Source organism: Manacus candei, unplaced genomic scaffold (assembly GCF_025592945.1).
Source record: "Manacus candei isolate 608988 ecotype Guabito, Panama unplaced genomic scaffold, ASM2559294v1 h1tg000013l, whole genome shotgun sequence".
Classification (NCBI taxonomy): domain Eukaryota; kingdom Metazoa; phylum Chordata; class Aves; order Passeriformes; family Pipridae; genus Manacus; species Manacus candei.
This window is the reverse complement of record NW_026138061.1, coordinates 946,287-1,018,375: the sequence shown is the minus strand read 5'-3', so window position 1 is coordinate 1,018,375 and position 72,089 is coordinate 946,287. Positions and strand designations below refer to the sequence as shown.

General features: G+C 40.6%; 1 protein-coding gene and 1 long non-coding RNA gene across 3 annotated transcripts; both read left to right on the top strand.

Annotated features, from left to right (window-relative positions):
* Positions 1-31,666: 31,666 nt before the first annotated feature.
* On the top strand, positions 31,667-54,291 carry RAD21 (RAD21 cohesin complex component). The gene is made up of 14 exons (XM_051778489.1): positions 31,667-31,860; positions 37,851-38,024; positions 39,387-39,516; positions 41,661-41,760; positions 42,732-42,838; positions 43,725-43,928; positions 44,381-44,506; positions 44,701-44,823; positions 46,476-46,699; positions 47,013-47,172; positions 47,537-47,688; positions 49,182-49,331; positions 49,795-49,878; positions 52,520-54,291. The coding sequence occupies exons 2-14, from the start codon at positions 37,881-37,883 to the stop codon at positions 52,709-52,711; spliced, it is 1,896 nt and encodes a 631-aa protein (XP_051634449.1). The 5' UTR covers positions 31,667-31,860; positions 37,851-37,880; the 3' UTR covers positions 52,712-54,291.
* An 8,611-nt stretch (positions 54,292-62,902) lies between these two features.
* LOC127467031 (uncharacterized) lies at positions 62,903-69,536 on the top strand. Of its 2 annotated transcripts, none has more exons than XR_007902931.1 (4): positions 62,903-63,014; positions 67,705-67,800; positions 68,217-68,358; positions 68,720-69,536. It is a non-coding gene; the product is annotated as an uncharacterized LOC127467031 (long non-coding RNA). The 2 variants fall into 2 exon arrangements; XR_007902932.1 differs by having other exon boundaries at positions 68,089-68,358.
* The last annotated feature ends 2,553 nt before the right edge of the window (positions 69,537-72,089 follow it).

Below are 72,089 nucleotides of genomic sequence, written 5' to 3'. Positions count from 1 at the left end.
CTGGCTCTGTCCTCTGTGTACCCTCTGTTCAGCTACTTAGATACAGTGATAAGATCCCACAATCTCTTCTCCAGGCTTTCTCTTCTCCAGACTAACCAGTCCCAGCTCTCTCAGGCTTTCCCCATAGGAGAGATGGTTCAGACCCTTCAACACCTTCATGGTCCTTATTGGACTCCCTCCAGTATGTCTGTATTTCTTGTACTGGGCAGTACAGCATGCTCCATGCGTGGCCTCACCAGGGTTGAGCAGAAGGGACGGATCACATCCTTGCCCTGCTGGCAGCACTAAGAAGAATAATTTTGAGACTGTATCCTTATCAGGGTAAGCAAATTATAGGTGTGATTTCTGAGGACTATATAGTCCTGATTTTGCTTTTTCCTATATTCTCTATTCTTCATTTTCCCGTCCTAACTTTGTAAGTATCTTTCTGAAAGTACAATTAATAAAATATATGTACTGGAAATGCAATCCCAGTTTTGGATTTAACTCTTAACAATTCTATAACTCAAAGTCATAAATTATATGTAAATATTTCATTATACACATTTAATTGGACTAGGAATGTGCTTTTCTCTGGTGTAGATTTATGAAATTGATTGCAAAAAGGGATAGGGATGATACTTGACTTTCCTATTTTATGACAAAGTATAAAGCATTGTCAGTATTTTAATATATTGAATATTATTAATGTTTAACTAGTGTCTATAAATTTTTTACTAGAACTTTTCTTTGAATAATTGTTTCAAATTAAATTTAATTTTTTTTAATATGACAATACTATGGACATTTCAGTTTCTCATAACGTTCTTGAAAGGGAATATAAGGGAAAAGAGATACACTGGAGATTTAGCATTTGCTGACATAGTGGAAGCATTACTGAAGAAACCTGTCTTTCAAAAGGTCATTGTTAGCTTCTTTCTTTCACATGGAGTAGATTAAAAAAAAAAAAAAAGGCAACAACTGAAACCCACCCAGCAATACAGAATGAATGGCATAAGTACCCACCTTATTGCCTGGTGGAGAGTTCCATTTATGAACGCCATCAGTATAGGCACAACCTTCTTACACACCGCAAGGCTCCAAAGGCGAGCTGCCTCTGGCCACCATGTGTCAGGCAGATGGAAAGGAAACGGTGTGTTGGAAGAGGAGCCTCGGCAAGTGCCCTGTTGCATGTTCAGAGCTGCTGACGGGGCCCTCAGCATTTGTTGTGCCAGAGTTTGCTGCCTGAAAAGCCCTTGCTGCAGCATGTGCCCAGTGCTGAGCTGCCTGGCGTTTCAACTTGAGCTGTCCGTGATGGGGAGGTCCTGGGATGCTCACTTGATCTGAGGGGCTGAAACCTGGAGCTGGGCTAGCACAGGAACTCCTTCATCAGCTGCTTCCACTTTAATCAAACCTCTCTTTTGCACCTAGATAGTAGCTTTTTACCCTAGCTGGCCTCTGCTTAGCTCACAAGTACTAAGATAAGCTCATCAATTATCTTAAATGTGTGAAGTGATAGCAGAATACTTGGATTTGACATTAGTGACTTCTTGTAACTTCAACATTTTTCTCACTCTAGCTGCTGGCTGGGATTGAGCTTTCCTTAACACTTCAGGTTTCTTGAAGTCAAAACATCACCTGATAATGATTTTTGCTAGTAGGAGATGGACAAAATTTAAGTTAAAGGTTAAGATAATAGCACGATTAGTGGGGATGCCACAGTTCAAGTTAGTCTCTATCCACTGCTAAATCCAGCCCCTCCCTTATTTAACTGAGGCAGCTGCAGTGTGGTTTCACAGCACACATTGGTGCTGCTGGCTGCAGGGATATGCAGGTACCTGAACTACTTTTACATAAAAAGTGTAAGTTGGAGAAACCATACTGCTGTGTTATATGACTGCTCCACATGGATTAATTTTACTTAAGACTGCTGATGCAAAACACAGCACTATTGCAATTAGTTTGCTTTCAGGACTCAGCCTCTCATTTACAGCTCACTTTGGATGGCTTTTCTACCACACCAGAATATGGTCCTGGAGACCAATGTTTACAGAGCACGCTCCCTTGCTCTAATCTCTTATGTGTGAAGGATGTATTAATAGGTTGGAGCTTTGTCCCTGAGGGACAGGGGTGGGGACCTGCTGCTTGGTAACTGGAGAGGGACCTTACCCAGCCCTCCTCCCTACCCTGAAACCAGTCCCAAGGGAGCCCAGGCCATCATAGGGGTGAAACTTGGTTCCAAAAATGTGTGCTTCTGAAATATTGTGTGACTGTTGTGGTTTTTTTGTGGTTTGTTATGTGTTAAATCACAGAAAGCTGTCCGGGTTGCAGTGTGTCCCATCAATCAGCACACCACGCAGTGTCTATATTAAACATCCTACCAAGCCTCACAGGGAGCATGAAATTTCCAGTGACAGAAGATAAGAAAATATTCAGCAGGCTTTCTTAAACAATTTATATGTTAAGGGACTGAAAGGTCAGTGAGCAGAAATTGTATTTTATCTTCCTTGCATATATACTGCTTGATGATTAGGTTAAAAATGTTACAAATACAGATGCGAGTGAAATATATGACTATTCATAGGCAGAGATGGGAAAACAAGAGGGTTATACTGTTCATTTCAGTCCCTGAATAACAGATTTAGAGAATGATTTTGCATTGCTAAGGAGAGCTGCTTTTCTATTTCTTACCGGTATATTCAATCTCTTGCCTTGCCACACCTGCAAAGCTTGAGTAAAATTACTAGTAAAATACATATTTTATCAATTCTTGGCCACCTCCAGTGCAAAAATGCATGAAGAGCTAGCTCATCCTTCAACTGGCAGTATTAGGCAAGTGCAAATCAGTTACATTTCCATCCTACTGACTGCAAAGTGGTTTGATCTTGTCTTCAAACACTTCCAGGGATGGGTGGTGCCTCAGTAGACCTGGTATATTTGATTGGGTAATTGGTGCTGAAAAATCTGAAGTTCATGTTTCCTGTTTTATGGGGCAGATGTATGCTGGCCTTTCTGGAAAAAGAATTCATCAAAGTGAAGGGGAAAGACCAGCTTCAGACCTTCTCTGCAGGCACTGTGCCTTGCCTCAGCTGAATCAAGGAAGAATTTTTTAGCAATGATATTTAAGTTGGATTTAAGAATAGTTTTCATTTCAGCAAAAAGAAATGAAAAAGAATAAAGAATTTTTAATGCACAGGACAGGCAACTGGGCACAAGGCATTTCTGGGCTTTTTGCTCAGATTTGTTATTAACTTCTTGATTACGTCTTGTGGGTCTATTTAATGTTTTTAAGACAAAAAAAAAAAAGACAATAATCTGAGCGTTAAGAAAATGGGGAGGTTTGATTCATGGCAGTATAGTCTGTAGGGTCATGTTGCAGGCTGGGTTAAGAGACCTTCACTGTATTTCAGGCCTTCTCTATATCCATTTTGCCATTTTTCTTCATTATGTTCTGGCCATAATTCTGTGTTCTTCAGGGCAAATGCTCTAACTGGCTGTATGGGTACAGCCAAAGTAGCCGTGCAGGACAGAGGCAACTGTGCTAGCTTTAAATTACGTGCCTCATTAAAGAGGACATTCCTACAGGCAAAGTCACCAGGCTTCTCTGACAAGCACGAAGGACCACGCTGAACTGGTGGAGATCCCTCTTATGGAAATTTCCTTCAGGTACAAACGGAGCATCCACCTCATACTGCAGGGGGACACAGCAAGGGCTGCTCACACTTTATTGATACTTGTCACAACTCTGACTTCTGCGTGAATTTAGGTGAATGGACCCCGTAGATAAAACCATGTCTGCACACAGAAACTGTTACCAGAAAACAGCAAGAGGAAAAGTGCACACAGAGAGGTAGTGTGTGGAAGTCTCACAAAAGGTGATGAGCTCTGGAGACTTGTTCTAGTTGAATCCAAGATAGTTGATAAATTCAGAACAGCAGGAGCCTGTGGAGTGTGTCCAAGGCTATCACTATGCAAGAGCATCACCACTAGATTTTATAACTCACACCATAGCCAAGGAGGTGGCAGCTGCCATATGCAGCCACAGATCACAGTCTACAGGGCTTGTACAGGGCAGGAAGGGACTTCAGAACACCTTCCTAAAAGCCACTGGTGCACTGGTTTGACCTCTGCTTCTCAATAAACACCCAGGGTTGGCCTCCTTACTGCTGCTCTAGCTGAGTAAAATGAACAACTGAGAGGGGTAACTGAATGGACAGTACCCATAGTTACATGCTGTTACCATTAACAGCTTTATTTCATTATTAATAATAGCTTAACTTACAAAATGTATCCTAATAAATGTTGGTGGTAGTCTGTATCTCCCCCTGACTGGTTCCTGTCTGGAAAATTTACCTTCTTTTCACCCATACTTGGAGACAAGGAGGCAATGTAAAGAAGATTCCATGTAGTCATTGTAGGGGACTGGGGAGGTGGGAGTGATGCTGTGAGGAGGGAGGCAGGAGAGAGGAAAGCTTTTACAGGGGTGGAGAAGGACAGGCCAGTAACACACCCCAGGTATCCTTAGCCCACTGACCTGACCTAGAGGCCACTCATGACATGTAGGTACTGATAGAAATATAATACATAAATTAACAATAATGATGGCGTTGAATTACCAACCTCCTTAGACAGATGGTGCAACAGGCTGTTCTGCCTCTTTCATGTGGTGAGTAGAGCAGTCACAAGTAGTCATGTAAAGATTACTAAGAATTCCTGTCCACAGCTGACTTTTTGCAGAGACTAATTTTTGAATGCTGTTTAATTTTTGGAAACAGAACACCTCAGTCACAGAATTTTTATCTCATTAATAGTGCTAATAGGCTCATGAATGGACAATAAAATCTTTGCCTTTATGTTCTGCAGCCCTGTTGCTAAGAGCTATATACAGTAACAAACTGTTCACATAAAATTTCACATTTTTCTTCACAAAAACCCCAACAGGAAGAAAAAAAAAATCTGCTGACATCGATAAAGAATTTGAAAAAGCTCCTATGGTTTTTGCCATTCCAGGCTGCCAGTTTATAGTCTGGGAACATTATCGCAGCTTCATTTCCACAACAAAAAGGCCCCATTCTTTTCTTAAAGGTTTGACCGTTCATCCTGTCCTTGGTGTTTTGCATCAGAAATGCACTTCTGTTGTCAGCCCTTCTATTAGCACTCACTTATCGAGGGTGCCAAAGAAAAGTCTAAGAAAAGGACAAGTGTCTAACAGGTTACTATAGTTTCTTTTGTGCTCTCAAAATTTGTAGGCTTCAGGCATTTAAAAATGTAATTAACATTTGTGCATATGATAAATTTAAAAAATGGATGAACTTTTCACACTTGAATGTTAACAATTTCCATTGTCTGTTACCAGTAAATTTCAACGGCTGGTTATTTTTACTCTGCAGATTTTTGTCAGGGTTTAATCCTGCTGGGTTGTACTAAGTGGAGGACACCAAGTTCAGTGGGAGTGTTGATCTATTGGAGGGTAGGAAGGCTCTACACAGGTGTCTGGACAGGCTGGATCAATGGGCTGAGACCAACGATATGAGGTTCAACAAGGCTGAGTACTGGGTCCTGCACTTTGGCCACAACAACCCCCTACAGGCTTGGGGTAGAGAGGCTAAAAAGCTGTCCAGTGGAAAAGGACCTGGTGCTGGTCAACAGTGGCTGAACATAAGCCAGCCCAGGTGGCCAAGGAAGCCAATGGCATCCTGGCTTGTATCAGAAACAGTATGGCCAGTAGGACCAGGGCAGTGATTGTCCTGCTGTGCTCAGCACTGGTGAGGCTGCACCTTGAATCTTGTGTCCAGTTTCGGGCCCGTCACATTCCGTGGGCTGGAATGTGTCCAGAGAAGGGCAACGGAGCTGGTGAAGGGTCTGGAGCACAAGTTCTGTGAGGAGCAGCTGAGGGAGCTGGGGGTGTTTAGCTTGGAGAAAAGGAGGCTCAGGGGGACCTTACTATCTCTTCAACTACCTGAAAGGAGGCTGTAGCTAGACGGGCATCAGACTTTTCTCCCAGGCAACAAATGACAGGACAAGAGGATATAGCCTCAAGCTGTGCCAGGGGAGATTCAGGCTGGATCAGGAGCAATTTCTTCATGAAAAGGGCTGTTAAACATTGGAATGGACTACCCAGGGAAGTGGTGGAGTCACCATTCCTGGAGGTGTTCAAGAAACGACTGGACATGACACTTAGTGCCATGGTCTAATTGTCAAGGTGGTGATTGGTCAAAGTTTGGTCTTGATGCTCTCAGACACCTTTTTCAACCTGAATGATTCTATGACTGTGATTTTACAGACACAGAACAGGAAACAGCCATTTAAATGTTCAATGTAAAATAGAAGGTATTTTCCCTTCAAAGGTGAGAGAAAAGAATTTCAATTATTGAAGGCTGATAGGTGGGAGGTGTCTTGTTAATACTGTATGTTACATACTGCTCATTCTTTTTTTCTTTCACTGCCATTTTATACGGTCATTTAGTCACAAACTATGAAAATGTATGAATAATCCGCTTCTGCTACAGAACCCATAACACAGACCCTTAAGCAAATCCAATACGACCTTGGCAATATCTGAAGGTACAGCAAAATTAATGCAGTTGAAAATGAAGAAATCATGCGGCCAGAGATCTCACGTGACAGTGTTCTTCCACTGAAGTACGCTAGTTAAATTCCAGAACAGACTAATTGTTAATGGAAATTATTGGTTTATGGTTACTTGTCCCACAAGGAGTCCAAAAGGTTTTAGTGTTGTCTTGTTTAAAGCATACTGCTGTCTATTCTACAAAACTGTGTATCACAGCAGATATACAATTGACAGCCTGGTTGGCAAACTCAGCAGCAAATCCAATAACTATCACATTAGCCTCTGGTGGCAGCATTTGCAGGTCAGGGTAAGGTAACATGGCATCAGGAAATCTGTACTGTGCATATTCCATGGTAATAACCTGAACTTTTTCCAGTGCTGCCAGGGTGATACCTAAGAAAGGTGCTAGTTCACACAGTCCCTAAAAATGCAGTTGAAGCTTAGTCCCCTGGAGGATATTACACCTAGCTGAGCAATTAGAATTAGAAAGAGACATAATTAAGTCAGTACTGCTGAATTTTATTGATGTGTCTCCTTAAAGATTGGTGCCCAAGAGAAAAAAAATGCTGCAGCATGTAATTTGAAAGTAAACACCTCAGCATTTTAATAACTGCAAAAGCCATTTTTTCTGGAATGCCATGAACATTATTGCTGAAGGCCTATCCTATAAACAATACATAAAAAGACAAAGACATTACTTGTCACACTGCTTATTTCAGGCTAAAATGCTGGCTACATGTTCTCATTGCCCTATTTTAATGTTCCCAGCTGGCTTCTGCAGGGAAGTGCTTACTTTTTCTCATGAAGGAATGAGACTATGCCTTCATCTCACACTATTAACATAGGGAATACAGAAAAATTCTCCCTATTACCTTTTTGCTCCCCATTTCTCCCTGGAGACAGAAGCATACTAATTGCAGATCACTAGCACTAACACGAGACGTTCTGGAAGGCAATGTAAATAAATCAATGTTTAATCAAAGGCACATAGTAAATTCAGTTCAGAAGCCTCATCCCATTGCATCAATCTGTGGTCTCTCTAGTGTCTAGTATGTCTGCTGGTGGTAGGTGTGAGCACCATAACAGCATTAAAGGCATTCATCTGGCTGCTCATGTCAGAGATGGGATGAAAAACCAGGATCTAGAATATGTACTCGTGCCGAAATGAAGCCTGGGAAAAAAAGGACAATGAAATGAAGACCCAGGGAGTCAAAAAAAATGGAGGAAAGGGAGGAAGAGGGTGCAGTGGTTTGTAGGTAAATTCAGATATGTTCTTGGGCAGACAGATTATCCAAGGCATTCAAAAGGATTGCAGATTAAGACTCATGAAGCAGGTGAAATGATTCAGATTGGAAGAAGACATGGTTAGAGAAGAGAAGGTGAAGATGAGTTTAGCAAATTCATTTCAGATTCAGCAAAAGGATGATTAGAAATGAGGGTAGAAATGGACAAGTATTTTAGCAATAAAGATAAATGGTCATGATTAGGCTTGCTAATGTCACATAGAATAAAATAATTACATTTAACAAGTGAGTAGATGGAGAGACAATGAGGAATCAAAGGTAACAGGAAGGCTACAAGACAAGGAGGACAGTAAAATTCTGAACAAACAGAAAAAGAGGAAAATAAAACCCTTGGGATGGCTAAAAAAGTCTTATTTGAAGAGAGTTTGAAATGGCAAGGTAACACCAAAGAAGCTATATCAGAGACAAAAATTCACAACAGGAGGAAAAAAAACTGTTGTAAGCAACAGAAGCTGTTGGGGAGGATGAGGTAGTCAAACTAGAGACTATAAAGATAAAAGGAGGAGGACTAAGGGTGAAGATTTGAAGTGTGTCAACAGGTGGTGGAGATGGAGTGGGAGGATCTACCAGAGGTACTGAAAGAAGTGTTTGATGTAAAAGTAGAAAGCAGAGGGCACAGGCTCACCAAAGGATAAGATGGAAAGGAAGAAGATGAGGGGAATTGCCAGTGGTCCTGAACACTGAATTAAGTGTGATATGAACTGAAAGAAGCCCTCTGGTTTGACTGGGAAAGAACATCGGTGAAGGGGATCTCAGTGGATACTGAAACTAGATAATACAGGAAGTCTGATAAATACTAGGCAGAAATGAATACTTGGGAGTCTAATTGTGTGTGAGAAAAGCAACTGCAAGATCCAGAAGTCTCTAAAGATGTACAGCCATATATTAAACTGATGCTACAGTTAACCTTGTTTCCTGAAGCAGAGACGAGAGATTAATTTCTGTGGAAGCTATCCAGACACTAAAAGTACAATTGAACCAGACAAAATATCACAAAATCTGCCTCAGTTATGGGGCAATCTAGCCATTAGCATTGGGGTGAAAACATTTTGGAGAATGATTAAGGTTGAATAATAGATTTGTTGCTGTATGAATTGTAGAATAAACTCTATGGGGACCCCCATTTTCTGGCTTTCTTTTTCTGAGACTACAGGACTATGGGGGCCATACCAGCCTTGAGGCTGAAGCATCCATGCATGCTGCTTTTGTTCAGTAACCAGAAGATTGACTTACCTGGCTTGGTCTGGATGGAGAAATTGTGCCTAGATGATTAGTTTAGGAAATCAGCACAGATCTTTCATGGTTTTCCATTAAATAATCATGGCAAAGGAGGTCATCTCCCAGTTTTCAAGCTACTTGTGGTTTACAAAACAATTGATGTTGCTCAGAAGGGCTGCTGACAAGATAGACTCTATTTTACACATTGGCACCAACTATTTATGCCTTGGTTCCATGGTGAGGTGTGACAATGTAATGTGCAGTACTGGTACTTGGGTGCTGTACCTGTACTGCCATGAAGGCTACAGGCCCCTGACAAATTCTGTAAGTTTGCCTCAGACATGAAAATGGGGATCACCCCAGTGCCAGCATAGTGTGCAGCTGCTGTTTGTCACATCCTCACATGGTCAGCAGTGGAGCATTGGCAGCACTAACAGCACTTCAATAGCAGACCCACAGTAAGCCACTGACTAAGGCTGTCATGTCTTAATCTGAAATATAAAAATTACTTTACATATCCAACATTGAAAATGCTAGAGCACTCTCCCTATAACCAATGAGAAATATATCCTTGCTGATCACACCTAACTCCCATGCAGCAGAAAAAGATAAAGAAATTGTAAAAAGAATGTTCTAAATGTATTGTTCTCCTTTGTTTGGGTAGAAGAGTACCAAATAATAAATGGCATGAGAATAAAAAATGTATTTTTTAAAAGTCCACCTTACTGCTTAAGTATGCCTTAGCATAATTAGGTTCATTTAACAGGGCAATGAGTTACCTCCTCTACCTAACCTCTTGCAGATTGATCTTGGTAAAGATGTTAAACAAAAAATACATTTTTAAGAAGCAATCACTCTTCAAATCGCTCAAAACAAAAGACTGATTTTTATCTACTTTGAAAATAAATTTTTTTTGCAGCACAAAATCAGCAACACAGTAGTCAGCTTTCTATTTTAAAACAGCGTGGTAGGAGGAGGCTTTCAGGTTGCTTCTTTTCTTTTTTTCAAAGATTACATATTCTTTATGGTTTAAGTAAAGACTGCCTAGCCTCCTTAGGAAGCTGGGTTGACAAAAACTTCAGAGAATCTATACATATCTATACATTAATACATCTGATGATTAATAGTGTATGAATTTCTCACAACTCAGATCAATTCATATCTAATAAGAGGCAAGAACTTCTGTAAAACTTCTAGTGATAAGGAGACCAGGAATCTCTTTCCAGAAGAAAAATGAGTTTCTCTCATTTGCACTAGTCTGTCCTAGGGGGAAATATAGAAAGATATAATGTCCCTACTCTTGTTTCCCATCTAGATGTTGACAGAACTTTTAACTCACTTTTGAAGTCCTCACTCTGAGAAGCATAAAGGAATTATAAGAGGATGATAAAACCAGGCCGATGAGATTTGGCACAAAATGCTTTAAAACCAGAGGCAGGTATGACTGATGAAAAGACATGGCATCCTGAGATCCATCAGAAATTTAGAGAGAAGAAAATGCATTGCATGCAACTCATGAACCTGTAGTTTTTCCCATGATTCAGAATCCAGTCATCTTAGCAGAAAAATATCGTGGGCACCACAAACCCAGGACAAATCCAGGTTGGATTTTAATCCCTGAATTCCTTAATAATGGATGGCTGTTTAGTAGAAAACCAGCTGTGGTCCAATTGCAAGTCCTTGTGAGTTTATTCCTGCATGGAAAAGCCAACATAGCATTTTACCATGTGGTTGTGGCTCTCTGGGAGCTAAGAACCACATGACTATGTTGCCGTGGAATTTTGGTGCTGAAAAAATCTCCAGAGCAGTTAATTAGGGATGCCTTAATTAGGCTTAAGGCATCAACTACAAGGCTGCAAGATCTTCATACACAAAATATTACTAAGGCACTGTACTGATGGTGCAGGGTAACTTGCAGTTTTGAAACATTCATTGTATTTGTTCTACGAATCATCATCAGATTTTGCTCTTCCTTATGCTAGCAACCTTTAACTAGCAGCTAAGTGAAAAAATTCTGTACATGGTCATTTTACAAATGAGAAGAAATAAACCCAGGGAGAACAAATGGAACTCAGGATCTTGGGATTTATATTTCATTTATTTTAAAACTAGAATTCTACTTAAGTCTAATTATACACTTAAAAAAAATTAGGATATACTTATTTTTAACATCCTAATCTTTGTGAAAGCTACAAATTTGTACTTCATGCATATAGTTTCTTTTCTATTACTGACCCTTTCTTCAAACTGACATGACCTGGCTGGGGTTAGGATCTGTGCCAGGGAGATTTCAGCCTGCAAGGTGGCCTTGGAGCTCCCCTCCCCACCCTCCACCTGAATACTGGAGATGTGACCCCAGTGCAATTCTCCACAGAGAAGAGGAGAGAGGACAAAGAGAGGGTAGCCTGAGAGACACAGATAGACAGACACTACAACACTCCTAGCATGCCTTGAGGACAGGAGGAAGGACCAAGCAGAGCAGTGCAGAGCTGGGCAAAGGACCAGGACTGTGGATACCATGTGGGTACTGGCATCTAATGATCCTGATGCTGTTGCTTAGTGGATAAACTTAGTATCACTTGTCCCGCTGTGCCTTGTTTGTGATGTTGTCCATCACAACCAAACCACTTGTGCCAGTTCTGTTATGCTGACAGAGGCCTCCAGTGGAAGAACAGCAAATGCCAGACAAAGGCTTTCTGCAAGGCTAGTTCAAGTGGCTTTCCGCAAAATTCTCCCTCAGGATTTTACAGCTCAGCAGCCCCAGCTGGCTAGTGGTGTGGGGGTTTCCCTCCATCCTTAGCCGGTAACAGATACAACATGCAGAAATACTACGTACTCACTAAGCTTGGGATCCAGAGCTAATGGAGCTGAGGTTCATCACAGGGAATGGCTGCACTTGATTATCAGCATCACAGAGCTTGGGACCAAGGTAATTTATTCCCAAGAAGAGCCAGGAAAGAGCCAGAAGAGTGCAATGGGCAGAGCAAGGGTGTGTGCACAGGACATTATGACAGGGGATGGGCGAGGTTTGCCAAGGTTTCAGCAGGGGGAGAGCTGGTGTGTGAAGACACTGTGTGGTTGAAAAAAATCTCACTGTAATGCTGTACAGCCCCCCACTGACCAAAGAAGTTTTTAAACCAACTTTGTCCTACTATGCAAGGATTTAAGCATAGGCTCTGACACTAATCCCTAACATTATCATAATCTTCAATATTTAATACCTTCCATTTTATTTCAACTCTACAGGAATTCTCTGAACTTCTTTCATCAGGAATGGCTGAAACAGTCCAGAGACCCCTGGCACCAGTCTGGCATGTGTAATGTATATTGGAACTGCTTCTTTACTTCACTCTATCAGTATTATTCCAGTGTAAAACTGATATAATAGAGAACTAAATCTCCAGCCTTTGTTTTTGAATTGCCAAACCTTAGCTCGAGTACAGAAAAAAAAAAATCAGTGTATCTGTTACATATTTCTTGTCTTTCTTATTTCCAGAGGCCAAATCATTTGGATAGTTGCCCTATGGAGCAGAAAAGACCATGTGTTTTGAGCTTTTGTGATATTTGTTGTTTCTTGGATCAGAAGATTGCATGGTAATCTCAACAATAAAATAAACTCTGAACAATAATAATATCCAAATGTTATAGCTGTGTGAAGAAAAACATCCTCAGTGAAGACTTTGAAAAGAAATAGGAGGTGATGGAGAGGTTAATTTGGATGTAATTCTTAAGGTTATTTGACTTGTGACTGGGAGCAGCAGTACTGAAGAAAAAGCACTGAACCTCTCTGACAGGATTTTAACTCAATCACTAGCAAAGGTCCTGTCAACAAGCCTTTAGCAGAGGTCCACAATTCCCAGAAAGCATGGCCAGTAGAGCAGGTGGTGTGGGTGTTGCACATGTGCAGTCTTCAGCATCACAGCCCAGAAGGGTCCTCTGCTCTCCCATCACCACTTCTCTTTGTGCAAAAAAAGACCAATAAAGCTGACTTCGTGCCTTCCCTCCAGCCCCAAACTTCACAGTTTTCTCCTGTTTTCTAAAAGGATATGTAAGTATAACCTTAAATATGAACTTGTTTCCCAGATCTAAGTTCTATGAAAAACAGGTAGATGCTTAGCGAAAACATTATTTCTCTTCATTCTTATTCATGCTGCAAAATAACAGCACACACAAGTACAATGGCCATGCTCTCCCCCTCTGAACAAACATATGCTGATACTTGGGTGGTTGTGTTTAAACTGGTAAGTGAGCTGGAAGTACAAACTGCTGGCACAAAGAAGGTTTCAGAGCCAGGTTACATTTCTCGCAGCTGTTATATTTTTCCTGGCAGACATGAAATTTACTGTTTGAAAAGACACTTCCTGTTTGAAATTGTTACTGGGTTTGAGAAAAATAATACATTTCAAGATTTCTTTGCACATCGTAAGGAAACACAAACAACAATTGTAAGGTTACAAACAACACTGAAAGGATTCTCTGCCAGTCACCTTTAAAACCATGCATTTTTCTGTAAAAGGACTCTGCTGCGTTTTTTTCCCCATCGAATCCCTTATGTCTCAGGTCTTCCCAGTGCTCTGTTTCTGCTATGTGGGAAGAGATATCTTAGCAGTGTAATATCATGTCTGGAACAAAATTATTCTGTGATGTGATATATTACTGCAGTACAGTTTTAGGAATCATCTGAGTTGGAGTCAGATATTAGTTTATATTCAACAATCATCTAAAAAGGTGTGTTGTTATAGACTTCTAGGAAAACAAAAGGAAAAAAAAAAAACAAGATACAAAAAAATACCACCAGAAATAAAATGTAGAGATATATACTTTTTCATAAAGATATACTAAAAAAATATGTTAAAGGGCCCAGAAATATGGAAGTTCTCTTCTGTACTTACATGTCTTTTCTGGTAGATGTTCAAATCAAGATCTAGATGAAGAAAATAAAGCTGCTATAAGAAAAGTCCTTTTCTACATTGAACCATCTTCCTCAGCTATAACATTTTCATGGCCTGTCATGCAGATCTCTTTCTAAAATGTACGTCTGTACCCAGTGCTATCAGTGGTAACGTCTCCTTAAACTTTCCAGAGGGACTTTTATGTGGTCATCCATGGTGCATTTATCTTCACATTTTTTCATCTAAAAGTTGGCCGTCTAGTTCAAACCTGTTGTCCAGTAAAAATCTTCAGCCAGTGCAGGGAGACAAGTGTCTTCATGCAGCAAAGATACATACCTCAAGAAGTGTGTTCAGCACTAATAAGAGGAACTGCTTTCTGGATGTACCTGTGTCAGCCCACCAACTGTGAAGACAGCTAGCTTAGAGAAGCTCAGCCTCTACATGACTGAATATAGGTGAGATAAAGCTCCCCACAAATGTGCTGTTGCACTGTGCTGGGGCTGCTGTAAAGCTCGGATTTACTCCATCTTTGTTTAGGTACACTTCTAAGGCATCTGTGGGAGGAGTCATTTGCCTTAGGGACCTGCTATAAAGACTGGAGAATGACAGGCACATCCTGAGAGTAAGCCATACCCTAGGGCTGCACAGAAGGATGTGAGAAGAACACTCAAATTCTATTCAGGGCACCAAAGATCTGCTGAGAGACTGCAGCAGGAACCAAGTGTGACCCTGTTCCATTCAGGCAACCTGGACAAGCGGTTAACATAATGCAGGATGAATCCCAGCTTAAACCCCATTAAACTGGATTTGCATGTGCACTGTACAGCACTAACTGTAATGTCATACTTTACTGTAAGATAAATACCTAAGGCAAATCCACAGTTGCCTAAAATAGTAGCTCTTAGAGTTTTTTATAGCAGAGCAAGCCAGATGTTGACTTTATGGAGGTGATAAACTGTTTTAAAAACCATAGTACAATAGGATTTCAGCTGTTTGAACAGATTCTGCTAAGTCATTTGTATATGTCCAAGGAGAAAATCTGCTCTTCATGACTATACTTCTGCTTATTTTCAAGTGGCAGCTTAAAAACATCAGCCAGCATGAAGTATTGGAGCCAAGTGATCTCCTGGTATGTTTATTAATTTCAGTGCAGAGCCATTTTAGCTTTGTTTTTTGACATTCAGATGTCTGTGCACCATATTCCCCAGTACTTCTGCTTGCAGTAGTGTGGTACATGGAGATATGCACAGATCCTGTGTCAGACCAAAGCTGCTGAAGTGTTTCTGGCACTTCAGAATCCACAAGTATCCAAACTAGCACATCACGAGTCTGGCTAACCCTGTGACTTCAAGTTGCTACGGTTTAGCTAGCACTCTTGTCAGCCACACAAACTCTGCTCACCTGTAACACTACTCCCAGGGGTAAGCAGACTCAGATGAATGCAGAAATACCCTTTTTTTCACCAATCTTCCCTAGTCCAAGTCCTACTCTTGAAGTGCAGCTCCTTGGTTATTTTTGCTATTACCTGTTTAACCGCTGTTACCTCAGTCCTGTTGGATCATGGCACAGTAAAGTCAACACTGGTGCTAAACTAGGCTGGACTCCGGCATGCAAAGACCCAAGGCCAGATGAGTCCCACCATTCAGCTTAATTCTACAATCCTCATTAGTTAAAACCAGATACTCACCTTCTCCTTCTCCTTTGATTGCATTAAAGAACTAGCAAATCTTACGACTCTCCTTGAGAAACAGGATGGCGCCAGACAACCGCTGCCTCTCAAGGTCTACGAGCCCTCACTTGGACTCACTTCCCCCCCAGGCCAGCAGGATTGGCTGCAGGGCACTGTTGCCTCAAGTTTTGCTGGAAAGAAAAGAGAGTGAACCTTCCCTTTCCTTCTTATTTTATACTCTTGCTTACGTAAAAAATCGCATGGAACACTGGGAATATAGGGTACTTCCCTGGTTACAAGCAGGTCTCCAGGAAGGCCTACACTGAAACTATCATATAGTACATCAATTTTATCCCAAAAGGAATATTTTTACACTAAAGGCAAATGGTACTTCTTTGTTCCTATATAAGAAAAACTTCATTTTAAAAAAACATAATGTGTTGACTAGGTGAACTTCTCTGCTGTGCAGAAAGATTGCATAAGGTTTATGCAAACCTTATTCTGAGTATACATAAAGACCTCAGAATAGGATGTGAGGAGGTGTGTATACATATATGGCTTTCATTCTCAAAACACTATACTGATAAAGGCAAGGAAAAAACTGGGATTGTTGTGCCTCAGTTAGCTTGTTAAATATTCACACTAATAGATATAGTTACTAACTGAAAAAACAGCTCTTGATATTGATGCTGTTATATTTTGGTTAGAGATAAACAGGAAGTTAGACTGAAACTAGGACACAGGTAGGTAAGTAGGTAGGTGATTATATACCAGCATTTTTTTCCAAATCTCAACCAAAGTCAGTTTGTCTCTTTCTTGGAATAGAGGGATCCGCAAGATGGGAAAAATAGTTATTTATTACATGTTAAGCAATTCAGATGGGTTTAGAAGCTTTAGTTTTCTAGTGGCTTGAAGCAGGAATTTGGAGTCTGGCATAATACAAGCATGATTCTACTGATCTGTGTTTGGCTTTATCTGTAAAATGCTGCCCACAGCAGAGCAAGCTGGTAGCATGAATTTGAAAGGAAATGAAGCTTATTTAATTAAGTTCTCTGTCAATCCTTCCCTAATAACTATTGAACCAGATGGTCAGTTAAAAAAAAAAAAAAGGTAAGGGAACTGAAGTCTTGCAGCCTGAAGTTCCTGAAAGCTTTCAGAAAAGCAGAAAATGCAAAAAGAAGGAAGAATTAAATATTGCAAACCTGGTGGAGAAGTGAGCTCAAGTTGCCTGTTGTGTTTGGCCTGCCAGCAGTATTTAGATTTGAAATTACTGCTTCAAGCTTTTTCTGATATAACTATTACAAGGGAGCATGAAAGCTCTTCCAGCAAATGAAAACTGATGCTAAGACACCTACACTACCATTCAAGGAATTAGTATCCCGGTACATCCAAGGAACTAGCATCCTGGCAGCCCAGAATCAGCCACACAGTACACTTTCTCTTGCCCTGCCTATGGGACAAAACTGAGGACAAAGCAGGGGAAGAAAAAAGGCTTAAAGGAAATGAGGAAGGAATATTTTGAGAAAATATTAGCTAGGGGCTAAGAGCTAGTGGTCTCCCAGGCAAAGGTGGAGGGAACATGTAGTAACAGATGCACAGATTGATAGGAAATGAGATTTAAGTATTTCTGCAGCTATTGTGGCTTCCTGCTTATTAAAAATTATCATCATGGTGCCATACATAAGCATTTTCTCTGAACTGAGCTTTTGCAAATATACATCTATTCATGTATGTGTTTAGATCTGATTAACCCTGCTTTATCTCAACATCAGGTACATAAAGATATTTCTGGTGGCAACAGGAAGGGCACTGTAGGGAAAGGGAAGAACAGTAAAAAATGAAAATTCTCTTTTTCACTTCTAACTGTAAGATGAAATTTGGGGTTGCAGTATTCGGATTTGAAATTGATACTTGCAGCTTTTTTGATATAACCATTACAGTGAGCATGAAAGGTCTTCCATCAAATTAAAATTGATTCTAAAATACCTACAGTATCACCAGAGTTGGGAATTCCTTTATCTTTTGCATCACCTCAAAAGAAAGCAAGCTTGAAAAATGTTCTGCGTGATGAGATGAGATTTCAGACACACAAGGAAGGGAGACCAGTATGGCAATGCCAATTTATTTTACCACAGCCTTTATTACATTGCATCATATCTTACTTTCTCCTATTGCATTCATGTTGCTGCTATTTCCATTAGACAATATATATCCTATATTAAAATTTGTTTTCTGTATTAAAATTTGTTATCACAGTATCACAGAATAAAACATTGAACATTAATAGATGTCAACAGAAAATGCTGGAAGCCCTGTAGTGAAGAATTGTGAGGCAGACAATCTGGACAGGAACCTGCATATAGGAGAAAATATTCCCTTGTTTTCATAACACAGTAGTAGTGGCTTTATGCAATGATATACAGGGTTTATATTGCTGCAGAAAAAAAATCTGTCTAAAGGGGGGGATATTACCTACATAAATATCATGTTTTTCATATAGCTTACTTAGCCCTTGACCTGAGTCTGACCATGAGTGCCATGGGTCAGTCCTCCATTAGATGCTTCATGTTTTCTTTTATTAATTTTATAAATATTGCCTTCTAATTGTATGGGAGGTTGCACTGCAATCTTTTGCTAATGGCTACACTTGGCAGCCTATTACAGACTAGGGGCAGACTACATTCTCATCTCCTTCTCAATCTTGCCCATTTATTGAGTTTATTTAAGGCTAGAAGGCCAAGTTTACAAACTTAGACAAGGACAACTTAAGCAAGATAAATTCCATCAGAAACTTAAAATCCCAAAGATGTAAATAAGACTTTATCCAATTATATTTCCGGATGGTGGCTGAAGGCATGAAAAAACCTTTCTGCTTCCTGGCACCCTGAGTCTCCAGTAGGCTAATGGTATTTATTTTCCTCTTTTATCACTTGTCCTACAGTACACCTTGCCTAAGCACCACTCAGACCCAGCCTCTCTGTCTTTTGATCCCAATTTGATTGCTTTGCTCCTTTGCTGACTGGATTTCCACATCTTACGGAGAGCTGTCATTGAGAAAGTCTTTCAGAACTAGGCCCATCATAGTATAATTTAGGAAAAAATATAAGCATCCCCATAACAGTATGAATATAGAAAAAAATTACAACTCAGAAAAATTACTGATTTTTTTTTTAGCGAAATGATAACAAAATAGTTTAAACACATTTTAGCTATCTGTATTTGAAATAGAAATGTTCTTCCTGAATAGAGATTATCTGTAAAGATTTAGGAAATAAAATCACAGGTTTCAGGAATGTCAAATAGGAAACAATCTGCCAGTCATGTTATAGTATTTTCATCACTAACTAACCAAGCTTTATATTAAAAACAGTGCTGGAGTTCTTTTGACTCTTAAATTTCTGATCCTTGCATCATATTTTTCTCATGTTTAGAAATTTTAAATTCTAGACTCAGTTTTCCTGTAGAAAAGTCATACATTTTTGTCCTTGAGTCATTACTGCCAGTTGGCTGAAGTGAACTTTCACTTTCTCTGGCATTTACCTCTCTTGTAAAAAGGAAACCTGATTGTATCCCTCACTACTTTCTTTTCATTAATTTAAATACACTGATCCTTTTTATTCTTTTGACAGAAACAGGTTCCCTGTTGTCCTGATTCTCTTGCTACTGCCACCTCCCAGTGCTGCAAGTCAAGTCTGTGTTTCTAGTAATCAAGAACTGTAGAGGTGGTATGAGGGCACAAGTACAGGATGATCCAAACTACCAAACTGTCAGTTCCTGGCACAACTTTAGCCCACACTGTCCAGTATTCCTCTGGACAACATATGGTTTGAAGGACAGAGCAAATCAAAGGCATTCCCAGGAGATGCTTGGAGGTGGATCTTGGACTTTTCTTTTAGGTGAGGCAGTTGGGAAGGGGACATACAATTTAGGCTTATGAGCCATTTATTTTCCTATATAGATATAGCCACAGAATTTCAGACATTAATGACACTTCATTTAGGTGCTGGAGATACTCTAACACAGTTGATGATTGCATTTTCTGTTTTCATGGACATATCACATGTATGATGTGACCCTTTGTTGTTGTGCCCCTTAGAATCTGCTTTGGTTTACACATCATTTATTCATAGCTAAACTAATTTCTGATCACTCATTTCAAAGTACTCTTCAATGACCACATTTTCAATAACATCACAACACAAATAAGTCTGTTACCCATTTCTGCTGGGTTCTGTGGCTGTTTGGTGCATGTTCTTTATAATACCAGGCTCAGAAATATCTAGATTTTAAAACATTTGTTCTGCAGTCTATACCAGAATGACAAACGCTACAGTGAATTGCATCTATCTCTGAATTGAAACCTGAGGGGAAATCTCTGGCAAACTGCATTCACTCCCTTCAGGAAACTTTCTGTCTCTTTTTAAGAATCAATCATCAAAAGGGATAGTAAAACTAATTTTTTTCTCTTCGTATTCCCTCTTAAAGGGGATACCCATTTGTAGGCTTTAGTATTTACCTATCTGTTCCACTCCAAACTGCCTTTAATATTTCTTCTGAAAATGTGACTTCAAGTTACTTTTTTCTGAACATTTTATGTTTTACAAAGATGACTGCTATTCACTATTCACATTGTTCCTATCTAGTTTCATATTCTGCACTGGTTGTTCTAATTTCTTTCTTTTGTAAAAACCCCTTGTAATTACTTTACAGATACTTCAATTGTTTTCTACTGTTTATATCCAATTTCTCAGACAGATGAGCCACAGTCCTTGTTACACCTTTTTTTAAGTAATATAAATACATCCTTTTAGCTAAGAATGTTTTCCTACTCTTTAAGTTATTCCTTATTTTTGTTTGTGTACTTTTTAATCAAATTTTGATTTCTTTCTGTAAAACTAGATGTCTTTTTCACTCCTTGTAATTCCTCTCACTTCATCACTCACATAACAGATTCCCAAGAGGCCAATATCCCTGGTGCTCAGTACTTTTATCACAAAAGTTTTCTAAGAAATGGATATCCTAAAATCTCTTTTTTTCACAGAGACAATCCTTGGCTGCATTGTATTACTATGACTATGTCACAGAATTATAGGAAAGGAAAACTGTAGGAGTTGCTGCAGATCATCAAATCCAACCAGATCACCAGATTCAGCCATGCTGCTCAAGACAGGGTGTGGAAGCAGCACCAGAAGTATCAAAGGTGAGAGAAGAGCAATAGGAATGACCTAAGAATAGGAATGGAGCACCTCTTTCTGGAGGCCATCTCCATCCACGTGGATGACAAGAAGGTGATCAGAAGTAGTCAGCATCAATTCACTAGAGGTGAATCAGGCTTGACCAACCTGATTGTTTTCTACAATGAAACAACTACCTGGATGGATGAGAGGAGAACAGTGGATATTGTCTACCTCGACTTAAGCAAGACTTTCAACACTGTTTCTCACAACATCCTCATAGACAAACTGAGAAAGTGAGGACTGGATGAGTGGTCAGTGAGGTGACTTGAGAACTGGATGAATGGCAGATCCCAGAGGGTTGTGGCACAGGGTCTAGTCAGAGGCCTGCCACTAGTGGTGTTCCCCAAGTTCAATACTGAGCCCAGTATTAACATATTCATCAGTGACTTTGATGAAAGAGCCTCTGTGATGGACCAAACTGATTGGATGGGCTGGTTGAGCCCTGCAATCTATTGTTTGTCTGATAAGACTGGTGACTTAAACAAAGTGGTTTTGTGCCAGATAAAGGAAAAGACTGATAAGAAGCAGATCCTTCAGAGGTGGAGTAATGCTTTTTATCATGCCAATCTCCTCCCTCCTGATAATGCATCTGTATCTGACAGTGTAAAACTCCCCCACACTGGAAGTATAGGAGCATTCTCACTTAAGTCTGAACATATATAACCAGGTGAACCCTTTATTGTGTGGGCACCTACCTCCAAGAGATCAAGACTGAGACCATCACTCTGACCATGGACATTGAAATTGCATCAATCAAGTCTCATCACTGGATTGACAGGTGGTGATATTTTTCCTCTCCACTATCTACACTTGTCCCTTCTGTCTCTTTCTCTTTTCCTTATATATTTTCTTCATGATATAGTTTATGTTTTTATAGAAAAGAACTAAAATGGCTACACACCTCCTATCTGTTGCAACCAAATTTTTTTAAAATAAACCTGCTGAATATATACACCTGTCTGTTCAGTGTCCTTTCACTCTAATTCGCCCCAAGGGATCTATTAACAAGAACCTCAGTTACTCTGCCTCAGAAGGAGGTTGTAACAGCCTCCTCAGCAAGTTTGCTGACAAGACAAAGCTGGGGGGAGTGGCCCATACCCCAGAGGGCTGTGCATTGACTGTATTGAAGGCATCTAGACATTATCAGTTCATCATGATCCTAACAGAGAGATAGCAGCTTCTTAGGACACCCCCATCAGAGACAAAGAAGAGTGAGTAAATGCTGACAACTCATAGAGGTGAGATGTGGGATAGGATGGAGAAACTCATTACCGAGATGCCCTAAAGGATAGAAAAAGGCATGTGTAAAAATCAGCTTTAGCTCCCAACCTAAGAGACCAGGAGACAAGATGAGGTCTCAATAGCCTGTGTCCTTATCCTTCAACAGGGCTCCTGGGCAGACTGCCTATATTCAAGTATCCTGATGCATGCATGCTGAACTGACTACCTGGATATGTATGTCCTCATGCGCCTCTGTGGGAGTGTGAGAGACCATGTGTGAAATCAGCAATGTTTTGAAGTGAATCACCTTCCAGTCCCATTTTCGGGGGACAGCAAGAGTGTGGTTGATCTGTGAGGGGAGACAAGCCAGGAACTGAAGGTGACCACACAGAGGCCTATCTTCACATGCCACATACTCCAGCTCTCTCACCAAAGGGTTTAGTAGTCCTCTGCGACCTAGTGACAACTCCCAGCACGAGGCAGGGCCCAGCCTTTATAAAGTGCTTGAGATGTGACCTCATGTAGTAGTTTGAATCTTGTTTTTCCCCAGAGGCTAAGAAAAAAATGGTAAAACCCCAAGGGGTGGAAACCCCTGGAAGTTTTGAAGTTTTGTCCAATGGGTGCTCCTGCAAAATGTAAACGTTCCACAAGCTGACCGGAATAGAAGAGTTGTAGTTTGGTTGTTGTAGGAGAAGTAGCCATGTTGTGAGCCACGAGGAAGGGGCTCAGAGCCCCACAGGGGGGCTTTGGCCCCCAGCTCCCAGCGGGGGTTTATGGGGACCTGGAACAGCATAAAGCTGGGCTAGGTGCCTGTAGTTATGCCGGGAGATGTTTTCTCCATTGTGGGTGAGCAGATAGGCAGCAGCAGACGCAGCGTCCAGAGACTGTGGCAGAGAGCCAGGACTGATAAGAACTGAACCAGAGAAGCAGCAGAAGAGATGCAACTGAGTAAGGAAGACACCGAGTTGTCTCGGAGAGCCGAGAAGAAGAGTCAGCAGCAGAGCTACAGAGTTTTTGGGGGTAAGACTGAACCAGACCCCCCTAAACTCCTTTGAGACCTCCGGGAAAGGAGGGACATGGACTCCTATTATGGAGAGGAGCCTTGGACATGCAGCACCGGAGAGAGAGAGGAGCTGAGAAGCTCAGTCGTCCTGAGAGCTCAGCCAGGATGGTGTGAGAGGGTGACCTTGGGGGCCCTCCCTTGCTGCAAGCTACAAAGAAGCTCGCAGCCATCTTGAAGCAGGGCACAGAGGCCCTGCAAGGAGCTTGAATCTCCTGGAGATACCAGACCGTCACGAAGCCCCCTGCGCTCGTGATATGACCGTGCTGGAACGACCTTTGTCTGGGGTGAACGAAGCCCACGGAAGACCCCTTTGCCTGTGTCAAGGGGGCCAAGAGAGGCTTGGAGGCCTCCCTCGTGAGTGCTGGTAGAAATCCAGCTATCAGCTGCTAGATAAGCTGCTGCCCTAGAGAGAAACTGCTGCTCTGAGACTGAAAAGGATCTTTCCTTCTTCCCTCCTGGACTTTTATTTGGAGGGGAGAAGAGATCTGATCCATTGTAAATACTATATGTCATGGTAGAGATAGTTGTGATCGTGTGTATAATGTATTATAATATTTATTTGTACAGTCATTGTAATATATTCCCTTTCCCCCACTTTGAGTCTGGTGTGTTTTTGTCTGGAAAACCCATCTCACATTAGGTTGAGATGTGGGAGGAGGGCTTAGACTAGGGAATTGGATTTTGGGGCTATCTCAAACCATGACACCTCACCAGCGTTAAACAGAGGTAAAATGGAGAAGGTAAATGAAGGCTAAATGCGTAGAGGGCAAATGGAAAGAGATACTGTACTTCCTGAGCATCTCTCCCTAGACTGCTATTGCCATCCCTAATCTGTTCCAGGTCATTTGTCCACAGAAGCATGACAAGCAGAGGGGACTTTTCTTGTTCATCAGTCTACAAATGTACATCAAACCACATCATTGTCACTTTTCAAGATGGCCATAAGAGCCAATATGTCTATGGCTTCTTTATGACTTTGGTATATGAAAATCTCTAACACTTTCCACTTACATGCTTCCAGGCACTGCTGGCTTATTCTATATGTAGCTGTAATTTACTGATCACATTTATTGATCATCTATTAATTCTACATGAAGTATTTATAAATGCACCCTTCGCATAAAGTATGATTCATTTATCTACAAAAATTTATTGTTTGTGAGGTTATATTATATCAAACATCTTTATTATTAACAAAATGAAATTACAGTATCCTGTAAAAATAATTCATGATTATGAAGACAGAGAAACTATGCTGACATGTTTAATAGTACTAGAAATTGGATAGTATGGCTATTATATTGCATATATAATATATGGTTTTTATGGCTGAACATCATTTGGCTTCATTCTTTATTTAATAGCTATTTTCATCCACCATATTGCTCTGACTTCTATAATTCTCTATAAATCAAGTCACCGACTTAAACGATGTAATTAATTGTCCTACTTGATCAAAGAAACAAATATAGCCATACCTGTATGTAACAGTAAAATATACAGGAGAAAATTTCAACAGATAGATAGTCCCAGACAATTTGTACTGAAATATATTTAAAAGACCACTTTGAAGTGTAAACCAATTGCAAACAGGAATTGTGAAATGTAAGAACACACAAAGGAAAAGAGAACCACTAAGAAAAAAGCCAAGTTCAGTGAAAAAAATGCCTTTTTACTCCTTAAAGATTTTAAGACCTGATACTCATCAGATATGAAATACTGTATTTCTACTAACTTCCAGTACTTGATTTAATGGCGTGCTGATTTATACCACTGGGCAACCTTGCTCAACATCCATTAATGTTACAAAGTTTGATTCAGAATCTCTATTCTACAATTTTTCCCAAGACTTCAGCCTTGCTTACAAGGTTACCTCGTAGTAAGAATGTTCTTTATAGTCATGTTACACTAATGGGAATGTTTCATCCATGTTCAGTGTGCTGATTTTTCTTCACCATGACACATTGATTGCTTCTATACAGAGAATGGAATTTATTTTGAATGATAAGATCAACTTGAGAAAGAAGATTGCTGCCGTCTTCGCTCCTGTTTCAAACACCATGCGTTGGGGGACAGCTTCTAGGAAGACCTGAAGGACACTTAACAGAAGCTAGTTAGGTTGGAAGTCCATGTAATTCAGAGTATGAAATCAAAATTTTAAAGTGTCAGGATTTGTTTCCAGACATAACTTATAATATAATTTTATCAAAGTATAATCCTGATATAATTTTTCATACTCTTTCAAAAGAGTCTTCTGTTCTGCAACAACAGTGTCTGAGAGCAGGGTACAACTTGTACGTTCTGTCTTCGATATGTCACCAGTGTATGACTGCACCTTTGGGGTCAGCCACAGATGCCGATGGTGGCTTCCAAAACAGCAGTTAAATATTAACCCGGGGATTAGCTCAGTTGGTTAGAGTCTGGCACCAGTAACACCAAGGTTGTGGGTTCAGTCCCTGTATGGGGCATTCACTTAAAAGTTGGACTTGAGGATCCTTGTGAGACCTTTCCACCTTGGAATAATCTGTAACTCCTATATTGTCACTGTAGTGTCACAGATGGACAACAGTGGGAGCAACTGTCAGAGCAGATTCATCCTGTGCAATGCTGTTTCCAGACCTGTGAAACACGCTGACAGGTACATTTGGTACTGTAGCTGTAATATAAGCAGAAGGAAGATCACACCATGGTTATTGCCTGCACCACTAGCTACCAGTTTGATGCTGGAATGCAGGAAAGCATAATTTGGAAAGCCTACAAGTATATACACTTGCCAAAGAAACAGATTTGTCTTCTTTGACAAATTTAACTCAAAAGACTTATGCCTACCAACACAGCACAACTATGACATAAAACAATAGTTTTGAAGTAAATACAGTTTTTATGTCAACGCACAAAAAAAAAAAATAGTCATATTAATTGACATCACAGGAGCCTGAGAAGTCAGATAAAAGGAAGGTAAAACCAAATTGCCTAATGACAACTGGACAAACAATCTATAGTTAACACTCTATACTTAACATTCTCATGAATTCTAAAACTTTCTAATCCAGCTAATTGCTACAGTGTGACAAAGTCTAGTTAATCTGTATTTTATCTTGTGGAGATGTACTAGCCTCAGAGCCACTGTTAAAGAATCTGAAATGACTACTTAATGAATTTAATTATGTACTCTTTTTAAAAAAACTTCTCTGTTTAGAGAAGTGTATGGTGGGTTATAATGGGTAAGAAATGATGAAAATCCTTGTACATTGTATTTTGGGAATGTTTTCAGACATTATCAATAACAGATAATTTTCATACACATCAGCAATACATGCCATTCTGATTCAACAGATCAGATAAAATTATCCTAACAGCATTTTAGTATTGAACTACTCCCAGGGCAAGTACTACATGTTGACAGAGATCTAATGTATACTTTCATTTCTGCAAAGTTTACATTACTGTAAGACTGTTCTCTATTAAAATGTTGTAGAGCATCAGCACTCGAAGTATGTATAAAGCTGGTGGATTTGACTGAAAATCCATTTAAAAATCAATGTTTCTACTGTATTTCTGACACTTGCCTTCAGTCTCTGCCTTCCCTGCAGAGCTTTCCTTGTGCTTTTTTTCCTGGACCATTTACTACCTGCCAGTTTCCTGTGCAGTTCCACCCTTTCAATCAACTTTAGAAGTTAAAAATCACTACAAATTGTGGGACTAGTAGGTTGGGAGGAGAAACACAGGAATCTGTAGGAAGAGTGTAACACTAAAGAGGAAAGACTGCAACTGAGCAGCAAGTTGAAATATTTAGGCCCAAGAAAGCTTTACAGGTGTTTATTGCTAAAATTTGAAACCTATTAAGGTCCAGTATGCCAGAAAAACTTCATCTGATCAGTTGCAATTATTAAAAAAAAAAAAAAAAGTCTTTCCACAAAATTAATATTACAAATGGCTAAACACATAGTTCAATTTACTGGTAACAAAATGTGTTAGGAAGAAAAAGGAAGGATGCTTTTTAAGTTTTCCTCTTGCATAACAATAAGCTTAAATCTTTTTAAAATTGCTCAGCAGAAGTGGGTTGATACGTAACAGAGTCAAAAAGGCCAGTACAAGGATGCTAAGTCTATGGACAGTTTTTCCCAGCTACTAGGAAATGGTACAGGAATTTCTAACTAACTTTCATTTTAAGAAACAAAATTATAGAAATCTTGAAAACTCCAATATAAACAAAGTTTATTTGTTCTGATTATGTGGTGCATAATTTACTGTGTCAGATTCTAACAACATTCCATCTATCCAGGATTAGCAAATGTCAAGAGCTGAATTTCCATTGTAATTTCAGAAACCCAAACATTTTTGCCTCAGTTATGTCTCTTTGTGTTTCTCTGTCATGGTTTAACCCCAGCTGGCAACAAAGCACCACACAAGTGCCACTTGCTCATTCCCAATCCCAGGGGAATGGGGAGGAGAATCAAAAAAAGTAAAATATATGGTTTGAGATAAGTAATGACAATAATGATAATAACAATAATAATAATTGTAATGAGAGAGAGAAGAAGAAAACCCGAGAAAAACAAGTGATGTACAGTACAGTTGCCCACAACCACTGACTGATGCCCAGCCTGTCTCCGAGCAACAACTGTTGACTCTTGGGCAACTCTCCCAGTCTATATACTGGGCATGACATTCTAGGGTATGAAATATTCTTCGGCCAGTTCAGGTCAGCCACCCTGGCCATGCTCCTTCCCAGCTTTTTGTGCATCTCCTCATCGGCAGAGCATGGGAAACTGAAAACCCCTTGATTTAGAGTAAGTACTAAATAGCAACAACTAAAACATTGGTGTGTTATCAACATAATCTCAAAAAAATTCAAAACACCTCACTGTACCAGCTAATAGGAAGAGAATTAACTGTATCCCAGACAAAACCAGGACATCCTCAAATGAAATATAGGGGTAGGAAACATCTTTTACTTGCCATGAAAAGAATTCCGAGCAAATATAAAACCTCTCTGCTTGAAGCTACTGGTAAAAGGATGTATTGTGAACCAAAAGCCAAGTGGCAAGAAAGGAATGTTTTCAATTATTCACATCTTTCACCTCCTGCTCTTCCATACGGCTGCAGCAGAGTTGACTTGCTGTAAACAGAGGCTGAAATTGTTCTTCAGAGAATGCCCAACATATTGGACAAACTTTGGATTATCTACTGTGAATTGATGAAGTTTTTAGAATACACAGGTTCTAATCAAATTAGAGATTATGGTATTTTTTCTTCTACTTCGCATGATAGAAATATGACTGCGACTGTTCTGAATTTCTCGTTTGATGGCTCAAAAAAGCAACTTATCTGGCAACCAGTACTTTGCCAGTACTTTGAAGTGATTGGGCAAAACATCTTAGATTGGCAGGAACTGGAAGATGGGTGTGTGACTTTACAAGAGGATCTGTGTCTCAGATTCCAAGGGAGAATGTTTGCCAGGCAAAACCAATTACTTCAGTTATTCAAAAGGAAATACAACATGTTGCCCTTTCTCCTAAGTTATTTATATGTGAACTAATTTGTTCTGCACTTGAAAATTATGGTTTCATTGTCTGATACACTTGACCACAGCTGGAAGCAAAAAGAGGCGTTTTGCCTCAGTTTCTTTCTAAATGTCACTGCATAATGCGATCTGCTCTATGCTAGCAAGAGTGTACATCATAGTCACAAACTTGCTTTTTTAAGTACCATCTGGAATGCATGTGTCTGAGCACAGCCCAAGGAGAAAATCAGCAAAGTACAGAGTGCTGCATACAAATCAGTGCTTGTGGCACTTCTTGAGAAAAAAAAAAAACTGGGGCAGGAAGATGAGTTTCATTGCCTGTCTCAGGCCAGGGCATTCAGGGCTCATTCCAATCTGAGTGAAAAAAACCAAACAAAACTGTAAACAAGCATTAGTAATGGAGAATCTCTTTTTTTCTTCTTTTAGAAAATGGCCTTCATGAGGACCAAAGTGCAAAAGCTTGTAAAATATTTGACTAAATCTAAACATTCGAAGGAGCCATGCAATTATTTAATATTAATATTATTAACGAGAGCTCATTTTTGTTGTTTGAAATTGATGGGCCAGTGGGTGGAACTCAATGGACATGAGTTCCAACACACACTGATCTTCTTTATTTACTGTACTATAATTGCTTTAATTCTTAGCAGGATACCTGAAAATTATGCTGAAGTATAAATATCAACTTGTTCATGAAGTGCATTCATCTCCATAGTAAAAATGAAACATTTTTATATTGGGCAGTTAACCTTAGTTTTAGACCATGCAAATGAATTGCCTTCATTTTTAATTTTGATGAAAAGAAGCTTTCTTTTTAGATGAAAGCTGGAAAATATTGAACTAATAGACACTGGAAAAAATAAATCATATTACATTAGACTGGCATTTTTTTAGAATACATTCAAGAATAAATTAGAGGACAAGCTTAAAGACTGATCTTTGCAGTATTCACATACTGCCATGAGAAACAGATGTGATAACAATTCAAATCCTTTAGATTTAAACTGAGCCAAATTTAGACTATAAACTCTGGGATTTGCATATACTTGCTTCTTTGAAGTATGTACTTTTAAAGTCCTGAATTAACTACGTATGAAGAGACTGGAAACTAAACTTGGAAAAAATGGCAAACTCTGGCTTGTCATCTGTAAGGGATTGGACCTGTGTATTAGGTTTATGCTTTTAATTATATGGTAGGTTTTACCAAAAACTTAACTATAACTCCTAATTTTGTTTTCAAAAAGTATGTCTTTTATAGACAGAATTGCTTGCTCAAACAGTATAGAGCATAAGAAAAACAATGAGATCCACTTTTATTATTTTATTTTTAAAATGGGCAATTATTAAGGAATTGGTAGTGACAATTAAAGAAAAATAATCACAATTCCATCTCATCATTAATTTCTGCTATCAGTCAATGGCAATGTGATGCAGGACTTCTAGAGAGACAACTAGCACACCCTGGCCCATAGTAGCTAGAAAGGCAATTTTGGCCAAAATGCACTAATATTCAGTGTCTGCTGAGACAGAGAGAGAAGGATTTCACATTAAAATGCATGCAACCAAGACAAGCTCTCAACAGGGCAAGAGCCAAAGCAAGGCCTTGCTATAGATGTTTCAGCAGTAATGTGGGTCAGGGTTGGAGAGCTGAGGTTTCTGACTCACACCATTGTGCTGTTACTTCACCTGGTGTGTCTTTTCTCCCCATTGTGAGTGGCTGTTTCCCTATAGGAGCAAATGATGTATCTTTGTTGGTCGACACTTTTGGTGGACTTGATGCAATTCAGTGTATGAGCACTGTTAAACTAATTGAAGAGTGTCATCAGTGGTCCAATGGCTGATAGCCTGGACACTCCCCAGTTCAATGCCTGGACCTCTAACTCATTTTATATGGAGATACAGGAGAGTGGTGATACAGCAGATGTTTTCTTGTAGAGGAAAAACCCTTGAAATATTAGTATACGTAGCAGAAATCCATGTGGGACATACAAAGAATCAATGTTTATTCAGAATAGAAGTTTTAGTGAGACATTATGGACTAAAATGAATGCTGAAATCTTCAAAATTGAATTTAAGGGAAGAGAATCAGGAGACTGAGCCCGCACGTTTTTACATACTGTTAGCTGATGTAACCATCTACTAAGATACATTATCTGAATGTCACAAATAGAAGCAATACTTCTTAAACTCCCTATAAGCAAATTTTCTTGGCATTCTTTGCATATTACTTTTTGCATATTACCTTTGCAAACTGATACTCCATTGCACAAGAAGTTTTATTTAGGAGAGAGGTTACTTTAGTGAGGTTTTTGTATTTGGTGTCTCTTTGGGGTAAAGGCTGTTTGCTGTTGATCCAGAATGTTATGTACTCATAGCTTCAGACTTCGTAGTGCTTCAAAGAGACCAGAAATAGCCCGATTACCAAAATTCACCTCCTTGTTCTCCCTTTCCCTTGCTTTTACCTAGTCATTAACTCCTGTTTAAGTCCAGATGTAGCTACATTTCCCCCCTCTCTTATGTCCCAGGTAGCCATCATAGATTAGTAAATTAGGATCAAGAAAACCTTTCTAATTACTGCTGCAATTAGTTCAAAGCAAACGGGTGGTGTGTGTGCAGTTGTTCCCCGTATGCAGCGACCGAACTGCCCCACAACATGTAGAAAACACCTGCAGCGCCCCCCGCAGCGGGGGGACGCTGCTGACAGCAGAAAGACCTGGTGAGTCACCTCGATATGGAGAGGAGACCGTAAAAACAAAGTTTGTTTCAGAGGAGAGCGTTTGTCGTGTTTCAAACGGAACGAACCAAACATCAAGTCTCCTTTGAAGAGCTGACGACGCCCCCGCGCACGCGCCGTGGCCCCCGCCCCCGGGCCCGCTCGCCGCTGTCAATCACGGGCCGCTCGTCACGCCCGCGGCCCCGCCCCGCCGCCCGGGGCCCGGCGCATGCGCAGTGCCCGGGCCGGGGCCGGGGGGGAATTTGACCGTAAACATCCTGCGGTTTGAACGGCGCGTTCGCGCGCAGGAAGGGCCGCGCCGCCATCTTGTCTGAGTGAGCGAGCGGGTCGGCCCCGGCTCCGCTTCGCTCGGCCTCGGCTCGGCTCGGCTCCGCTTCGGCTCGGCCACGCTCGGCTCGGGCTCGGCCCGGCGGGAGCAGCAAGCGGCCCCCGGGCCCGGAGCAGGGTAAGGAGCGGCTCCGGCTGCCCCGGTCGCTACCGCCGCCCGAAGGCGCCCGGCGGGGCCCGGCCGCAGCGGGGCTCTCGGGGCGCTGCCGGCACGCCCGGGCTCGGGGCCGGCTCTCCGGCGGGGCGGGCAGGGAGAGCCGGCCCGGGGCTCCCCGGGAGAGGCAGCTGCGCGGGGCCGGGTGTGCGGGGCTCAGCCGGGCCCTGTGCGCGGCCTGGTGGCGGAACGGGCAAGGCCCGGGTCAGCGCGGCTGCGGCCGGGGCCGGGGCCGGGGCGAGGGCTGTGCACCTGGAGCGGGCACACGGCGATCCGCAGGGACCTTCCCGCTTCCCGGGGCGGCCGAGGGGTCTGTGGGGAGGTGTGACGGCCGCACCACTGTAACAGATCCCAGCCTGTGCTTTCGCAAAAGGGACAGCGGGGCTGCTGCCGTCTGGAGAGGGGAGAGGAGCAAAGTTTGGTCTGCCAGCCTCCTGTTTTTTAGTGTAACTTACCTTCTGTCACAGGTGAAGCAGGCTATTGAATGTTCTCGCAGTCCTCGCTAGTGATATGAACTACCGTCTGGGCGCTGAGGCTGTTGAGCTGCATATAAAGGCCGCTTTAAAAATGCCTGCGTGTTGAAGAACCAAGAACAAGCTTTTATAGATGCTCTGTTATAAATCTTGCTGAAGTTGTTAAGACTTCTCTGATCCTGAATAGAAGGGCTTCTGTTAAATGTAAAACAAGGTGTTGTGTTTCTATCAATAGGAAAGGAGACTTAGGTTCACTGTGACTTACTGACATGGCACTGCTTCAGTAAAAATGGCTTTTCCTTAAATTTAGACACTTAAAGATAATATTTTAAATTTGGAGAAGTTACCATTTAGGCCCATGTTCTGTGAACGACTGCAATAAGCAAGCTTTCCTTAATCTCTTACTCAGTAAAACTTGTGTCATCAAAAATGGGGGACATTAGTAAGTAAGGCCGGGCTGGCGCTTTATTTTGTGAATATGTTCATTTGTAAATATTTGACATTCTGAGAAACTTGGAAAAGCAAAGCCCACTGATCTAAAGTTTTAACTAGAGAGGAAGGAAGTGTGTTGAGGAGAATAAAAGGAGGAGCACAAAGTTAGTGAGACCTACAATAAACTTAAATTACCACACAATTAAATTAATCATGTCTTGACATCAGGGTTGCTGATATGGGATTTCCCACAGAAATGAGAGTAGTTGCCTCAGTTACTACATCAGTTTAACTTCTCAGTGGCAAAATGTTAAAAAGTTAGTTTACATTTGGGCTCTTTGGGTGAACAGTTCAGAGGAGTAACTGCTGCAAAAGGTGGAGTAACATAAGGAATTCTGTCCTTCTGTTTAACCTGCGTACCTTTAAGGAGTGTGTTAATACCTGGTTTCTGCAAGTTTTTTAGCTTGACTTGGAACTGGAATTGCCTGGAAAAGGTTGATATAATCAAAGGTCACCTTAAATTAAAAAGATTTCTTTTCCAATGGTTGAGTGAACATTCTGCATCTAGGGGCAAGGGCAGCATACCTGCTGAGGCTTAGGTATGAATGTGGAATTGGGGGCAGAACACTGAGCAGTGTTCATAGAGTTCAGTAATCTCCAACTCTGTACAGCATTTGTGAGTGATCTGCCTGAGTACCTTTAGTGGGACTCTGGTTGTATCTGATTACGTAGGTGTGTAGTATATTGTAATTGGAGAACAGTGAATGCAGTTCCTGTAACAGAGTGGTGTGGTTTGAGTAATTAGTAGACCTGGTATGGCAACCTCAGCCACAGAATTTAAAATAAAAGTTGATGGAAAAAACAAGACCTGAAGACAAATGGAAAAGGCTCTATGCATTTATCAAAGGTGTGTCAAGTTGAACTAGTTCAGTTTCATCTTTTTTGATAATTGATTTTGTGGACATAAGAAATTGAGGTGACTCGTCACTGAACCTCAGTAAAGCTGCGGGTGCCACAAAGAAATGTATTAAAATTCAGAAAAATGTGGATTAACCAGACAATTATAAAGGTGGATGAAGGAAGGAGATCAAATAAAGTAGTGGTGAGAAGAGGCATGGAGCTGTAAGGTCTTGTTAGTGCTGTTGGTGATGAATTCTTTCTCAGTGGCACCAGGTGTTCACTGTGCTACTGAAGCCTGCGAGGGAGACAGTGCTAGGGAGTGCCCACAGCAGGGGAGTTCAGTCATGTAAGGACTGTGTAGTGAAGCCTTGCGAGTTAAAATTGGAGAATTCAAAGTGCAGTTGCAGGGTCAGGGTAGTTCTTCTGAACTTTTAAAGTCTGGTAGGGCCAGCTTGGACTGCTGCAGGTGCAAAGGGTGATCCCACCCTTCTCTGCATCATTCCAGGCTGGCTTAGCAGAGCAGAAACAGTATAGGACAAAAATGTGCATAGGGGGAAACCAGCAGAGAAGAGAGATTGAAGGATAGCACAAGGACAAATGAATTTAAATAACTGGCTGATTTCTTAACTGTATTATGGAATTTTTCTACTCACCTGTGTATGACTGTGGTTTTGGAGTAGCCTTACAACAGGAACAAAGATAGGTAGGTGATAGTAAAAAAGAATTGAAGACCGAGCTTTACTTATGGACTGGTGTGTGTATACATAACCTAACCTATGGAGAGCAGCAGACAAGTGGATTTAATGGACTAGGCATGAACAACGGTCAAATTAAAATACAGCGAATGTTTTGTCTTTCATCTGCAGTGTTATTGTCAAGTGTTCTTTTATTAAGCATCTTTCCGAGTGCCTTGAAGGGTGGGACTAACTATGCAAGCATGCTTTTTAGAGTTTAGATAGTTAGCCATTCTAACATACAGAAGGACTTTAAGACTTAATATGTTGAGGGTTAAGATGAAGTTCATAGTTAGCACCTACCAAATTTTCTTGTTGCTACTTTGAAGGGATCCATTACCAGAGTAGAACCAGTATTATATTAATTTTGCTTTACATGTTCACTTACTACGTGTATAGAAATACAGCCTTTTTTACACTTCTGTAGAAAGAAAAATATTTTTTAAAATGTACAATTGTTGGCCAATTTAGGCAGAGGAACCTGAGGACAATGGTGGCACACTGAAGCAAATTCAAAGTTAATTAAAATAAAGTTTTGAGTATTTTAAAAATCAATTTGGAAAAATCAGGATTTGGCCTTTTGGGAGTACATATTCTTTTTGCCTTAAAGGAGCACAAGCAAGATGCATAACAGAAAAATGCATAACTTCTTAGAACATGTTTTAAGATCCTGGTTCGTATCCAATCAATTTCAAAAATTGACAGTTGTGTTTTACCTTTCAAGCTTTTTAAGAGCCATCAGGTACCCTTTTGTGGATTTTTATGAGTTGCTTTTTCAGGCAACGACATATGTTCTGTGTGTCTGCAGGAGCACTCTGCTGCTTGAAGAAACTCTTGGTTCCTTTAACATTCATCCTGCTCCCAACTTATGCCAGGAAATTGATTTCTCCTTTTGTGCCACTGCCTGAGCATACTGTCCTATGAATTAAAGATCAGATGAAAAACCTGAAACACGGAAAAGGAGTATCTGAAAAGAAAGAAAAAAATGTGTAGGAAATGGGAGCAAACCATTGAGGCCTGCTTTGAACAGTTGTATTGAGGCACTAAAAACTTGGAACTGTAAAGGTGGGCTTTGCACAGGTGCTGTAACACAGATATTCCCATACCATACTGCTGAAATTTGGAAGTGGCAGAGACCCACATTGTGACAGGAAATTAGTGCTGTATGGTATTTTTATTTGTTAATAACAGTTAAGATTGAAACACACTTTAAAACTGTGTGTAGTGTGATTGTCACTGTTTTTCTTCATATATTTCACTGTGCAAAGGCTTCAGTAATGGATGAAGAGGAACAGATTTAAAGTGATAGATAAATTGTTTCTGTCAAGGTGTCCAAATAGTGTATTTCCCATTTAACAGGAAAACTTAAATTATGTTTTCAGGGTTACAGTTAACTGTATGTCTGAACTTCTGTGAAACCCATGCTGCGTATTTTAATAATTCTGCCAAATTCCACTAATCAAAGTACATTCTTTTGTAACTGTTGATGAATATTTTTAGTGGACTAATACAAGTGGGTTTGTTAACTGTACATTTGTGTTTTCCCCTGTTCCTCCTGTTCAGGGGTAATTTACAGGCTTACTATGACCAGAGCACTGCATGGTTGTGGCAGCAACTTAAGATACCAAATGCTGTGCTGCTAAGTTACATCTCTGCATACACAAAAATACTGAGGCCTTTGAAAATATACAAGGGATTGAATTGTCTCCTGGCCTTTGAGAGAATTTGCTGTCTTTCAAAAAATACTGGGGAAATAAAAAGAAGTAGAATACCTTCCTTTAGATAATGTTTATTGATGAAGGAGACTTCCAAAATTTATTTCATTGTGCTTCCTAGAAAAGCTTGCTCATGTCCATGTCTGTGCAGTGCTGTCCTTAGCCCACACACAATCTCAACAAATAAAAATGACATTTTAACTTTTTGTGACTTTCCACCTTCATTATGACTAAAAACTATTAACCTCACTCCTTAGAGTAGTTTTAATCTTGTATACTGGGTTAATTAGAACTGAAGCTGAACATTGCTTTTACTTCATTTAAATCCTTTCCACTGTGTCCATTCTTGGTTCTGAATGGAATTGGTGGCCAATCTGTCTCAAAGAGAGATAGCTTGATGATTAGTTCTGTTAATGCAGCTGAAATTTAAAGTTTTCATCTTGCACATTGAATGATACCTGAGAGTGGCGTTACAAGTATGGAATATGATACCACTACAAAGATAATTTTCCCTATCCTTTTATACTCCTTCAAATCTCCTTTATTAAAACAAATAAAACCCCCCACAAATGAAAAAAAGAAAATAATTGTTGGTCTTGACTTTGAGATGTACAATTTTTCAGTGTTTACCCAGATGTCTAGAGGTTGGCATTGCTTCCACTGAATGAGTAATGCCAATGCTTCTCTTGCCCCTGTACTTACTTTTCTAGCAATCACAGTTGTGACTTGCTGTGCTTCCTCTGGCAGTCTTTCTGTAGGCATGGAGGAGGTAAAACCTGAAATGCACTCGTTATATCTTTTCTGTTCTTCTCTTTCGATTCATTTTCCCTATTTGTAGAAATTGTTGTAAAAACTATTTGTGAGTAATCTTCCACTTCTTTAAAGCAAATTTTTTTTTCCTCAGCTTGTAGTTGAGCTGAATCATATGGTTACATCATGCATGAAATTGGCATGTTTAGATCATAAGACATCATGCTGTCCTGCTTCCCAATGGTTTGATGTGTTGGCATCAGCCATGAGGAGGTAGTTACTAGATAAATAGGTAAAAGGAAGGATTTTTTTCTGATGAAGGAGAAGGAAAATGGAATCTTTAAGAACTTTGGAATAAAGCGGTCAAGTTTTTCACCATTTTTATCAATACTTGAAAAAAAAATGAAATGGAAAGCAATCTATTCAGAAATGAAGAGATAATTGTGCTTCCTGTTTAGGAAAATACAGTGAAGTCCAAAAAGTTAGGGCTGTGTATTTTATAGCACTGAATGCTTTACTGAAACAATGTAGAATATATATTGCTATAGTATAGTAGTAGCTACTGAATTAAGAGTAGAAAGAAATGGAAGTGGTAGAAAACTACTGTGGACTGAAAACTGAGACGTGTTTCTTTGCATTATGAGAATTCGGTATCATTACCATAAGGTTTAATATATTCGAGGTTATTTTTTCTTGAGGGGTGGTAAACATTTTGAATTGTCTAAGTGTTGTTCTTTCTGCTTTATAATTCCTTTTTAATAAATATATATGCCATTACATGAACACCACTTGTAAATGTTGGCTTCTTAAATATTTTAAACAAATAGTCTGACCTTAGTGATTGAAAAGTAAACATGTGCACTGCTTCTGAGGATAAAGGGGGTGTTTACAGGGATGTTCCTCATAAAATAAAAAATTTAGAAAAAAAATATTTGCCTTTCTCTTTACAGGTTTGCACTTTGTTTTAGACATCTGGGACCATGTTCTATGCCCACTTTGTCCTGAGCAAGCGTGGGCCGCTGGCCAAAATTTGGCTGGCGGCCCACTGGGATAAGAAGCTGACCAAAGCCCATGTTTTTGAATGTAACCTGGAGAGCAGCGTGGAGAGTATAATTTCCCCAAAGGTATTTATTTTACATTAATGTAATGTTACCTTGTAGTGAAAAGAACTTGTACATAAGATGGTAGTTACTGTTTGGGTCACTGAAGCAAATGAAGTTCTTAACGTTGTATTTTAAAGGGTGGAAATGTCTGTTCAAATGTGAAATGCTCTACTGGGAAACTGGAGGAAGTTTTAAGTTGCTTGATGTTTTTAAATATTTTTAGTTTTCTTTCCCTCTGCTACTCATGACAATTAAATTGTTCATTTTTGAACTAGTGAGCTAGTGATATGGTTGTGACTTTTGTCACTTAACAGGTGACAAAAATGTCTTATACAAAAAGTAACTATTTGAAAAAAAACTTTCTCTTTTATTTTGGTTGATACAAATGTTAACTGTTCTAAAATGCTACTCTAGATTTTAGAAGGACTGCTAAATGTAAGCAAAAAGTGTATAGTACAATCACAGAGATACTTACTGTTCCAGAGCAGTGATTTGCTTCATTGTAAGCTCTGGAAGGATTTAGAAAGAAGAAGATAATGTTCATAGACTCACTATTGAGTGTAGCATTCTTTTAGAGAAAGGAGAAATTAATAGGCACTCTTTCATGTGTTTAACTGTGTGTAACATGTTCATTGGCTGATATATTAGAAAGACATTGTAGTCAATACAAATTTTGAATTCTTACAGTTTGAGGTTAAATCCTGTATGGCTTAATCTTTCTGTGAGACAATTATTCCATGTACCCTTCAGCACAAGTTTCATGTTCTTTCAGCCTGGAAACTTAAGAGGCCTTCCCTGGAATTTTTTTTCAGTTTTATGTTCCCACAGCAGATACTTGATTACACAGTAAAGCAGTGAGATTAAAGAGGAAAGGAACTTAAAATTATTTTAATGTGGCAGTGCTTGTGTATAGGCACTCCACATTTTCCACTATTTCTCTCTGATTTTCTTTTAACTGCAGGACAGAAGATGGAGAGATAATAAGTAACCATTTATAATCAGATTTTACTTAACCAAATCATTATTTATGGCTGTCCAACTTTTTGTATTTTTCACTTTTTCCACAATTAAAGTAAGAAAAACATGTGGTAGAAATGGGGTTTGTCTCTTTTTTTTTTTTCTCTAGACAGAGCAGTGTTTGGGAATTCCTGAAGTGAGCTGCTATTAATTTACTGATATTTGCCAGGCCATTCATGAGTAATATATAGAGTATCATCTTGGATGTAGACTTTGCATTCTTCCTTTCTTCATATTTCTGCTGATTTTTATACATGTTTTGGATATTTGATTTTATTGAAAAAAATCATGTAAAGATGACTGAAATGTCATTAAAGGGAAAAGTAAGGCTACATCTAATTCACTGACTGTGCAATGTGTTTTTAGGTGAAGATGGCACTTCGAACCTCAGGACATCTCTTACTGGGCGTTGTTAGAATCTACCACAGGAAAGCAAAATATCTTCTTGCAGACTGTAATGAGGCTTTCATTAAGATTAAAATGGCTTTTCGTCCAGGTATCTGTCTTTATCTAAGCACTCTGAAAAGTTATGTTGATAAATATATTTATTAAGGAGACATACAATTCTGCCTTCTTTTGTCCATAGAATTACATAAGGAGAGGTTATACATAAGAATTACATAAGAATTAATAGGAGAGGTTATTTTCTTTGGTGCAGCTTCAGCTGGCTGTGTGACTGAGTTGCCTGCTGAAAAACATCTTCTAACTGAATTCTGAACAAAAACTTTTCCTATTAATGCTGATTCAGTAAAATCTCAGTTGTGATTTTGGCTGTTGTTGGTGGATGATGTTAAATGGAAATTCACTGCATGGTTTTTACCTTCTGGCTGAAAATGGCCAGTGTCTTACTGAATAGAAGCACAGAAGGGGTCTTATTTCCATCAAGGGTGAAGATTGCTTTGCCATGAGTTACAAAAGAAATATTTAAGTAAGCTGTTTTTTTACCACTTTTAGTTTCTGAAAATAATGTGAACTGTAATGTCTGCAACATAATTTCCCCCTCTATTGTTGCTTACCTTAAGATTTTTCGTGGCGATGGGGTTCCATATTTAAATGTGAAATGACTTTCCATCCAGCAGTTAATTACTTGGCTTACATACAGTTGATAGTTTTCTTTAATTTTAGCCTGGGAAAATTTTTCCAGCTGGAGTGTAGTTGTGGCAGTGATGCTGCTGGATGCTCACAGCTGCTGAATCATATTCTACCCTTTTAAGTTTGTGAGTGCAATGGATTTAAAAACTGAACTTAAAGTAGACCTTTTGTTTTTTAAAAAGGCAACTCTTGAAAGCCAGTGCAGCAGTAACTTGAGAAAAGTTAAGGTATATAATGCCTTTATCTTCATTTCCTGATCTTCATGTTGTGATTCAGGCACTGAACTTTATGTAGCTTTCAGTGGCAATTTGTTAACTGTTGCCAATTTTTTGTTTACTGTTGGGTTTAACTTCCCTGGGTGATAAGAACAGATAAATGTGTCTTCATTTCACAAGACAATTTGTTTTTCCAGTTTTCCTGCTCCCAACAGCGTGCATGTACAAGGTGAAGCACCTTAAGATCAAGATGTACCAAAAGTTATGTACTGACCTGAAACAAGCTGAGGCACTTGTCTTTGTTCTCAGTTTATCAGCTTTGTGACTTAGGCATTGTCTTGATTCTGTCTGCTCTGAGAATCATGTTTCATTTTAAGCAGCCAACAGGTAAAAGTTCTGAATAACTCTGAAAGGATGGACTAGGTTTCTTCAGTCCTAGCCAAGTACCATGATGAGTAAGCTACAGACTCATGCTTGTTCCTAGTCTCTCTGGACAGTGGTTCTTTGGTTATCTGTTGTGGAGGGGAGCACAGTGGGCAGAGTGTGTTTCTGAAGTGTCTGTACCTCAGAATTGCCTGTGTTGTGAGTGTGGGTCAGAAGGCAGAGCATAGAGCTCAAATCTTCTGCAAGTTACAAAAGGAATTGAACCTGCATTTCCCATGCACTTTCAAGTGTCCTGAACTCTAAGACTCTGTATGAAGGAGAGGTACCAACTACTGGCACTGGTTTTGTGATGCCCAGTCTGATAGTCATGCTCTGAGAATGCCTGCTGAATAACAGATTAAGCATCTCTGGAGGATAAGAAAAGGTATGTATGTGGTTTAGGTAATCCAGCTCTTTTACGTGCAAAATGCTAAGAGTTTGTGTGGCCCAAGTACAGTCAGTACTGTCCTGGGACTTTTGGAGCTAATAGAACTGAATAAATGACCATGAGCAAAGTAGTCATAACTGTCCTGCCACTGCTTTACCCAAACTGAAATGTAGAACTCACCAGCTCATATGGTGCATCATGATAAAAGTATTTTGTAGCAGGTACCTATAGTGTTGTGATGACATAGATGCCTGTATTGGCTGCACAGTTCTGCATAGTGTCACACAAACAATATCGAGTGATTTGAGGCTTTGAGAGTTATACAAGCAGTGCAAGGGCTTGAGGGTATATATTTTGGATTTAGTCTGAATCTCACTACTAACATTATCTAAGGTTTCTTAGCATCAGTTCAACACATTTAAAGACAAGAAGCTCATGCAGGGTGAACAATCTTGAAGGCACAGGATAAAATGCTGTCCTTGTAAGGAATGGGGACTCATGTCTGGGTGTTCTTCTCTGCAGGGGTTGTTGATTTGCCTGAGGAAAACCGAGAGGCTGCTTACAATGCTATTACCTTGCCTGAGGAATTTCACGATTTTGACCAACCACTTCCTGATCTGGAGTAAGCATGGGGTTTTTTTATTTCCACCCAAATAATATTTGGTTTTAGTTGAGGAGAACCTGGTTTTAAACAGCTAACTCATTGCTGAATGTGACGAAAGAGGGTCTGTAGGTAACTTGTATTCTTAAATCTTTTAATATACTAAGCAGGTATGCAACCGTCTTTGTATTGATTTCAAGTTCATAGTACCATGTAATTTTAACCAGAGTTTAAGCTGTCCTTAGAGAGGCTTTTGAAAAACTCATGTATCTGTTATCATTTTCTTTTTTCCTCTATGCAAGGCACTCTACGTCACATATGTTCTCAGGTTAGACAAGATTAGTTTTATGGAAATATTCCTCTCTGGTGGCACTTTTAATTCTTAAAACTTCTTATTGCTAATGGGTTACTTGTAAACATGACAAGTATACAACCTGAATGGTTCTTGATCTTGAAAAAATTGATGTTATTCTTTTGGGTTATTCATAATGGAATTTACTTTGTACTTGTATTATTCAGTGTTCTGTTTAGTTTATATTCAGATTAGAGTAAATACGAATTTGGAATTGCATAACAATTCTGTGTTCTTCTAAGAAACATACCTTAATACACTACAAAGAGTGTTAACTTAGTACTGGTTCTAAATATAGCTTTTGATAAACTATATTAATAGCTTTTGAAGTTGAAGGGGAGGAAGTCTTTTCTTGATTATTAATTTGGTCTTTAAAATTAGTAACCCAAATATAGCAAGGAGTAAGAGATGTTCAATGCATTTCCAGAAGCTAACACAATTGAGATGATACGTTTGAATCATTAATGGTCTTACTGTTCTAAGCAATGTTTTCTATTCACTGCTTATCAGCAGTTTTTTCATAAGTGACTGAAGTGTAAAATATACTTCTTATGAGCTAGTGTCATATTTCTTTAAGCAACTTTGTGTTGTTAATTTTTTTTAATGGAGATTTTTAATAATTGCCTTCTGTTTGTTTAAGTGATATTGATGTGGCCCAGCAGTTCAGTTTGAACCAGAGTAGAGTGGAAGAAATTACAATGAGAGAAGAAGTAGGCAACATCAGTATCCTCCAGGATAATGACTTTGGTAAAGACCTCGTGCATTATTATGTGTTACTAGCTAATTTTGGTAACTGTAAGATATGGTTTTGCAATAACTATTGAATGCCCACTAAACACAAAACAAATTAGCTCAAACATGCTTTGGTTTTGTACATTTAATTTTTGGGTCAGTTTTTCCAGAAAGTCTGTCCTCTAATGAATGCTCAGAAAACTTCTAGCTGCCTAGAATAGGCAGAAAGAAAAGCTGAAGATTATTCAGTCAGGTTAATTAGCAAAGTACTGTGTCAATTATAATTTTCAAGTGTGTGAATATGAAGTCAGGTGTTGCTTTAATCATAAGCATGTTCTCAGTCAGAAACCATTAGGAGATTTCTAAAGCTGAAGCAGTCAGTGGCAAGGAGTTTACTGCTTCCAGTGTCTTTTCAAGAACAGTGTTCTAAAATATGAATCAAAGCCTAAAGACAGTTGTACTTGAATGTCTAGTTCCCAGCATACAGTACTGTAATCCATAATTTAGTAATTTTTTTGAAAGAATAACCCAGGAATTTATGGTGGTGTTGATTTGATATTGGTTTGCTCCCTGTATGCCCTTGAGGCATAAGGTACAACATTTTTGAATTTCATTGAATTCTTTGGTTTCTGTGTAGATAAAATTTAGTAGGATCTTGCTAATATAAATTCAAGTAAGTAAAATAAAATGCTTTGAAGAAGAGATAGTTATTTTTTATAATTGTTTGAACGGTACTTTTGCCATGGGATTGCTGGACATAATTTCTTACACCTTGTCATTAACTCTGCAACTAAGACGAAATGAATTTTGGTTTTACATTTGGGCTTTTGCTGATCAGTTAGCTAAGTCTCTTGCACCTTGGTTCTTTAGCACTTACAGCAGTGGAGTTGTATTCTTGCAGGTGACTTTGGGATGGATGATCGTGAGATGATGAGAGAAGGTAGTGCATTTGAGGATGACATGCTAGTAAGCACCAGTGCTTCCAATCTCCTATTGGAACCTGAACAGAGCACCAGTCACCTCAATGAGAAATCTAATCACCTGGAATACGAAGACCAATACAAAGATGATAATTTTGGAGAAGGAAATGATGGTGGAATATTGGGTAAGTTTGAGAAATTTGTTTATCCTCCGTCCTGTCTTCTGCATTCATAAGTTCTTGGGTGGACAGGGGGAAGCTGTTTTCCTTGTAGCAAAGATCTCTCTCAAAGTTATGCCTTCAGCAGTAGAATTCTGGTTTGTGAGTCCTACAGCAGTGCAGATGATGTACAGATGATCTTAAATGTTGGCATAAATGAAGTTCTAAGAAACCCAGTAAGATGCAAATATGTGGCAGTTGTATTGTAATAAAGGTTGCCTGTAAGCTCAAAATTTGTGCTGACATACATCTTGAAAAAGCGCTGCTGCTTTCTTCTGTGTCAGCATTGGAAGTTTTCTGACCTTTGCCCTGTCTTTATCTGTGTTGTGATAAACTTGTCTGTACTTCTTTATAAATTTGTCAGTACTTTTTCATGAATTTGTGGATGCAAAACTGATTCTTTCATATGGTTGCTTCAGATGACAAACTTCTCAGTAATAATGATGGTGGTATTTTTGATGACCCACCTGCACTCTCAGAAAGTGGAGTAATGATGCCAGAGCAACCTCCCCACGATGATATGGATGATGATGATAATGTATCAAGTGAGTATTAGCTAGGGCTAGATCTAGGATTACTCTTCAACTGATTTGATTTTTATTCTAATTCCTTAAAAACATATTAAGCTCAAAAGTATGAAATGGGGTAAATCACTTGAGGTTGTGGAGGAGGGGATGGGCAGGGTAGCACAGTTTCTCCATGCTGTGAAACAGTGCAAGGTACCTGTTCTCGTTGGCAGTGGGTGGCCCAGACAGCCCGGACTCCGTGGATCCAGTTGAACCGTTACCAACTATGACAGATCAGACAACACTTGTTCCCAATGAAGAGGAAGCTTTTGCTCTGGAGCCTATTGACATAACTGGTGAGTAAGCTATTTGGGAATATTTTACTTGTGTTGTCAGAGACTACCTTAGCTTGATGGAGTGGAAATGAATGTCTAGAACTGCTGCTGACTCTGTTTCTCAGCTGGAAGGGAAACCAGGGACCAAGTGCTGAATTCCTTTTATTCTAACAGTAGCCTTCCAGTACTTTCCAGGTAGGTAGCTTCCATGGATGGTCTTGGAGGATACTAGTTTGTAATTTCTGCAGTCGAAATGTATAATAGCACAATACTATAGCTTTTGGTAAACATGCTAGTTAAAATGCACTGAGTTGAAATAGAACTCATCATGTCTTTAATTCTAATATGCTATCTGTAGTGCAGCACAATTCTTGATATACTATGTTTGAAAGCCAGGAGTGACTGCTTACATTGAGAATGAGTGCTCTTCTAGTGATTTGTAGCTTTAATGAATTGCTGAGTTCAGGAAATGTATCTTTTTATATTTGAAATTCTACTAAATAGGTGATTTCCTTGTCTTTCTCTTTAATGCAAGAAACTTTCTTACTTTAACCAATACTGTATTTAGCTCATTGTAAACAGATCCCTGCTTTAATGAAAAATTAGGATCTAGAAAGAAAGTAGCTTGTCCTGTGTCTTCAGACTGAGCTCCAGGCCCTGATTCCCTGCTTGGCCAATCAGAGAGCCCTGGCACTGCCCTCTCGTGGCAGGCTGGCAGCAGGGGTCCAGCAGATCTGCTGGGACCAGCAAAGACAGCTGTTGCCAGAGCTTCATGGTCTGCTGCAGGGTGCCAGGCTGTAAGCAGTGTCGTCCTAGAGCAGGGTGAGAGGTACAGGTAAGATAACCACCCACATTAGCTCCACCAAAGCTCAGGCAGGGCTTAGAGATAAAACTTGGTATAGTATTTTCACTCTGTGATTAGAATTATAGAATGGTTTGCTTTGGAAGGAACCATGAAGATCATCTAGTTCTAACTGTCCTGCCATGGGCAGGGAGACCTTTCACTAGACCAGATTGCTCAGAGCTCCATCCGACTGGGCCTTGAACACTTCCAGGGGTGGGACATCCACAACTTCTCTGGACAAGCTCTTCCAGTACCTCACCACCCTCACGGTGAAGAATTTTTTCCTAATACCTAATGTAGACCTACTCTCTGTCAGTTTGAAGCCATTCCCCCTTGTCCTGTCCCTAGATGCTCTTGTAAAAAGTCTCCTCCATCTTTCTTGTAGGCTCCCTTCAAGTACTGGAAGGCTGCAATTACATCACGCCGAAGCCTTCTCTTTTTCCAGGCTGAACAATTCCAATTCTCTCAGCCTTTCCTCATAGGAGAGGTGCTCCATCCCTCTAATCAACATGAGGGCCAGGGTTTGCACCAGCCTAACAAGCAAGCCATGGGGGAGGGAGGCATGTGCAGCTGAGGACATCAAGGCTTAGGTAGATTCAGTAAAACTACGAGTTTACACAAAAGAATTTGTAGGTTACGGGACAGCATTCCTAGTATTTGATCTTTCACACTGCTTATAGCCTTTCAGTCTTTCTCCCAAAGCTGACATTGCCTTAGATGCTTTAGGTAGCTTTATACGTGGGCAAATAAGACCTATAGAGAACCTGCAAGATTCTTCTATGGTGTGGTATCTGAACTAACCTTCATTACTTGCTAAAAATCTCAACAGTCAAAGAAACCAAAGCAAAGAGGAAGAGAAAGCTGATTGTGGACAGTGTGAAAGAACTGGATAGCAAGACTATTCGAGCCCAATTAAGTGACTACTCTGATATTGTTACTACTTTGGATTTGGCACCGCCTACTAAGAAACTGATGATGTGGAAAGAGACTGGTGGAGTTGAAAAGCTTTTCTCTCTGCCTGCACAACCTTTGTGGAATAACAGGCTACTGAAGGTAATGTGTTTGTGCAGGTTCATTTTTAAATAGACTGTATTCAGGACTGTGCCTCACATATAGTAAACATCAGCATATCAATAGTGATATAGTAATATTCATAATTGGAAAAAAAACCACATTAAAACAAGAAAGATATTTTAAGCATTGGTGTTACCAGTTACAGAAGTAATTTTTTTTTTTTTTAATATTAGTACTGTGGAGAGGAGCTTAAAAAATAGGAAAGTAAGATAGACCATAATTACTTGACCTGAAATGAAATTGAAGGACACTGAGAACTGCAATAGTGAATAATGTAATCTTTCCTCTATAGCTCTTTACTCGCTGTCTTACACCTCTGGTACCAGAAGACCTAAGAAAGAGGAGGAAAGGTGGAGAAGCTGACAACCTTGACGAGTTCCTTAAAGACTTTGAAAACCCAGAAGTTCCCAGAGAGGAGCAGCAGCATCAACAGCAGCAACGAGATGTCATTGGTTTGTGTCTTGTCAAAGATACTCTGCTTCCTTCAGAGCTTATTTTTCTCTTTTTTTTGTGCTTTGTATTAAGTCATCAAAGATTATGAATGGAGCAAAGAGCTTTGTAATGGTTGTTTAGCTTGATGTACAGTCTGTGACCGAAAATAACTTCTTTTTGCTAGAAATAGCGGGCGCTTAGGAATTGTTTGAACCAGTGGACTAAATGTGTATTGGATTGGGTTGTATGCACATCTGTGCCAATTCTGCTTGTCACTGCAAAAGCTGTGCAGGCTGTTAAGAGTGCTCAGTTGTAAATTAATAGCAGATTAGACTTTGGTATGATTTCTAATACATCTAAACCAAGGTTTGTTGTGGAATATAGATGAACCTATTCTTGAAGAACCAAGCCGTTTACAGGAGTCGATGATGGAAGGCAGCAGAACCAACCTGGACGAATCTGTTATGCCGCCCCCACCACCTCAGACAGGTGTGAAACGCAAAGTGCAGCAAGTAGAGCCAGAGCCAGTGCTACCCGTGAGTAAGATTTCACTATGGTTTTTTATGGGGAATGAGAAGTGGGTGGTGTCTTTGAGCAGGAAATGACAGATTGGAGGCCCTAGCTTTCCATGGTCATGTGAGATTCGCTGGAATATAGCAGAACATTTGCCCCTGGGTAGGCATTCTGGTGTTTCTTCTTAAGTGAAAAGCTTATTGAAATATTTAAAATGCATGTAGGATAAAGAAATGACACTATTTCCTCCAGAAAAAGTCTTCAAGGAATTAAGTGTTTACAAAGCTATCAGGTTCTGCTTGGCAAGTGTATATGAACATTTTCCACTGAAGCAAGGATTGTGCTAGCTGCACAAACTTCCTTTTTAAGACAGTCCTATTGTTCCAGGCTTAAGGCTTCAAAGAAAGACTGATTGCCTGGAGGTATTTCGTAGCTGAGCTATGAGTAGACTTGGAAACTAGATGTGATGCAGTGTGAAAGGAAACAATATTTTGAAGGGGAAAGGAAGGAAAAGGGCAAAATGAAAGGTGTATTCTTTTTCTGAATGCTTATCTGCTGAGAACAGTCCTGGTTTATGCTATGTCTCATAATTGTGCATGTTTAACCTCACTTTTCACGTTCCTTGGCCAGCAGGTTGTTTGCTGTAGAATGAGACTGATGTTACATTATCTTATTAAAAAGGGTGGCAGCTGCTGCTCCACTTGGCCATGTTATGGGGTGAAATTGGCATCAGCTGTACTGAAGTCAGTGTAGTTGGGGGAGTGAGTGTTGGAAATTCTTCGATCACATGAGCAGGTCAGGCCTCTGTCAACGTACCTGTAGTGTTACCTGCTGTTTGACCAAGTCAGAAGTTGCTTAGCCATTTTAGAGTATGTGTAGAAACAGTTTCAGGTGTCAGTGTAACTTTGCTGGCAAACACTTAACTGCATATAGATTCACAAGGAGAGTACTGTATTTTTTTTTTTTTTTTTAAATTAAAACTGACTACATAAATCCTGTTAAACGGCTTTTCTGGGTTTTTCTCTTGATATAAATATTTTCTGAGAATGATAATTGAGCACCAAAGTCACTCATAAATTTTAGGAAACTTTGCGAGATACCTGTGTTTTAATTCCTTCACATTTATATCACTGAGAACAGCATTTTGATACTTTGAAGATGTCTTATTCTACCAAGTTAGTGTGTTCATGTAGCACTGAATCTGGTTATCTATTGAATGTGCCAATTCAAGAAATGGGATCGATGGTTTGGATGGTGGACTAAGTGAAGTTATTGGAAAGCCTTTTTTTCTTATAGAGGTATCATAATTTCTGGTTTGAGTAGAATCTAAAGGATTAAAAATACATGTATGGATAGCAAAAAAAATGCTTTTCGGTTTTTAAAAAAGAAAAATTCATACAAATAGCTAAGGTTTAGATACTTGAATTTTATGCAACTGGTCTGTTGCATCGTCATTGTATTGTAAAAGCACAGACAGAATTATCCTTTGGTTTAACTGTATTGTGTACCTTTACAGCATCCACCGTCACAACAGCTGGAAATGCCACCTGTAGAAATGCCTCCAGAGGAGCCCCAAAACATCTGCCAGCTAATACCAGAGCTAGAACTTCTGCCAGAAAAAGAGAAGGAGAAAGAAAAGGAGAAAGAGGAGGAGGAAGAAGAAGAGGTAAGAACTCTGTGTAGGAAGAGTTTATGTGTTTCCCAGAAGCGTTTGACTGTGGATTCAGTAAATGGCATAAGAAAAATCTTTAGTGTATCCTTGGGAAATGATAGCCTTTGGAAATGTAAATTCTTTAAGTATTTCATGACCATTTTATAATATTTATGGTATTTTGTATTATAAATTGTATATACATTCTGTTTTGAGTTAGAGGGTTCTCCTGTTCTCACACATGACTGGATTAAACCACTCTATATATTTATGATGCCTTGTACAAGAAGTTTTGAACTTGATGTTGTTGTTCATTTTAAATAGTTTGTGCTGCCTTATGAAAGTAACTTTTTGCAAGAAAACCAGCCACGTCGTAAAATGTCGTAAAATGTAACTTGTCTCTTAGCTACAATATTTAATATTCTCTGGCTGTCAAGACAAACTTGAATGACATCTTTTATTTTACACCTGCTTGCAGGAGGAAGACGGCACAGGGGGTGATCAGGATCAAGAAGAAAGGAGATGGAACAAGAGGACTCAACAAATGCTGCATGGACTTCAGGTACACACGATCATTTGCTTTCTCTTGAAGTAGCTTTTGAGTGTGCCCACTAATGCTTTTGATCTGAGTTAAAAAGTTAAGAAAGAGCTTTATTTGCAGTAGATGTTACAGCTTAAAATATCAGTTATGTCTTAGAGGGGGAAAAATGCATGTAGTTGATTTAATCTATGTAAAATAATTAAATGGAAATTAAATCTATATTCATATAATTGTCATTTTATTCCAAAGAATATTTGAAGTAAATTTTTTTGCTTAGGTGTTTTTCAACCTTTATGTCCACACTTGGTGTGCAAGTAAGACTCCCAGAAATTTAAATTTTAAAGTTATTGAGTTTGATTGTGTTTTTAATGAAACCATAGCACCTCTGACTTTGTGCTGTGTGGCCCTAGGCAAAGTCCATCAAGGTGTAGGGCTAAAACCATTTTACAGGATGTTTACTGTTGGCTGTGCTAGTTGGAAAAATTCTACACCATGAGAAGCTGAATCTCTAACAAGTGTGGGAATCTGACCTTGTCTGATTTCCAGGATGTGGCTTCAGTCTGCACAGACTCTATCTGTAAGATGGATTCTTGCTTACTGGAACTCAAGAGCTTTTTTCTGATCTGATGGTTGAACACCCCTTGTGAGCACTTGAACTGAAGCACAAACCACTGTTCATTTGCTTATAGGCCTCTGTGTGTCCTTCACATATTCTTGGACTACCTTTGCCTTTCAGCCAAGTTTGTAGCTCCTACCCCTTTGTTCCCTTGAATATTTGGGCAATTCCTGAGATTCTGCAGTCACTGAAGTGCTTCAGTTTCATCACTCTAAACTGTTTCTGTTTTCCAAAGCCATCCTTGTTTTTTTTGTGAAATTGATAGGCTCCATCTGTCCTTATAAAATGTCATAGTCAGTATTGTATCTCTGAACTTCCTGTATCTCTGAATTTCCAGTATGGTGGCTTTGGGGGAAGAGTTTTCAGTAAACTGAGATTTAGTTCTAGTGTGTATTCTGTTAAGTTTCTCAAAATTAAGTTATAATCAAGGAAAGGCTTTACATCTCTGGAAAATGTTAGTAGAGTTCTATCATAGGAATTAATTGCTTATATCTTCAAACAACCTTAATTTCAAACTCCTAAATATCCCTTATGATATTTTAATACACTTAAATTTAGTTCAGATTACATTGTAAACTAATGTAAACTGATTTAAGTCAGTTCTTTTGCACACCTGCAGGAATATTGGTAGTTTAAGTAAGACTGCTTTAAACAAAGAACCCAGGTCATCAGCACAACCCCACACAGCCACTCACTCACTGCCTTCTGCTGGGATGGGGGAAAGAATCAGAAGGGTAAAAGCAAGAAAACTTGTGGGTTGAGATAAAGATGGTTTAATAGGTAAAGTGAAAATGGTGCATGCAAGCAAATCAAAATAAGGAGTTCACTCACTGCTTCCCAACAGCAGGCAGACATTTAGCCCTTTTCAGAGAAGCAGGGCTTCATTACATGTAGTAGTGACTGGGAATACAAATGCCACAATCCCAAATGCTCACACACCGCCCTCATCCTTCCTGCTGTGTTATGTGCTGAGCATGATGCCGTATGGCAAGGATTATCCTTTTGGCCAGCTGGGCTCAGCTGTGCTGGCAGTGTCCCCTCCCAACTCCTTGTGCACCCCCAGCCTACTTGCTCCAAAACACAGCACCACATGAGCTACTGTGAAGATAGCTCTGAAACTCTGACGTTTAGATAACTCTGTCCCAGCCCAAACCAGTACAACTGTAGCTTAAAAGTAGTATCTAAAGTACACAGATGGTGAGTTGGTAATGTTGTGTAATGTTTCCTCTCTGAGTGTTTCATCACAATGTCTGGAAAGAGCTTCAGAATTCTCTTTGGACCATGTCTAGCTTTTTCAACTCTTTCTTCCTTGTACCAAAAGAGCATCACTCTGGATGACTGAAACGTTAAGTCTGCAATGAGATTCAAAGTTGAGATGTGATTAAAGTAATTTGCTTTGGCCAGCCCTAATATCTTTTAATCTAGTAGATATTCCGGAGCAGATTCTGTTTTAAATTGATGATGACAGTTGTTGTCCTAGCCAGAAAAAATACGTATTTTTACAATTACTGTTTTTTAATACATTATTGCCAAGATTTTGAGAAAATGTAAGCAACTTTGTGTACCTAGTTTCGGACAAACAGAGGAGTTTTAGAAATAAACAGACTTTCACCTCGGGGAAAGTCATGCGTCTTTTAAAGAACATTAGCTCTTGAAATTTTATTTGATTATTTTTAGAGTTACTTTCATTTTGAGAAATAAAATCTGGTTTTTTTTCTCCTATTTAAAAAAGTTGTCCTGTATTAAAATAAGACTGGTTAGTTATTGCTGCAAAAAGAAAATCTTATACTATACTATAGTGTTTCTGGAATAAGTTCAGCAGATTCAAGAGTGATTTTTTTACATGTCCCTGGGAAGCCTACTTGATTTCATTTAGGTAAGATCTATATAGAAATTTTCATGTACATGTTGTAATGTGCCCATCCAAAGTCAAGTTCTTCTGAATCTTTCACAGTGTCCTGGGGTAGACAACAAACAGAATCTTACCAAGAGATGTTGTTTCTGTGTAGTTCTCTATTTAATTTGTGGTGTCAATGTGTTTTTCAGAGAGCTCTTGCTAAGACTGGAGCAGAATCCATCAGTTTGCTTGAGCTGTGCAGAAATACAAATAGAAAACAAGCAGCTGCAAAATTCTACAGTTTCCTGGTACTGAAAAAACAACAAGCAATAGAGCTGACACAGGAGGAGCCCTACAGTGACATCATTGCAACACCTGGTCCCAGGTTTCATATTATCTGAATGGTTACGTAGAGCAGAGCTAGTGCTCATCTCACTAGTGTGTACGTGTATTGCCCTGTCTGTAGGGCCCACAAGACCATTGCAGAAAATTTAGATTTTATTGTCTGTATAAAGTCCTTGGTTTTCTTCTGGGGTTATTTTGGGGGTTGTATTTTAACTTTACCACTCAAATTTTTAGTGAAACTGCTGGGGTGGGTGACTTGACTTCCAGCTGCAGAAACCAGACTGCTCAAGCGCCCAGATTAAGATTGTTTTTACACCTCGGAGCAGATGTGTGCAATATTGGTGCATGTGATGTTGAGTATCAATGAAAATGTCTTACAGTAATTTGACTAGTTGATTCAATAGATATTTTTAACCTATACAAGTAAACCTGAATGGCCAACCTATTGTCTGATTAAAAACTTTGCCAAACTCGTCTGAAATGTTCGGCCTGCTTCTCATAGTAGTGGGTTTTTTTCCCCTTCTCTAGATCTTTGTGCATACTGTGGGTCTCTTAAAGCTGCCAGTATGAAAGGTAGTGCCTGATATGTCAGCTTGCTGTGTCACTGCATTTTTGCAGTCGGATTTTTGTAGCCCTTGACGCTAAGGGGAATCGAGTGTCTGTGGAAGGCACTTCCTCCACGTGATACAAGAAAGGACAGAACATGTTAAGCATTTTAGACAAAACATTCCTTTTCACTTACCACGTCATTATGGTCCACTACTGATAATGGCTAATTACTGTTAATAAGTAACAAATGAAAACTAGTCATTTCATTTAAACTTTTAAGATATAATGCTTTAGGTTTGTTAGAGCTGTATATAAACTCCAGACTTTTTAAAACAGACTTCTAGATTGTAAATTATCTGATTTCTTTATTAAGCAGGCATACGAAGAAAAGTTGGTGAATTCAGATACCACTTGTACCAAAAGGGCAACAAACTTTGAGTACAGAGTACAAATGGGCCCTATTCCACTTAATCATGTAGTGCATTAATGGCTGTTAGGATATATTTATGGTTTTAGTATCAATTTGTTTTGATAATTTACACTCCTGTGTTCAAAACATTTTACCAGTTTTTCAAAAGAAGTCCCATTTGATTTTAATTCTAAAGAATGAAGCTTTACTGTTAGACCAGGTAGCACCAAATATTATGTGAATATGTTGATTATGGAGACCTGTCTTAACTTTTTTTAGGGCGAAATTGTTCACACTGAAGGTTCTGGTTTTAATGTTGGCACTTTTGTGAAATAATTTTGGGACTCTGAAATTTCAGTGTATACTCAACTGTAAAATTATGTGAATGTTTGAAAAACTCTGAGACTACATGATGACCATGGTTTAATAATCCTTAAAAAGTTAATTGTATAAAGTTACTGCAGCTTTATTTTCAACATGATGTGCCTGTAAAACCATAATTTTCCCTTTTGTAAAAAGAGACATTGTAGATAACTTGAATGTTTAATTATAGAGAAGGTCATTAGTTTCTTGTTACACATTTTTAGTCTGTTTTTGTTGCTTTTCAAGGTTAATAATGAAAATAGTTGATGCTGTTATGTATAACTTTTCTAATAAAAGTTGTGTTATAAGCTGTTATGTGTTAGCTCTGTGTCTTTTTTGAACACCTTCTGTTGATTTAGGAGGGACTTAGCACTTACAGGTTGGTTATTTTGGTGTTAGGAGTGGACATGTAAGGATTTAGCTCTTTGAGAGATTTAAAGCTTGAATATGTAAACAGATTTCTTACCATTAAGAAGGGTTATTCTACTGGCTTTACTGTGCTTTTGTTCAGGTATTCTGTGGTAGGAATGTCTGTGGAAAAACAGGGGAGACTGTGTAAAATGTGATTCATCTCCATGCCTGTCCCTTCTGAATGCCAGAACATATCCAGCTTGAATTCTTTTAGCTCTGCTGTTCCCTTGCTTCTGGAATTGCCTCTACATGTGGGTATGTCAGTGCCTCTGAAGTTATGTGCTCCTGGTAGATCCAGACACTTGGATCCAAGCCTACGGACACAGAGCATCTCCCATGGAGTCACATGGTTACCTGCAGAACTTGCACAGAGGCTGAGGCAATGAATTCTGATCGACAGGGGCTGTCTTGGGAAGGTGAAGAGCCAGCCTGGATCCGGTGAGCTTAGTCTGGGCTCTGCACACAAGTGATTGTACTGCTTTTGTGGAAGCAGCTGGGCCCATCCCGTGGGATGCAGGCTGGCCTGTGCTGAGCCAGCCCCTGTGTGTGTAGGTACAGCTTGCCTGCACTGGAAAATAGCAACTTGCATTCCTTTGGTTCAAGCTCTGTAAGGGATAGAAGTACGGGAACTTGGGCACTCAGACTAGAATGAAAGGTACCTCTTCTGCCTTTTCTATCAAAAATTTGGTACATTTTTTATCATCAGTTTTGCTCTGTTACACCACTGTGATCAACACTCATGACAAATTGATTTTGCACAAACCTATGTGCCTGATGACACTATAATCTGGGTCACTGAATGCAAGCTCCACTTCATCATATACAGTATTTGTTACTAGTTCTGACCATGGCCTACAAGTAGTACTGACAGGCTTACATTTCTTGGAAAGGAGGCTTTGTGGTAATACACCAATCAGCTGCTCAATAAGGTCGGAGGATTGGTTATAGAGCATTTGTTCTCTATATTTCTCCTGCATCTACAAGAAGTATATTTCCCTTCTCTGTTATTGACACAGATGATGAGATGCAGAAAGGCTCTCTGTTACACAGCCTTCTTTGTTTGCCCTATGACTGCTGTTGTTTAAGCTTTTTTTAAAGTGCTTTTGTAAAGAAGTGCAGCATCTGCATTTTATTATAGTTCCTCCTCAAACAAATGTCTAAATGGTTTTAAAGGAATTAGCCATAGCATTCACTTAGTTTTTACTAGATAGGAAGCCATTTTTCTTGCAGTTCAGTGAGTAACATCTAGTTTTCAGAAAGCTGTCACGTGAGGGATTTAGATTTGATTGATAACATTACTGTAAAATGTGTTCCTTGCTGCTTTCCCAGTCAGGCTGGACTGTCTCTAGTGTGTTCGACTTTAGTGTTGCACTGCAGCAGTGAGGGGAAGGAACTGCTTTAAATGCTTCTCCGTGCTCCATCTTCCTGTTGGTAGCAGGTTTGTTCTGTCTGCAAAGCTTAACTGTTCACAGCAGGGGTACTGTGCATGCCCTGCTTCCCAAATTACTGCTCCTTGGTGGGTAAAAAGGAAAACAGTTCATGAATCTAAGAAATATTCCTTCAAGGAGATTGAGTTGTTGAATGAATTCCTGCCCTGTGTCTCTGACCACCTTGAAGACATACTGCTCCAGCTCTCCCTTGAGAGAGCTCTGTTCTTGCTTTAACTGGAGTTGAAGGGAAGAAGTCAGGCAGGTGATCTTATCTACAGCTGGAGGTTAAATAGTGCTCTGTTTCTGGGAAGGGTATAAGTAGAGGACTCTTCCTAATTCATAAGACTTACCTTTAGCCAATAATTTTAGCTATCATGGGAACTCAAGCTTCATGATTTTAAACCAACTTGTTAAGCAACTGATCTGGCAGCTGTTGTGTGTGACTTTGCTGCCGGGACTTTGTTGGAGGCTCAGATAAATAGTACTGTGGATATTGAGCTGAGCCCATTGTCTTTAGACACAAGATTGCCTTTTCTGCTTTGGTCTTTCCAGCTGGTGTCCCACACCAACAAAGGAAGTCAAATTTCAAAGGGTTATTCTTCACTCTGTATTTTCATCCCTCTGCTACACCTGAGTCTGTGTGGGGGTACTTGACATTTCTTGAGGGGGGAGTGGGATTTGGATAAATTTTTCTGTTTCTAAAGCTCTCAAGTATCTACTTGCAACATCTTTCCTCGAGAGGTTGCATTCATCTTTGTGCTTTTTCAAATATTTTTCTTCTGTTACACCTCCAAGGAGTGGCTGGGCTATATGCTGTGAACTTCTACAACACAAACAAAAGCTGAAGGACCAAGAAGCAGGTTGTTTCAACACACAAGGAAGAAAGGACAGTTATCTGCATTTCTTGCTGACCTCTCTATGATAATCCATGGGAGGAGACAAGAACAGGAGATAGAGGAAGGGAAGATTTTCCCTGGTTATTGTCACAGGAGCTGGTTTTACTTTTTCTTTGGTTTAGAACATCTTCATGTAGAATCAAAAAACAATACAAAAAGTCAGCTAGGAGAAAACGTTCATATTAACCAAACACTAATGTTAATGTTGTGTTATAAGTAGAATGAAATGCCAGAAACTTTCTGGGAGAACACACCCTCTAATTTCATCTGGCCATAGCTATTCCCCAGCAACCAGGAAGAATACAACAGTTAGTTTGGTTGTCACAAGCTGGGTCTCTACGTGTTCTCCCTCCCCCAGCCCCCCTGCTTTTCTTGTTTGCCCAGCTTTCGTTTTCAGTAAAAACATTAAACATCATAACATAGCCTGAAACTAACACTGAATAAGTGAGGACTGTGTTGTTGACCTTTAAATATGGATGTTTATAAATGTTGTTTGACATCGATCAAGAATACAAATTATGAGAAACACAGAGTTTCTCATGACACTTGGCATCCTTCTGGAGCAGATGGGGGTTTAAAGCCAGTAGTGTTTTCCATGCAAGGATTCCTCTCTAAATTAAACTCTTTTGCAGTAGTTTTTGGAATACTTTCCCCATCCCTGCCTTGCAGTGCCCAGGTAGTGCTGGCAATTATTTGTACAATTTAGTTTCCTAGGTTTGAGGATGGTGGGAACTGATTCAGGGTAAAACCCACCAAAAGAAACCTATTTTTCTCCAGCTGGATCAACTCTCACATCCTGCACACTGGGCAGCCACACAGAAACTTATTCCAGCATAACACAAGAAGCACCAGGCAGGAGAGTAGAGAAGGGAAGGAGTGAGGATTGCTTTTTTGGATGGCTGTGCCAACTTTGCATGTGTGTTAAATCAGTCTAAGAAAATTATTCGCAATATTGCTGTTTGAATTCAGATGTCCCAAGCCTGGTATATTGGCATGGTCATCGTCAACTTGCACACCACTATTAATATTCTGCTTTTCCAAGGCAGAAGTAGAAAGTACTCCCTCAAATCAGATATTTCTATGACAGAGCTCAAGTCCAGCCTCTGCCAGCAGATATGTCTGCACTAATTTTTTGTTCATTTTGTGAAAGGTAATATATCCAGTCCTCACATTACTGGAGAGTAAGCCAGAATTAGTGTCAACGTGAGCTCCACTGGCAGCTTGTACCACACATTGCACTGTATTGCTAACTCTGAAACTAAGGGATCGGAATACCATAAACCATTCCACTGCTGAGCATTTTTGCAGAAAAGTTCAGCTAAATCTGTCTTTGTACAAATTAATCTGCTTCTCGTATTCCTTGACTACGGGACTAATCTCCAAAACAAAAGAAATGCTGATGTTTAAGGAATAAGAAACCACAGTCAGTGTTATGAGAAAAAATAGAAAGAGAAGCGGCTTAGTACTTGGATTTCAAGACCAAATTTGATGCTTAGGAATGTTTCTCTGATTGGTGAAATAAGTGATGAGAGACCCTGCAAATAAACTAATTTTGCATTTTGTAATTATATGAATGCAAACTTGTACCTAGTCTTGATGATGCTGAGGGAGGCAGCAATGAACCAGAAAAGGCACAAAAAGATTTGTTATGATGGCAGCTACTTAGCAACACAAGCTGCAGGTTTTCCTTGATCATGTGTCAAGGCTGAACTAAGTGCAGAAGAGACCAGTGCTTCCAGTGCAAAGTTTCATCTTCACATCTGTGAGAAGCAGTTCCAGTTCATTAATTGTGGCAGGCTGCTCCCCAGGGTGTGAGTTGGGGTTGGGATCCCTGGGATCTCTCACTTTCAGCACTGAGCCTGTGGAATTACAGGGAGGCTCTGTTCAAAGCTGATGCTAAAAAGGTTTAAAACCAAGCCCAGGAAGAGCAGTCCCACCACATGCAAGAGGAATCTATCAGGAATATTTAAATCATCCTCACATCAGCTGCAAAGCCACCCCTGTCTCTCTTGTGCTATCCCCTTGGCAGGGTGACATGACCGTCAGAGCGTTGCAGGTGTCCGGCAGGTTTTGTTGATCACCAAGGAGCTGCTTTTGGTGAGGCACAACAGAGCAAGCAGCTCAGTCCCTGGTGCACACAGCCATGGAGGAAGGTTTCAGTGCAGCTTGGTCACCCAGAGCTGTTCCCTGCAGGTTGCTCTCAACAGGCAGAGCTGGGAAGGAGGACAATGAGCCTTCCCCAGGGAGCAGTGTCAAGTCTAGCTAGAGGGGTGCACACATAGCCTTACATAAAATTATTTTGCATTTATAGCACTTTATTCTTATGACTTAGTAATGCCATTCGTGTTAGGAAAGGGCCCTTCTGATTCAGCATGATGTGCAGATCTTTCACGCCCCAAGGGAAACACAGTGGGTACCAAATCCAGCCAGATGTGCTGGGCATACATATAGTGGAGCCATAGGACTCTAAATCCTTAAGGCTGGGCTGAAAGTGAGAGAACTGTAGGTTTTCATTGCAAATGAGGTGGAGACATAAGGTCTGCCAGCTGTGGACATGGATTTAGCAGGATAGGAGACAGGGCCTGCAGTTTGGCTGCTGGGACAAGGATATGACAAAATTACCCACCCGCTAAACAAAAGTAGAATATGACAAAATTACCTGCATGTTGTACCCAGGTACAAACATGAACATGCTGTCTCTGTCATCTTTCTTCAAAACCCCTCTGTTTCTGTCATCCCTGAGGTCCAGTTTTTTCACAGGAACAAAGAGTTTTCTGCTTAATTTTAGGACCAAGACTTTTCCATCAAAGGAACGAAAGGGTGATTAAACATGGGAATGGGCTGGACTCCACTGATGGTCCCTGGAGGTGTTGAAAAAAAGACTGGATATGGCAGTTGGTGCCATGGTCTAGTTGACGTGATAGTGTTTGGTCATAGGTTGGACTCGATGATCTCAGGGGCCTTTCCAACCTAATTGATTCTGTGATTCCGTTGACCAGATTTCTGGAACCAGGGCTACATGTGCTCATTCTGTACTGTGAAACAAAGCACACCCTTACTTCACATGCAGAATAAGGTATCATGAGCGGAAAATCACAATCAAAACATGCTTACCATACTGGAAGGAAAGATGAGACTACTCTTACTCTCTAGGTTTTTGTGGTTACGTGCCCTTGTCTCTTAAGTATGGTACTTCTATTTTTGTATTAATGTGTGTGGTTTTAGTTAACAACTAAACAACAGTAATTTTTTGAACTGACACTTCCTTCCTTATTGTAAGAGGAGCTGAGCTGCAAAATGCCTGCATTGCCTGTACATGGCAATGCAGTACATGTGATCTAACTGTAAAGAAAATGGGCACATGTTTTAATGGTTGTGCCTGGTTGAAGGAGGCAGCACTATGAGAGAAGGATACCACAGCTGTCAGATTCCTGTAGTGTTGCAACTGGCTTACACACCATTTCTGAGAGAGAAAGCTTGGTCTGATGTTCTTCTGCCCAAAGGGAAAATGGATGCTTGTTCTGCAGTGGCCCCAAGTCTGGTACTCAACTGCGAGCTGCCAAGAGTTCCCTGGCAGCCTTCGACTCAGGGTTTGCCTGCTCCACAGAAGCTGACATTTTCCTCAGAGAGGCACTGTGCAAGAATGCACAGAGGACACTCCTCGCTGAATGGCACTTGAGAAGCCACCTGGACTACAAAGTTCCACTCTTCTTCCTCCCTGACAGAGGAATTTCCCAGCCTGTCCTATGAAAGCTCGATTGTGCTTACCCAGGGTGAAGCCCACATGAAAGAATCCTGTGAAGATGACTGAGCTGTGTGCCCCAACATCCCACTCCTACATCTCGTCACCTCACGTGCATCACAGCTGCAGAGGAAAGCTGCTACTCTCTTACCTAGCACAGCACAACCTGCCAGTGGCAAAGGTGAGAAGCAGGACGGAGGGAGCATCTCTCACCAGGAGCCTTACAGTTAGGACAGAGTTCCTGCACCCAAGTCACTGATGCTCAATCAGGTCTTCATCACTTGGGAAAGGCCTAGACAAGAGCACCAGGAAAAGGTACTCTTAAGAAAAATCAAGCTGGTTTCACATGAGTGTCACACAGGTGTTAGTAATGAATGTTCGTCCATGACTCTTTTCTGCCTACTCCAACAGAGAACTACCAAGTTAGCACCAGGTTTTAAATCCATTGACGTAACTTAAAACATTACAGTAAATTTGGATGTGACGTTCAAAGCAAAAAAAATAGTGTTTCAAGGTCATTGGACAAGCCTGCTACAAAAAACCTGTACATTATTTGAAAACTTTAGCTTCTAATTAATACTGTTCAAAATAATTCTGTTCCAAACACAGGATAAAGAAATCCTGTTTAAACAAAAGGTACACTACCTTTTAGGTTGCGGAACGCATAATTTGATAAATCATCATTACAACACAGAGTTTGCACATGTTTAAAACACACCCTCCTATAACTAGCTTTTAGATCCCAGTTAAATGTAGTAGAAGCAGCTAAAATAGTTCCTTACAAATTGTAGTTTCTCTGTAATTTTTTCATTCAATCAATTAAATTAGATCTTCTTTTTCAAGCTTAGGGTTTAGAAGCATGATAAAGTCTGGTAGGCATGAGTTCTTGATGAAAGCCATGTAACTGTGGGCAAAAGTCCAAGAAAAGAAGATTTAAAGCAGTTAATTTCCTGGTGACTGAAGGATGTGTGTGAGGTCATACGCATTTATCTTCAATTGTGACTCTGTATTTCCTTCTGGAAATAGAAGGAAAGTTGTCTTCATGGCATTTCTGCACTAGAGTTTTAATTTTAGAAGACCTCACTGTAAAAAGGATGAAGAATCTAAGCAACCTAGAGGAGAATCCTAAATTCCTAAAATTTTTAAAGTACTATGAGGTGGAAACAGCCCACAGAAAAATGTCATCATCTCTCTACTACCAACTTAAATATCTTCCAGCACCACCATTGAGGACTGAGGTAACCTACTCCCTCCATGTCTAAATTTGTCTCACAGAGCCAGAAAACCATCCTCAGAAAAGTCTTTCCCAGAAATCACATTCCTGAATATCTGTTTCATGAGTCTGCAACTGCAGTCATTTGGCTCTCAGTTATTTTTCTCCAGTGTTGGCGATTTGGTGTTTCTCTCAAATGTTCATCTGGCTCTGTTTTGCTTAATCGTAGTGTCTCCCAAAGGTCTGCACTAATGAGTTTCTGCATTCATACCATATGCTTACTTTGCCATGGAGAAGTTTAGTTGTACAGAAAACAGATTTTGAGACTCTTTTTGTTCCATTTCTCTTCTGTCTTCAAATCTGAAAGGTCTTCTAGGCAAAAGAGGCTTCTCGGGTCCCTTCACCCTGCTAGTTAGAATCAGACCACATCTAAGCAATGTTCCTACTTAGACATGTAACAAAACTTCAGAACTAACTGTCCAGTTCCTTCTTGATGTGGATTTATGTTAACTCGCTTTTTTGTAGTCTTCATTTGAAATCCCAGAAGCCAAGGTCATCCACACACTCAAAAAGTATTGGCAACCCTCGGTGACAGGAGACTCCAATTTCCTGTTGAAGGAGCTGTGCTTCTCAGGGTGGTGTTTACAGCCAGGCAGGACAGGGGAGGACTGCTTCTGAGCAAGGAGAGGTTTCAGAAGGTTTTAGGAGGCTTGAGGAAGCTGGAAGATCAGCACCAGAGCACAAACTTCCCGGGAAAGACCAGGCCAGCTGCCCTGGAGGTAATCACAGCTAGCAGGCTACCTAATTGACAAAGACAACCCAAAAGAGCTAAATATCCCAGACAGAGCATATAAAATCTCATTTAAAATTATCCAGGCAGGATACAATCCAACAGGGAATGTTCTTTACAAGGAAGTCCATAGAGGACTATTAATGGGGAGACCAGTGATGACTGGCATTCCTCAGGGGTTGGTGTTGGGACAGGTGGTGTTTAACATCTTTGTTGATGACATGGACAGTGAGATCCAGTGCACCAAGCTGTGTGGTGCAGTCAACACATTGGAGGGAAGGAATGCCATCCAGAGGAACCCGGATAGGCTTGAGAGATGGGCCTCTGCAAACCACACTGTGGTGGGGGCTGGAACGAGATGATCTTTTAGGTCCCTTCCAATCCAAACCATTCTACGACTCTGTGATTCTATGATTTGCCCCCCGGGAAGCCGCCCCCGGGCCTGCGCGGGGCCACCCCTCACCCCCCCCGGCAGGGGAAAGGAGTGAGGGAACTTCGCCAGCATGGCTTTGTGCCCTCGTGAGAAAGGAGAGTGGAAGCCTCGGAGCACACAGAGGTTTGCCGGTCTGGTTTGGGGGAAGGGGGGTGGGAGGGGAAGGGTACCGGGTGGGCCGTGGGGGTCCTTGGACTGGAGGGTGGGCAGGTAAGCAGTGTGTGGGAAGATATGAGGTAACACAGTGGGGGGAGGATAAGGTCAGGGTGGATAATGGTTTCCTCTGGCGGGTTGGGGGTCTCGGCCGGGCTGGGGCCTGGAGAGGTACTCGAGCCCTAGGTGGGTACAGGGGCCAGAACGGTTTTGTTCATTTGTTTGTTTTTGGCTCACCTGCAGCTACTGCCCAGGCTCAGTATGTTCTGGATATATTCGTTACATCCTGAAAGGGTGGTCAGGACAAAGGGTTGTTCCTGGGTGTTTCCTTGGGATTGAATACAGATAGGTGGCAGAAAAGTAAGAAGTGTAAGACTTGCCGTAATTGTTTTAATAGTAGGAATGTAGCCTGTGTAACCCTATGTGGTTGTGAGCTATGTTGGCAATGGCACATGCCTTCGGTAGGGTCGCCCATGCCAGACAGGTCAAAACCATAGGGTCAGATACAATACATCCTTGGGCAGGATGAGCTCGTTAGCCTTCTGGAAGTCATCCTAGGAGAAGGACAACTCTAATCCCAAACCTGGGTAGATGGAGCTCACTTAGCCCTGTAAGGCCATCCATCTAAGAGAAGGTCATTCTAATTAAACCTGCATCCTGAGGACCTCACTGCTACCGTCCAAACTCGCTCGGCCCTGGCAGATGAACCTTAGGATTAAAGGCTGGGTTCAGTTCCACGCAAACTGCATCTCACCTAAAAATCCATTGCACAGGCTTGAAGGCTTTACCCACATGCAAAAAACCCTGTAGCGATGGGCAAGGGTCGAAACAGCAGGTGAAAGGTGCACTGGAAGCCGCAGACCCAACCCTGCATGCAGGCGGTTCAGGATGTTGGTCATTTGAGACTGACTGGAGATGACAGTCTCTTGGGGCAGCACCGTGAACGACCAAGCAGCCTTTTCAAGGACAGCACTGCTTGGTCCACTCGGAGAGGGACCTAGAAAAGGTGGCCTAAACAAAGTTCATCTCCAGTTTCACCTGGTTGTTAACTGCAGACCAACAGGCATCTTCTTCCAATGCGGTCGCACAAAGATCAAAAGACAAAGTCATGCACCTGCCACCAAAGATGTACCTACATTAACTCTAGCATGTTGGAATATCAGAACCATGCTTGATTCTGTGGATAGTGGACGTCCTGAGCGTCGTTCTGCCCTAATTGCCCATGAACTGGTTCGTCTTAGCATTGACATTGCTGCTCTCAGTGAAGTTCACCTTCACGAGGAAGGCAGCCTCAGAGAACATGGTGCCGGTTACACACTCTTTGGTCAGGTAAACCTAGAACCAAAAAGCGTATCTCAGGAGTCGGCTTCATGATCAAAAACTCTATTGTTCCTAAACTCAAAAATCTGCCGACAGGTCACTCTGACCGCATTATCTCCCTACGCATTCCACTACACAAGAAGCAACACCTTGTCCTCTTTAGTATATATGCCCCAACTCTCCAAGCTGACCCTGCTGAAAAAGATAAATTTTACACTGACCTGCTCCACCTTAGCCAAAAGGTGCCTGCAGATGCTAAGATCATTATCCTTGGTGATTTCAACACCAGAGTAGGTAAGAATTTTGAAGCCTGGAAAGGAATATTAGGCAAGCATGGTGTTGGAAACTGCAACGATAATGGTTGACTTCTGCTAGAATTCTGTGCGGAGCAACAGCCCACCATCACCAATACTATCTTTCAACAGAAAGATAGTCTGAAGACAACCTGGATGCACCCCAGATCTAAGCATTGGCACCTCATTGATTATGTCTTGGTGCGACGGAGGGATGTCCACGATGTCCACCATACCCGCATGATGCCCAGTGCAGAATGCCAAACAGACTATCAGCTTGTGCGCTGTAAACTTAACTTCAATCTTAAATTCAAACCTAAAAGGGGCAGTGTCACAAGGAGAAGACTCTAAGTTAACAGTCTCCAATCAGCCACAGTGAGAGACAGATTCCAGGCAAACCTTCAAACTAGGCTTGAAAACCATTCCATAGATTCTACAGATTCCTCTCCTGAAACAATTTGGCACCATATGAAAAACAGCATCCTGCAATCCTCTGAAAAATCCTTAGGGTTTTCCTTCAAGAAGAACAAGGACTGGTTTGATGAAAACAATCAAGAGATCCAGGAATTGTTGAGGAAGAAGAGAACCACCCACCAAGCCCACCTTGCACTGCCATCCTGTCACACAAGAAAGATAGCCTTTTGTCTTGCATGCAGCAAGCTCCAACAGAAACTCCGTGACATCCAGAACAAGTGGTGGATCAATCTAGCTGAAAAAACTCAATTATGCACAGATACGGGTGCTCACAAAGGATTCTGTGAGGCCCTGAAAACAGCATACGGGCCTACATACCAGGTCCAAAGCCCTCTACTCAGCGCAGATGGTCAAACGCTTCTAACAGATACACCCTCCATTCTGAATCGATGGTCTGAACAATTTTAGATTCTTTTCAGTGTGGTCCAAGACTCAGCAATTCAGTCCATCACACAACAACCAGTGAAGTACAAATTGGATATTGCCCCCACTTTAGGAGAAATCCTCAAGGCCATACAGCCGGTGAAAATCAGCAAGGCAGCTGAGGTTGATGGAATTCCACCTGAAATCTGGAAACATGGGGGCCTTGCACTCCATGCCAAATTTCATGAGTTTGTGATGCACTGTTGGGAACTAGACGAACTACCATCAGAGCTTCGCGATCCAGTCATCATCGCTTTGTATAAGAAGAAAGGAATTAAATCAGACTGCTCAAATTACTGTGGTATTACTCTGTTCTCCATTGCTGGCAAAATCCTGGCAAGAATAGTCTTGAACAGACCTGCTATAGCAGAAGGAATTCTACCTGAAAGCCAGTGTGGTTTCAGAGCCAACAGCAGTACCGCAGACATGGCATTTGTTCTCAGACAACTGCAAGAGAAGTGTAGGGAACAGAACAAAGGTCTCTATGTAACCTTTGTTGATCTCACCAGGGCTTTTGATACTGTGAGCAGAAAAGGTCTGTGGCTGATTGTGGAACATTTAGGTTGTCCCCCCAAGTTCCTTAAAATGATCATCTCACTCCATGAGGATCATCTCACTCCATGAGGCCAAGTCAGATATGGCAATGCACTTTCTGAGCCCTTTTTAATTAAGAATGGTGTGAAACAAGGCTGCGTTCTCGCACCAACCCTATTCACAGTCTTTTTCAGCATGATGCTCCAAAGGGCCACGGCAGACCTCGATGATCAGGACGGTATCTACATTCGATACTGTACTGATGGAAGCCTTTTCAACCTAAGGCGACTGAAGGCCCACACCAAGACCTTAAACCATCTTGTCCGGGAGCTGCTTTATGCTGATGACGCCGCCCTTGTTGCCCACACAGAAGCAGCTCTGCAGCGTTTAACATCCTGCTTTGCAGACGCTGCTGAGCTCTTTGGGCTGGAAGTCAGCTTAAAGGAGACAGAAGTTCTCGATCAACCTGCACCTCAGGAAGTCTTCCATCACCCCCACATCACCATTGGCCAATCAGAGCTCAAATCAGTCCAGCAGTTTAATTACCTAGGTAGCCTCACCTCCTCAGATGGTAAGATTGATGTAGAGATAGACAACAGGTTAGCAAAGGCATATAGTGCTTTTGGAAAACTCCATAAAAGAGTATGGCGTAATAAACACTTGAAGAAAAGTACCAAGATCAGTGTTTACAAAGCCATTGTGCTGTCTACTCTCTTATATGGTTCTGAAGCTTGGGTCATCTACCGCCACCACCTGCGTCTCCTAGAACACTTCCATCAACGCTGCCTCCGTACAATCCTAAACATCCACTGGTCAGATTATGTGACTAATGCATCTGTTCTAGAGCAAGCATTAAGGTCATGTTGTTGAGAACACAGCTGTGTTGGGCAGGGCACATCTCAATGATGAAGGACCACTGCCTTCCTAAGATCTTGCTTTATGGTGAACTTACCACTGGCTGCTGCAAGAGAGGAGCCCCGAAGAAAAGATACAAGGACTCCCTGAAACAATATCTCAGCCTCGGCCATATTGATCACCATAACTGGTCTACTCTGGCCTCCAATTGGGAGGCCTGGAGACACACCATCTATAACACTGATGTTTCCTTTGAGAACGCACACAGGATCACTCTCAAGGAGAAAAGACAACGCAGAAAGAATTGTGTCTTGCAGAATATACCACCTAAGGAGTCTTTCTGCTGTGCCTTTTGCAATTGGATATGTCTATCTCATACTGGCCTCATTAGCCACCAGCGTGCTTGTAAGAAATGTGGATAGAGCCTTCCCAAATCTTCGTTTGCAAAGCCTAGCCATGATGATGATGATCCTATGATTCCCATAATTTATGGCAATTTCTCTTTCTCTGTGCCTATAAATTCCCATCCCAGCTCACTTGTGCCACAGATCTGCTATTCACAGTAATGCTTAGCTCAGTGAAGCATCACAATTCCAGTTCCAGTAGCACAAAAGAACTCTCTCCTGCATTTTCCCTATATAAATCACTTTGTCTCTAGTTTTCTCTTGTAGAATCAATGGAAGCAGTGTTCAAATGACATTCCAGTTTTCCTGATTGTCCATCAAGTTGAAAACATACATGAGTGTTCTTTGCTCATCTAGGTCCATCTAGCCCTGATCTCTGGTACAAAACACTATCTGTTGGTTGGAACGTAGGGGCATAGAAGAACCTACTGCTTTTGGTCCTAAGAGCAGCAGGTCGGAAAATGTCTCACTCCAATACAACTGCGCCAGAAAACCTTCTGGGCAGGGAGCCTTTCATGCACTGTCCATGCGTGAAGTATAGAAAGATGTTTGCTGACCTGAAGGATGGAGGCAAGGACAGTGACACTGATGTACACTGGGGCTGGGAGAATTGTATAGAGGAGTTCATACTTGAGAGCGTTGGGAACGTGTGGCAGAACAGATTTGTTTAGAATAATATTGGGGAGGAACAACAATTTTCCTATAGTGAAGAGTTTTGGTTTTTTTTATTTATGGTACTAGATTCAAAACAGCATCACTCCTTGATATCCTTCAGAAAGACACTATTTTCCTTTTTGGAGGCTGTCATTTCTTAACTTGTTTGTTCCTGGAGGCTCAGGAAGGTCTGATGTGCTTTGTCACTATCCCAGAGCAGCATCCAGGACAACCAACCTCCTCAGTGGTGGTGCCAACTACAACCCCTCTTAGAGTTGTGCTGGACCTACCTTTGCATCCCTTCATGGAGCTGAGATGGATATTTCAGACCCTCTTGGTGATGAGAGTCCTGTCTGGGTAAGAGACTCACCATAGCTGAAATTCCCTGGTCATGTCCTGCCCTCTCTGCTTTGCGAGTCCACTTGCAAGTGAGCAGAATGCTAACACTAGAGGATGGCATTTTTCTCTGAGACATTAACTAACTCTCAGGCAATGGAATCAAAACTTAGCTGATTATCTAGGCACTTCCAGAAGAGCAGAAGACAAAACTGTGCTTAGATCTCCAAGGCACCAGTTCCAGTTTGTCTGCTGAAGCTACTGCTGCTATAGTATTTCACAGCATTTGAGATTTTTGCCAGAGTGTTTTTCATACATATTTTTTTCAGTAAGAATGGATTTTCAAGTTGTCTAGTTTAATTTTCTTTTCCTGGTTTCACAGACACTTGCCAATGTTCAGGATGCTTTAATGTAAACACTGGGCTCACCTGGAGGATGTCCCCATGTAAACCAACTATACAAGCTCAGATTTTTCATAAGCTGGCCAGACCTCTTGAAGCAGTCCAAAGAATGTTGCATCAATGTATGGGAAGAGACTTAATCTACTTTTACATCCATTTTCAATAAAACACAATTTTCTCCAAAACATCTGCCTAAAACCTTTGCCCCCCAACTTGAAATACGTTTCTGAATGTAATAAAATTTTCAATTACACCAGCAAAGTAGATATTAACATTTATATCTCTGAGTATCAGGACTTCCCATCCCTCAAGAGATGTCTCCTCTGTATCTTTGCAAACTTGATAAATGAAGCACGATAAATTCAACTGATGTCCCACCTTCACAGCAGGGTTATTATAAAACAGGGAAAAGAATGATCCTACAGTAAGTGGAATCAAAAAAAAAAAAAAATCTCCCTGTTTTCTTAGTATACCCAGAAATTTCTGGCAAAAATTAGGAAAAGGTGTTTCACTCCTGTATGTGAACATAACTGTAAGGGCAGCTTGCCATATGCTTCACTCATTTACAGAAAATATCCCTGGGATAGATGACCCAACTGTACAAAAATAACAGCCTGGTGATAAATTTAATGTGCAACTTTGACCTACTGTCTTTCTAATACTCCACCTCCTCAGGACTTTCTCATTTCCTAGCCCCCTTACCTGTGGCTCTGTCTTCCTCCATTTCTTTTGTCTTTGTTTTTGCTTTTGCTTATGATTTTCCTTTTCCTTTTTCTTTTTCTTTATTAAATTCAAACTACAGGACAAATGTTTCTTTCCCTTTGTCCAGGTATGGAGATTTCACCACTCTAGGCTAAAGGCAAGTGAAAGTCTACTCAATACTAGTGGAAGCTTTGTACAGGGACAAAAAAAAATCACTCTGGGAAAGTGAGGCATTTTGTGTCATGAAGAAAACAATGCTGAAATGTCACTGCTGTTGAAGTGAGAGGAAATCTCCCCCTGGATTTCAGTTAACTGGTGCCTTGGTCCTGGAATTTGGGACCAAGGAGCTGGATGTCATGAGGGGACAGTTGACGGTCTTGGCCAGAAACATGGCAGTTGTGTCCCATGGGAGCTGATACCACTGCTCACTCTCACTCACCACCAGTGCCATAACAAACAGAAATGGTGTTGTGGAAACATGGTCTTCATTGCCTCATGGGAAGATGTAACCCTCTGCGACCAATCACTGTGGTCACCCCAGAGGACTGTGCTGGGCTGGTATCAGCCACTCCTTCACTCTCTCCTTATTCCTTATACTGAGAGAACAGAAATAACATTCAAACATTATTATTATGTGGTCATTGGCCAATTTGGTTAACCATTTTGGTTATCTTACATGCTGCCCTTTTTGCTTTAGCTGACAGAGGAGGAGGGAGTCCAGGCAGGGACCTCCTCATCTGACCCCCACCCACACCTACTGGAGAAAAGAACACAGAAAAACATCTCTTTCTCCTGAAATACAAACCTAGTGACCACTACAAATTCCAAATTACACTCAAAGCCATAGTCCAGAGAAGGAAGATCATCCCTTAATTTTTTGCATGTTGGACTAGAAAAGAAAAAGTGATTGTGGAACTTGGGTTTTAAAAAAGACAGAACAAATCGCCTGTCACAGTCAGAAGCCACTTGGTCTCTGAAGGGAGTCAGACAGAGGATTAGCCACTGGGTGAACATCATGGTTCTGCACTGCTCAATAGTTAGTTACTTTCTTTTCCTCTTTTATTGTCCTATGGTAGCTTCTGTCTGCCTGTTGTCTCCATGCCCAGTTGAAATCTCCATGGTGATTGGTGTGGTGAAAGCAGGCAAGGAGGGCACGTGCTCTAATAGAAGCCTGTCCTCTAATCCTGCACTTCAGATTCTTCTAGTTAGCCTGTCCTGCTCAACAGGTACATTGAAAAACTCCTGTGCGTAATGGATCTGGCTGCTGTCAAAGAACAGGAAATTGGATATGTTTGTTCCTTCCTTAAAATAACCTCAGACAAAACTGCACCTTCCTTGGACCCTGCTTCCATCCAGGCATGCAGCTAACCTAGGTACAGTGGGGCTCTCTGATGATTCTCCACATACTTTATCAGAAGCAAAACAAAAATACTCTTGATGCTGAAATAAGCTACCCTGATGTACAGACAACTGACCTGTGTAGTGGTCAGTCTGGTGACTTCTTCCTTGAAGAAGTCCCAGATACCTGGGATATCTTGTCCTACCCAAACCTGCAGGCACCCAAACCTGATGATTATTGAAAGCAGGGTACCAAATCAAACAGCCCCTGCTTCTGGTCTCCTGCTCTTAAAAACCTGCTGCTTTTTTGAAACCCATCCTGCCCGTCTCTTCCTGCCAAGCTCCAACCTGTACAGTGGATCCTGTTTTCTTGCAGCAAGCCAGGTCTGGCACAGCACTCATGTCTGATGGAAATGGCAGTTTCATTACTCCTAAGATGATTTGCTCAATGTGAAATGGGTGTGCTTGGCACAGAAAGATGCATAGCAGATATCACAGACTGAATCAAAGGGTTTGGGGATACCTCATGCTTACTAAGAGGCATGGCCAGAAAAAGAGCCACCCATTCCCCTCTAAAATGCCCCTCTGTGTGCAGGTAACAAAGATATGCAGCCCGAATTGTGATAGTAGTTGGAAACGTTTTAAATTCCATTTTCAGGTCACATCTAGCAGGCAGGCAGGCTGTCATCAGCTCTGATTTTGCCATTTCATTTTCACTCACTCTCATTCATGTGGAAAGATCCTGGAGTGCCCAGGGCTGTGATCTGCTCAGTTCTATTTTTGGCTGCCTCCTTTCTGAAGGAAGGTGATTTCTCACATGTGGTTGTTTTCCAATTATCACTTGTTGAGACATACCCCCTGGTTATATTACAAAGAGAATCAGGTGGCAAGTACATATTTACAAGTCTTTATTCTAAGGCACAGGGATACCTTATTGATCTGAGCTTTGAACTGAAGCTGTGGATACTCTTGGGAATCGTGTTTCTTCTGGGTGAGTTGACCCAGCCTCTTACTCTTCTCTGAGAGATAGAGGAAAAAAAAGTATCATATAATTTACTTGTGTGTATATGTGAATAGAGTATCGGTGATCCATTGTACAAGGTTTAAAATAACCAATTGTCTCCTACAACATGCTCTAAAGTTTCCATTGTATATGATATGAAACAGGCTTTTTTTTCCCCAGTTACTGTTCACCCAATGTTCACCAAGCTGTTACACAGCTTCTTCCTTCATTTAAAAAGCTTAATCTTTTTGGTGTATAATATTACTTTGTAAAGCACTTTATCAGGAAAAGCACGGATTTGTGGAGGG

Coding starts and splice junctions, on each gene's coding strand:
- RAD21 (XM_051778489.1), top strand. CDS start 37,881: ATGTTCTATGCCCACTTTGTCCTGAGCAAGCGTGGGCCGCTGGCCAAA. Junction 38,025..39,386: donor AGAGTATAATTTCCCCAAAG/GTATTTATTTTA, acceptor ATGTGTTTTTAG/GTGAAGATGGCACTTCGAAC. Junction 44,824..46,475: donor GGAGCCTATTGACATAACTG/GTGAGTAAGCTA, acceptor AAATCTCAACAG/TCAAAGAAACCAAAGCAAAG.